The 72,089-nt window shown below is 37.8% G+C and overlaps 2 protein-coding genes across 3 annotated transcripts; both read left to right on the top strand.

The window, feature by feature from the left end:
* Positions 1-38,743: 38,743 nt before the first annotated feature.
* On the top strand, positions 38,744-55,146 carry LOC110605756 (6-phosphofructo-2-kinase/fructose-2,6-bisphosphatase). Of its 2 annotated transcripts, none has more exons than XM_021744377.2 (23): positions 38,744-39,269; positions 39,361-39,424; positions 39,800-40,092; positions 41,008-41,199; positions 41,791-42,000; positions 42,112-42,207; positions 43,068-43,166; positions 43,261-43,290; positions 46,843-46,896; positions 47,529-47,582; positions 47,665-47,742; positions 48,176-48,267; positions 48,344-48,401; positions 48,477-48,551; positions 49,701-49,748; positions 50,107-50,204; positions 51,365-51,440; positions 52,218-52,280; positions 52,412-52,503; positions 52,698-52,769; positions 52,852-52,915; positions 53,008-53,073; positions 54,879-55,146. In XM_021744377.2, the coding sequence occupies exons 1-23, from the start codon at positions 39,081-39,083 to the stop codon at positions 54,954-54,956; spliced, it is 2,241 nt and encodes a 746-aa protein (XP_021600069.1). In that variant the 5' UTR covers positions 38,744-39,080; the 3' UTR covers positions 54,957-55,146. The 2 variants fall into 2 exon arrangements, with proteins under 2 accessions (XP_021600069.1, XP_021600070.1); XM_021744378.2 differs by having other exon boundaries at positions 38,747-39,269; positions 52,701-52,769.
* Positions 55,147-55,295: 149 nt separating this feature from the next.
* LOC110606469 (RING-H2 finger protein ATL63) lies at positions 55,296-59,099 on the top strand. The gene is made up of 2 exons (XM_021745273.2): positions 55,296-56,441; positions 58,258-59,099. Exon 2 carries the CDS (start codon positions 58,307-58,309, stop codon positions 59,033-59,035), a length of 729 nt encoding a protein of 242 aa, XP_021600965.1. The 5' UTR covers positions 55,296-56,441; positions 58,258-58,306; the 3' UTR covers positions 59,036-59,099.
* The last annotated feature ends 12,990 nt before the right edge of the window (positions 59,100-72,089 follow it).

The raw sequence follows: 72,089 nt of genomic DNA, 5'->3' as shown, positions 1-72,089 counted from the left end.
ACCATCCTGTGGGGAGGGATAGAGATTGGTCCAATTCCATGCATTACTTCTATTTTGAACTCTATCTCCCTGACAGGTGGTAGTCCTGGGAACTCGTCTGGGAAAACATCTAAGAACTTCTCTGACTACGGCACTGAGGTGGGCTCCCTGACCTGACTGCTATACACTCTCACATGAACTAGAAACCCCTGACAACCTCTCCTGAGCAACTTACGAGCCTATAGGGCTAATAACAAACCTCTAGGTATCCCTACTTTGTCCCCTCTAAGGACTACCTCTGATTCATCCTGACCTCTGAACCTGACTACCTTGTCTCTGCAAACTTAGGTAGTACCACTAGTAGAAGAACCAATCCAACCCTAGAATGACGTCAAACAGTCAAATCTAGAACTGCTAGGTCAGCTGGAAGGCATCTATTCACAACATACTCTGAACTATACCGGCAGACTGACTCTGCCACTGATGGATCACACTTGGGTCCACCGACCCAAAGGGGATACTCTAACCCATAAGCTATCAAGCCCAACCTCACAAAGCAAACAAAGAAAGAGAAATATCAGGGTTCATAAAATATACACATCAGAACATACCAGAGTGAGATTACCTGATCCCATCGGGTTCGATGTGTTAGCCTCCTGCTGGGTCATAGTGAAGATCCGCACTGGAGCTGATGAACCTTCACTTGGGAAACCTGCCGAAGAAGGAGCTATCCCTCTTCCTCTGCCTCTGCCCTGCGCCATGGCTGTAGCTTCTGGCTGAGCCATTCTTCCTGAAGCTGTCTGCTGGGACTGTGTCACCAAGGTCGCGGTGGGACATTCACGTGCCATGTGCCCCTCCTGTCCGCACCTGAAACATGCCGTTGTCCCCACCAGACAGACTCCCTTGTACGGCCTACCGCACCTCGTACATCTGGAGCTACCCGAACCAGAGCTTGAACCATCACCTAAACCCAGACCAGACTTTATCTGATCCCAGAACTTGCTCTTCTTCGATCTTCTGAGGCCTCTGCCTCCCTTCTTACTCTTTGTGACAGCCTCGCTCAGAGGGGAGAGATTAACATCACTTGTCCCCGGGAGTTTGGAACCCGAAGATTGTGCCACGTACTGTTTAATTGTCCCTTGAATGATGGCACTAGCCTCCATTTTTTGTGCCATATCCACTATAGCATGGAAACTCTCCCTTTCTGCTGATTGAATCAATGAGGAATACTTGGAGTGAAGCTTCATAACAAATCTCCTAGACTTCTTTAGGTCTGTGTCAAGACCTTGTCCTGCAAATGGCAACAGCTCTAGGAACCTGTCTGTAAACTCATCTACGCTCATCTCATCCGTCTGCCTTAGTTGCTCAAACTCAATCATCTTCAGTTCTCTGGAACTATCTGGAAAAGCCCATCCTGCAAACTCATTGGCAAACTGCTCTCAGGATAAGCTTTCCAACCTTGGGTCCACATAGTTTTTGAACCATTCCCTTGCCTTCTTGCATTTCAATGTGAACCCTGCCATCTGAATGGCTCTACTGTCACTTGCTCCCAATTCATCAGTTAGAATCTTCACCGTTCTGAGGTACTCAAAAGGGTCACCACCTGATTCAAACTTGGAGGCATCCAACTTTAGGTAGTCTGTCATCTTTACCTTACCCCCAACTGATGAACCAGGTTTGGGTATCTGGACATCAGGGACTATTGGTTCTGTTGGCGATGGAGGAGGTGCAGCATTCCCTGGGTTAGGGTTTGTTGGACCTGGGTAGAAAGATGAGGATGGAAACATGGGGTACTATAGATACGGTGGGTAAAAGGGAGGATAGGGCATAAAGATGGGATATGGGTTATAGCTAAAGAAATCTGATGTACCTCCCATCGGATACCCTGGCCCTTGCGGGTAGGGTGGATACTGTGGTGGAACAAAGCCCGAGGCCTGAGTGCCTCCTTGGGACTCTCCCATATCCTCTTCTGACATACTCATGCCCAAACTGCTATCTCTTCTCTGATTATCCTCCTCTGTTTCCATCACATCCGCTGACATATCACCCTGAACTGATCTCCTCCGACCTGCATCAAAAGACCTTCTAGGGTCCCTTGAAGTACCTTCCCTGATTGTCCTACAAGATCTTGCCCTCTGCAGAGCAGGGGAATGGGCATCCATGCCCTCATTCTCTGGCGGAGCTCCAGTCAATCTAGCAGATCGACGAGTTCCTCTCATCTTGACTTCTGAAAACATAACATACCACATAAACATTAGCATCATACGGTTCATGTGGAAGCACATGAACCTACCTCACATACATCACATACATAGCATAACATTAATACACATGCATATCATCATGGCATTTCACATCATCATACAAGACAGGACTCCATATCCTATCCTAGTGGACATGATCTTTCCTATTGTGCTTGCCCTTCTATAACCTCTATGAGCCCGACACACTATAGGTCCGACCATGTGAACCTAGGGCTCTGATACCATTCTGTAACGACCCGGAAATCGAACCGCTACCGGCACTAGGATCCAGATCAGCATAAGGCCGCCGGGACCCGTAGCAAGCCTACTAAGCATCCTGTACAGTCGGTATAATCCCCAAACATGAACAAACATTTCCATAAAACATTTGAAACTTTACCTTTAACCAGCTTGACCTGTGTATGCACTATGACTGAACTCATAGAACCCCTAGGGTCAGCATACCCTATGTCAAACTCGGTCCAACACATACATCAACATAAAAAAATAAAACTCATATACAAAGGGATTATCCAACTCGAGCCAAGCACAATACTATAACTCTTAACATATTACATACCATCATGTTACTATACAACTCTTTTACATCATTATATAAACTTACATTACATCATGTCCACTACTATTCTATTACATCTCATAAGCATAGCCATAGCTTGGTGACTTCCTGAACTATCTCCGACCCTGCATACCTGGGGTTAGGGGAGAGGGGTGAGCTATAAAGCCCAGTGAGAGGAAACCATACAAGAAAAACAGTTCATTTTAAAGTATGCTATCATGGAATGCATCACATCACAAACATATCACATCAAGGATGAATTTGTCACCAATAGCCCTCTACATATCGTAATATGTCCAACTATACCAGGGGCGATGAGGCCACACCTAGTATTCGCTTACTTAACTCATATCATAACATGTCCAACTACACCAGGGGCGATTAGGCCTCACCTAGTGTTCGCTCACATAACATAGTGCCAGGGGCGACCTAGTCTTTCTATCTCATAACATACCATGGCATATCATATCATTTCATATCGTACTGTGGGCTAAAGGATCATTCAAGATTCATCCACATCAATAACATATTATGCAATTCATCATATTCGTGAATACTAGTGCAATACAACCTACTGCATAACATGGTAATCATGATGTATGAACATGCTTAACATTTGATTTATTTTAAAACATAAGGTTCAGTTCCACTCACCTCTGACTAGCTCTGGGCCGACTCTGAAACGGCTAACACTGATGGCCTCCTCGGTCCCTCGGGTTCGATCCTACACAGGTGGACTCGAATGAGGTGCTAAACACACTCTAAACAGCTCATAAACAACTCCCCAAAAACCCCCTAAAACATCATAGAAACATGCATATAGAACACTCATGAAAGGGCTGGACAGGGCACTTTCGGCGGCACTTTCGGCGGCCGAAGGTCCCATCCAGAGACGAAAGTCATGCAGGTTCGGGGGCGCCTTCGGCGGCCGAACCCTCTCTCCAGAGACGAAAGTCAGGCACTTTCGGCGGCCGAACATCACCTTCGGCGGCCGAAAGTCTGCTCCAGCTCCGAAACACAACTTTCGGGGGCAAGGTTTGACGGCCAATCCATGCATCCATAGGCAGGTTCGGCGGCCGAAACCATCTTCGGCGGCCGAACCTGAGTTCATCCAGAACTCAGCCTCATGCACCAACAGCCTCCCAAACCATTTCAAACACCCCAAAACAAGCACCCAACTTCTTAACACATGCATAAACTCTTAACCATGCACAAAGGAGCTTAACAACTTGATTAAACTCCAAAAACAACATCAAAAGCATACATAGATAGTTTATGACCCACATAGGCCAAAACTATCGAAACAACCCATAATCTCACTAGCTCTTTCCCAATCATGCATACACTCTCCCACATGCATAAACTAGCTCAAACCTTCAACATAACATCACATAAACACACATTGGGCACAAAACCCTCATAAACCCTAACATGCTTATCTACCCCTACTCAACCATCAAAACATCATTAAACTAACTTAAAACTTCATTAAAACACTAGGAAAGCAAGGATCTACACTTACCTCTTGAAGATCGAGAGGTGGTGCGATCTCTAACTCGGAGGTGTGGAGGATCCAAGCTCCAAAAGCCTCCAAACTTTCAAAACTTTTATTTGGGCTTCAAAACTTCAAAACAAAGGTAGATCTCATGAAAAACTTGAGGGATGGGTAGAGAAAACATGAAAACGACCAAAGGAGGACAAAAACTCACCTGAGCTCGAGAATGGGGAGAAAACTCGCCCATTTCCGGTCTGAGGGCCCTTTATAGTTGGCCTGCTGAACCACCTTCGGCAGCCTAACGTGCACCCTAAACTCATGCATGTTCGGTGGCCGAACTTGAGGTTCGGCGGCCGAACCTTGGTTCATTCAAACAAGGCTTTCAGAGGCCAAAGGCACTCTCGAAACCTTCCCATGTTCGGCGGCCGAACTTAACCTTCGGCGGCCGAACCTGGCAAAAGCCTCCTTGGTCTTTTCTTTTCAAAACTCAATCCTTTTTCATTTAAAACCATGAAATCAGTAAAAACATTTTAGAAACCACATTTTAACCCTCTAGAAGATTCTGGCAACATCAAAATTCCAGATTCCAACGGAGATTCCGCCGGAAAGTAGGGATTCTGATGCCGGAATCTAGCCGGGTATTACAATAATAGATTAATTATATTTGTATAATCAAAGTTTGAGAAATAATAGATTTAATAGATAGAAAATTTTAAAATTAATATGTAATTTAATCAAAAAGTAGGTTATGGAACAAATAAAATGACTTATATTCTTGGATAGAAATATAATTTGGTTAGATATAGTGATAATGAAAAGATTAGTAGACTAGAAAAAAAATATATAAAAATGAAAATAATAGTTAATAATAAAAATTAAATTATAAATATAATTTATGTAGTTGAATTAAATTAATAGACTTACATAATACGACAATGTTTAAAAATACAGTTGTAATATGATAAAGTATTATAGTTTGAAGAATTGAAAGTTATATTGTATTGGAAGTTTTTGTTCCCCTGTATAAATGTATAAATTATTTAAAGTCTGACCCTAGTAAGTTTGGTGGGAATTGTGAGTTAGTTTAAGGGTGTGGCATGCCATATATAGATCTTGCAGTACTGCACTACAGTTACACTGATTCTTGGGATACAATGAGGTATCCTACAGTTATAGAATCGGCTTTTGAGCCATACAGTTATTTGGCACTTTGTGCCCTACAATTACAATTTCCTTATCTGACTTAACAGTCCCATTTAAATTTATAGGGGTCAACAGAAAAATAATAAATAATTAAAAGTATTAAGAGAAAATAAAATTTTTTACATGATGAAAAAAAAAAGGATTATGAAACTAAAACATGTATATATTTGTGAATTAATAATATGATTTGGATTATTTCAAATTATTTGTTATATAGTCATTTATCATTTGTTTGAATTATTGTTATTACATGAATTTTAAGTTAAATGTTTTATTTATAAAAAAAAAAAAGGTTGAGCACCACTAAGCAATTTGCTTAGCGCGTAGGAATTTGTTTTTCCTCGCGCAGGCTGTAGATTCAAGAAACAGTAGAGCAAAATCTGCATCAATCCAGTCAGAGTTATATCATTATTGATCTTGGGTATATTTTGTAAATTTTATATGAATTTGATTTTGGAAATATGGCATGTACATAAAGTTTTAGAGATGAAGTTGTATATGGTTGGTTTTAGATATATTTAACAAATTTTAATTTTGGTGTAAATATGGGTTATTAATATAGGTTTTATGTTGAGATTAATGAGGTAGTTTATGAAGTGTTTGTTCTGAATTGAGATTGTGTTGATGTTGAAAGGAGTTTGGGGGTTAAGGTTGAAATTGATAGAAGTGTGATATTACTATTCACAGGTGGAATTAAGTCCATATTTTAGAGGAAACTCTGCCGAATTTTCGGTTAAGAAAAAAAAAACCATGATTTACATGATATAAAATAAAGGAAAAATAAGAGAATTGTTACAGAATGTAATATATCCGGCTCAGTTAATTAAATAATCGGGTAGGGAGTGTTACATTTAGTGGTATCAAAGCCAGGTTTAGTCAATTCTAGATAGTATGTGGGTAAATAGTTAGGTATAAGAATATGTACGTGCCATATGTATTAAAAATATGATGTAACTCTGATGCAGATCTATTTTATGAATCTTAATATTATAGGATGTCTGAAGAACAAAGAGAACTTCAAGTCGAAGAAGAAGTAGAAAGTCATGTACCGACTGAGGCCACTGGCCATGCACCGCCACAGGCTCCTCCTGATGCTAGAAGGCCAGAGCAGGAGGTCTTATTACAGCAATTAACAGAGATTTTCAGGCAGGTGGCCGGAGTAGCTCAGCCAGCCATAGTTCCTCCACCGGCTCCTGCACCAGCACCAGCTAGGCCGCCTATTGATAAATTGAGAAAGTATGGTGCTACAGAATTTAAAGGACGAAAGGAAGATGACGCGTTTGCAGCAGAATATTGGTTGCAAAGTACAGACAGGGTGCTTCAGCAGCTACAGTGTTCCCCAGAAGATAGTCTAATATGTGCAGTGTCACTACTGAAAGAAGAAGCCTACCAATGGTGGGATACTGTGGCACAGACAGTGCAACCAATATAGAGGACGTGGGAGTTTTTCTTGAATGAGTTCAGAAAGAGATATGTAGGTGACATATATATGGAAGAGAGAAAAAGGGAGTTTATCTATTTGAGGCAGGGATGTATGACAGTAGCTGAGTATGAAAGGGAGTTTATTAGATTGAGCAGATATGCCAGGGAGATTATTCCTACAGAGGAAGCAAAGTGTAAAAGATTTGAGCAAGGATTAAACACTGAGATCAAGATGCTTCTAGTTGCTCTTCAGATCAGAGATTTTTCAGCACTGGTGAATGCAGCTTTAAATGTAGAGAAAGTGAGGGAAGAAGACCAGAGTAGAAGACAGAGGAGTCAGCAAAAAAGGACTCACAGTCAGAATCAGAGTCAAGGACATATGATAGCTTCACAGGGCTCTAGTAAGAGACAGAAAAGTTTTCAACCTGCTAGATCAAGCCAATCTTAAAGGCAAGGCCAAAAATCAGCTCAGAGTTTAGCAAGTGGGTCTATTCAACAGACTGCTTCTGTGGCCAGTTCAGGAGGCTCAGGAAGAAGTCTTCCACCAGAGTGCGACCATTGCGGAAGGAGACACACTGGTACTTACAGATTGCTGACAGGAGCTTGTTTCATATGTGGCTCTATGGATCACATTATGAGGGATTGTCCTAAGAAGCAGACAGCCTCAGCACCAGTAACAGAAAGATTTGCACCTGTAACTCAAAAGACCAGAAGCAAAGGTAGAAGTGAGCCGACAGGTACCTTTAGTCAAAGAGTGTCAGAGACTGTGGATAGACTGGAATCTAGAGCCCCTGCCAGAGCCTATGCCATCAAAGCCAGAGAGGATCAGGATTCCCTAGATGTTATCATGGGTATATTTTCTATCTTTGGCCAGTCTGTTCATGCTTTAATAGATCCTGGTTCCACACACTCTTATATTTGCATACCTGTCTCAAATAAAAAAAGAACTACAAGCAGACATACTGGACCAGGATATAGTAGTAACTAATCCTCTTGGCCATAGTGTAGTTGTCAGTAAAGTATTTAAAGATTGCCCCATCTTGATTCACGGTCACATTTTTCTTGGAAATTTGATTGAATTACCTTTTCGGGAGTTTGATGTGATTCTAGGAATGGATTGGTTGTTTAGACACCAAGTTATAGTTGACTGTAGAAAGAAGAGAATCACGCTAAAGACACCAGAAGGTGAAGAAGTAGTAGTTGTGGGTGAGAGATTAGATTTTCTTTCCAATGTTATTTCTGCTACAACAGCCAGAAGAATGATAAGAAAGGGTTGTGAGGCATACTTAGCCTGTGTTTTGGAGGCTAAGAAGGAGAAACCTATTGTGCAAGATATACCTTCTGTTTGCGACTTCTCTGACGTCTTTCCAGATGAATTACCAGGATTACCTCCAGAAAGAGAAGTAGAATTTGCCATAGACGTTGTACCAGGCACTACACCCATATCAATTGCTCTTTATAGGATGGCTCCCACAGAATTAAAAAAATTAAAAGTGCAGCTACAAGAATTACTCGATAAGGTTTTCATACGCCCTAGTATCTCTCCCTGGGTGCACCAGTGCTATTTGTTAAGAAGAAGGATGGTTCGCTGAGATTGTGTGTGGACTACAGACAACTCAATAAGGTGACCGTCAAAAATAAATATCCACTGCCTCGTATAGATGAATTGTTTGATTAGCTAAAGGAAGCGGGTGTCTTTTCTAAAATTGACCTAAGATCAGGTTATCATCAGCTCAGAGTAAAGGATGCAAACATTCCAAAGACTGCGTTCAGGACCCGATATGGGCATTATGAATTCCTTGTTATGCCATTTGGTTTGACTAATGCTCCAGCTGCATTTATGGACTTGATGAATCGTATCTATCACCCTTTCTTGGACCAGTTTGTTGTTGTGTTCATAGATGACATTCTTGTCTATTTAAAGACAAAAGAAGAGCATGATAGGCACTTGAGAATTGTGTTACAAACGCTGAGGGAGAAACAGCTTTATGCTAAATTCAGCAAATGTAAATTTTGGCTGAATGAAATATCTTTTCTGGGACATGTAGTATCTGCAGAAGGCATAAGGGTCGATCCCAAAAAGATAGAGACTATCCTTGCATGGAAGCCACCCAAGAACATTACAGAAGTCAGAAGCTTTTTGGGGTTAGCTGGTTATTACAGAAGGTTTGTAAAAGGATTCTCTCAAATAGCTACTCCACTGATAAGGTTGTTGCAGAAAAATGTCAAGTTCGAATGGAATGACAAGTGTCAGGCCAGTTTTGATCGATTAAAGGCTATGCTCACAGAGGCACCTGTCCTTACACAACCAGTGTCAGGTAAGGACTTTGTGATTTATAGTGATGCCTCTCACAATGGACTTGGTTGCGTGTTGATGCAAGATGGAAAGGTTGTTGCTTATGCTTTCAGGCAATTAAAGTCACATGAAAGAATCTATCCCACTCATGATTTAGAATTATCAGCCATAGTCTTTGCATTAAAGATCTGGAGGCATTACTTATATGGTGAAAAGTGTTATATTTATATGGATCATAAAAGCCTAAGTATTTGCCAACTCAAAAAGAGTTAAATTTGAGACAAAGGAGATGGATGGAGCTGTTAAAAGACTACGATTGTATTATTGACTACCACCCTGGCAAGGCAAATGTGGTGGCAGATGCTCTTAGCAGGAAACATTTGCTTGCACTCAAAGCTATGAATGCTCACTTGACATTGGCTAGAGATGGAGATGTTATTGCAGAATTGAAAGTTAGGCCCAGTTGGCTTCAACAAGTCTAGGAAACTCAGAAGGAAGATAAAGATATTGCAGCGAAGGTAAGACAAATACATGAAGGGAAGGATAATGGGTTTGAAATTAAAGCTGATGGTTGCTTATATTACCAAAACAGAATATGTGTGCCAGACATAACTGAGTTAAAGAAGAGTATACTTGAAGAGGCTCATAGTAGTCCCTATGCAATGCATCCTGGTAGTACCAAAATGTACCAAGATCTGAAGAAAAACTATTGGTGGCCAGGAATCAAAAGAGACATAGCAGAGTTTGTTTCGAAATGCTTAACTTGTCAGCAGGTAAAAGCGGAGCACCAAGTTCCTTCTTGGTTGCTACAACCAATCTCTATACCAGAATGGAAATGGGATCGAGTTACTATGGATTTTGTCACTGGTCTGCCACTCACACCAAGAAAGAAAGATGCTGTATGGGTGATTGTTGATAGATTGACGAAGTCTGCACATTTTCTACCTGTCAGAACAGATTATTCCCTTGAAAAATTAGCAGAATTGTACATAAACGAGATAGTACGACTGCACGGCGTACCTATCTCTATCATATCTGACAGAGACCCGAGGTTTACATCAAGATTTTGGGAGAAATTGCATGAAGCTTTGGGTACCAGATTGAACTTCAGTACAGCTTTTCATCCCCAAACAGATGGTCAGTCAGAAAGGGTAATTCAGATCTTGGAAGACATGTTAAGGAGCTGTGTGATTGAATTTGAAGGAAGCTGGGAAAAGTATCTTTCATTAATGGAATTCACTTACAACAATAGCTACCAGTCCAGTATTAAAATAGCACCTTACGAAGCATTGTATGGGAGGAAATGCAGGACTCATCTATGTTGGACAGAGCTAAGTGAAGATAAACTTGTGGGTCCTGACTTGATAAGACAAACAGAAGAAAAGGTTAAGATCATCAAGGAGAGGTTAAAGGCAGCATCAGACAGACAAAAGTCATATGCAGATAAGAAAAGAAAGAATATAGAGTTTTCAATGGGCGATCAAGTATTCCTTAAAGTTTCACCTTGGAAGAAAGTGCAGAGATTTGGCAAAAAGGGCAAACTGAGTCCTAGGTTTATCGGTCCTTATGAAATTATGGAACGTGTAGGACCAGTAGCCTACAAGCTAGCCTTACCACCAGAACTTGACAAGATACACAATGGCTTTCATGTTTCTATGCTTAGAAGATATAGGTCAGATCCCTCTCATATCCTCCCAGCAAAATCTGTGGATGTACAGCCAAACTTGTCATATGAAGAAGAACCTGTGAAAATTCTAGCAAGACAAATAAAAGAGTTGAGAAACAAAAGAATTCCTCTTGTTAAAGTTCTGTGGAGGAATCACAAAGTAGAAGAAGCAACATGGGAAATTGAAAATGTCATGAAAGCACAGTATCCTTATCTCTTTAATACAGGTAAAATTTCGAGGATGAAATTTTTATAAGAGGGGTAGAGTTGTAACATCCCAAAAAAAAAAGAGAGAGAGATAACAACAAAGAAATAAATTAATTGTATAAATAAAAAGAATATGAATAAAGAAAAGAAAAAGAAAAAGAAAAGAAAAAAAATAATAAAAAGATAAAGAAAAGGTAAATTAAAAATTGAATTTTAGACAAGTGGCTCAATATTAGCCACTTAACTAAATTAATTTTATAAATTAAAAAAAAAGAAAAAGAAAAGAAAATAAAAAGAGTAAGAGACCATCTTCTTCCCAAAATGTCCCGTTCTTCCATCCCCAAATTTGCCCTAAAATTTTCTTTTCAAATCTACTCCATTTTCTTCCAATTTTCCACTCAACTTGTTAGCCCATCTCATCCAAGTCTTTTCCCTAATTGAAACTTCAAGGTAAGAGGAAGAATAAGGAGAAAATTCAAGATTTAGGAAGAATGATTAGTAGCTAAATAGTGAAAATTTTAAAGATATGTTAGGATTTTTTTTGATATAGAAATGTTTCTTACAATTTTTATGTAAATATTTATGAAAGATGTTGCATTAATATGATTTATTGGTTCATTTTTTTCATGAGGAAGAAGTGGAAAGGAAAAGTGGAAGTTCCAAAGGGAAAGAAAAGGAAAAGTAGAGAATTAAAGCTTGTAGAATATTTTGGAAATTCTAAGGTTTGTGCTCAACCCCATTTGAATCAATTCAAGAATTTGTTAATTAGGTTTTATTTGAAATTTTACTATCCTAGTAGAGGTAGACCAAGTGAATAATAGATTAATTATATTTGTATAATCAAAGTTTGAGAAATAATAGATTTAATAGATAGAAAATTTTAAAATTAATATGTAATTTAATCAAAAAGTAGGTTATGGAACAAATGAAATGACTTATATTCTTGAATAGAAATATAATTTGGTTAGATATAGTGATAATGAAAAGATTAGTAGACTAGAAAAAAAAATATAAAAATAAAAATAATAGTTAATAAGTAAGAATTAAATTATAAATATAATTTATGTAGTTGAATTAAATTAATAGACTTACATGATACGATAATGTTTAAAAGTACAGTTGTAATATGATAAAGTATTATAGTTTGAAGAATTGATAGTTATATTATATTGGAAGTTTTTGTTCTCCTGTGCAAATGTATAAATTATTTAAAGTCTGGTCCTAGTAAGTTTGGTGGGAATTGTGAGTTAGTTTAAGGGTGTGGCATGCCATATATAGATCTTGCAATACTGCACTACAGTTACACTGATTCTTGGGATACAATGAGGTATCCTACAGTTATAGAATCTGTAATACCCGGCTAGACTCCGGTATCGGAATTCCTACTGTCCGGTGGAATCTCGGATGGCGAAAACCTCTAGAAGGGCAGCCGCCGAACCTCAAGTTCGGCCGCCGAACATGCATGCACTTCGGGAGTGTTTTAGGCCCCCGAAGGCATAAGTGAGGGAAGTCCAGGTTCGGCCGCTGAACCTCATGTTCGGCCGCCGAACATGGCATGCATGCGGAGGCACGTTAGGCCCCCGAAAGTGGCCTGGCCAGCCACCTATAAAAGGGTCTCCTTGTCTGAATGGGCGAGCTTTTCTCCCCATTTTCGGCCAAGGTGAGTTCTCCGCCGTCTCTCACCGATTTTGAGTCCCTTTCTTCAAATCTTTCATGATTTTCATGAGTTTTCACTTTGTTTTGAAGATTTTGAGCATTAAAGCAAGTTTTGAGGCTTGGAAGACTCAGGAGCTCTTTTCCTTGGTTCTCCAAGTTTAGGTCGTCTCTCTCTCGATCTTCAAGAGGTAAGAGCCGATCTTGAACTCAATTTATGTTTTAAGTAAGTTTTAAGTTGATCTATGGGGTAGAAATGCATTTTTAGGTTAGTTGAGCTTTGTTAGGTTTTATGTGATTATATGGACAATGTGTGTTGATTATGCATGTTTGATGTGTTGTAGTTGGGGTTTAGGATAGTTTGAGACCCCTAGGTGTTGTTGTATGTGTGTATGCATGCTTTGAGAGAGTTGGATGCTTGATTGGAAGGTTTGGGAGGAAAGTGTGCAGAGAAGAGCTGAGTTTCTGCCCTTTGGGAGAAACCATGTTCGGCAGCTGAAGGAACTTTCGGCCGCCGAACCTGTCTGTGAGGCAAGCCTTTCGGCTGCCGAAGCCTGCCCCCGAAAATGGACTTTCGTCTCTGGAGGGCACTTTCGGCCGCCGAAGGTGCCGCTGAACCTGCATGACTTTCGCCTCTGGAGGGACTTTCGGCCGCCGAACCTGCCGCCGAAAGTGCCCTGTTCAGCCTTCCTTTGCATGTTTTCTATGGATGTTTTGAGGTGTTTTAGGGGGGTTTTTGGGCAGTATTTTAGAGTCATGATCATAGATGTTTGGTCCCTCATTTGAGTCCACCTGTGTAGGTTCGGACCCGAGGAACCGAGGACCCCAGCAGTGAGATAGCTGCTTTCGAGTCTTGTCAGAGCTAGCCAGAGGTGAGTGGAATAACTCTCTATGTTTTCAAAGTAAATAATGAACGTTTTAGCATGATTCACGCATCATGAATGCCATGATATATATTAGGGTGCTTGCATTAGAATTCACGAATATGTCGCATTGCACTTTATGTTGTTGATGTGGATGAATGTTGAATGATCCATTAGCCCTTATATGGTAAGACATGACAGACTATGGAAGTCCGGGTGAGCCTGCACTACGCCCCCGGCATGAATGGATATGTATGTTATGCTATGGAAGTCTAGGTGTGCCTGCACTACGCCCCTGGCATGATTAGACTGTATGGAGGGCTAAGTGGTGACAAGTTCATCCTTGATGTGAAATGTTTGTGCTGTGATGCATTCCATGATATCATATGTTTTAAATGTTATGTTTTATTATTATGCTCACTGGGCTCTAGTAGCTCACCCCTCTCCCTTAACCCCTAGGTTTGCAGGTACAGGGTAGACTAGGAGGTCAGCAAGAGTAATGAAGTCATGGTCATGTAATAGCTAGTGTGGACATGATAAATGTTGTTAGGTTATGTTGAGTACAGTCATGTAAAAGTATGATATAGAAATGTTATGTACTAATGCTTATGAAGGTTTAGAGTGGTGCTTGACCATAGTATTATGTTAATCCCTTTCTAATACATGATCTAAATGTTTAATGATGATGATTATTGTAAACCAAACTCAATACATGTTATGTCACCCCTTTGGGGCAATGATGAGACTCCAAAGAGGAGTTAATGTTTATGACTATGTTTATGTATAGTGCATGCACAGGTTGAGTTTGGTGAATGAATGAAAGAATGAATGATGGAAAGAAAAGTTCAAATTTTTATGTTTGTGTTGATCATGTATGGGATTAAACAGGTTTATAGGATGAATGTTAGGCTTGCTACGGGTCCCGGCGGCCTTATGCCGACCTGGATCCTAGCGCCGGTAGCGGTCCGGATTTTCGGGTGTGGCATGCCATATATAGATCTTGCAGTACTGCACTACAGTTACACTGATTCTTGGGATACAATGAGGTATCCTACAGTTATAGAATCGGCTTTTGAGCCATACAGTTATTTGGCACTTTGTGCCCTATAGTTACAGTTTCCTTATCTGACTTAACAGTCCCATTTAAATTTATAGGGGCCAACAGAAAAATAATAAATAATTAAAAGTATTAAGAGAAAATAAAACTTTTTACATGATGAAAAAAAAAGGGAAAATTACTTTGTAGTCCCTGAGATTTAACGTAATTAACACTTCTATCCCTCTATTTTGGCGACCCAACACTTAAGTCCCTCACTTTCTTTTCTGTCCAACTTCGTAGTCCTTCCGTCCAGAATAGCCATTTGGGACACGTAAATTGACAAAATTAACCCTCTTCTTCTTCTTCTTCTTCTTCTTCTTCCCCTTTCTGCAATTTCTTCTTCTTCTTCTTCTTCTTTCTTCTTCTTCTTCTTCTTTCTTCTTCTTTCTTCTTCTTTCTTCTTCTTCCTACTCTTTCTGCAGCAGCTTCTTCTTCTTCTTCTTCTTCCTTCTTCTTCTTCTTCTTCTTCTTCTTTCTACCCTTTTTGCAACTTCTTCTTCTTCTTCTTCTTCTTCTTTCTTCTTCTTCTTCTTCTTCTTCTTCTTCTTCTTCTTCTTCTTCTTCTTCTGGAATTTCACATTGAAAGAAGGGTATTTTTGGAAAAAATTATCACATCTCACCTTTGACTCTTTGACCAAACGGTTTAAATGGACGGAAGGACTACAAATTTGGACGGAAGAGAAAGTGAGGGACTTAAGTGTTGGGTCGCCAAAATAGAGGGACAGAAGTGTTAATTACGTTAAACCTCAGGGACTAAAAAGTAAATTTCCCAAAAAAAAACAAGGATTATGAAACTAAAACATGTATATATTTGTGAATTAATAATATGATTTGGATTATTTCAAATTATTTGTTATATAGTTATTTATCATTTGTTTGAATTACTGTTATTACATGAATTTTAAGTTAAATGTTTTATTTATAAAAAAAGAGGTTGAGCACCACTAAGCAATTTGCTTAGCACGTAGGAATTTGTTTTTCCTCGCGCAGGCTGTAGATTCAAGAAACAGTAGGGCAAGATCTGCATCAATCCAGTCAAAGTTACATCATTATTGATCTTGGGTATATTTTGTAAATTTTATATGAATTTGATTTTGGAAATATGACATGTACATAAAGTTTTAGAGATGAAGTTGTATATGGTTGGTTTTAGATATATTTAACAAATTTTAATTTTGGTGTAAATATGGGTTATTAATATAGGTTTTATGTTGAGATTAACGAGGTAGTTTATGAAGTGTTTGTTCTGAATTGAAATTATGTTGATGTTGAAAGGAGTTTGGGGGTTAAGGTTGAAATTGATAGAAGTGTGATATTACTATTCACAGGTAGAATTAAGTCCATATTTTAGAGGAAACTCTGCCGAATTTTCGGTTAAGAAAAAAAAAACCATGATTTACATGATATAAAATAAAGGAAAAATAAGAGAATTATTACAGAATGTAATATCTCCGGCTCAGTTAATTAAATAACCGGATAGGGGGTGTTACACTAACCCAGTGAATAGTAGGCTGCCACTGAAGAACACTTCCCAATCAACGTCAGATAGTTAGAGTTCCATTGGAGATGTGCTGAAAATGACTAGGCGACTGTTGGGAAAGAAACCGAAAGTCAAACGGATGCCACACGCGCTCCCACGCCCCGTCCTGTGAAACTAGGGTCGAAACTTAGATCGATGCATGAGCACCACTCGCGGAAGCTAAAGTCTCCGTTTTCTAAGGAACGACCGAAAATGATGCCGCGACTCTCCCTGTGCCAGCAATGAGATCAAATGGACACCCAAACTTGGTGACCCAATAATCAGTTTCTCAACTCGAGAAACCCAAAGAAAACAGACACCCAAAGTTAGCTCAAAGACTCTAATACCATGTAACAAAATGAGAAATAATTGGTTTCAGTATATTTTCTCTATTGAAGTAAGTATATATAAGACAACTCCTAAAAATTTTCTATTAATTAATTAGCCTATAATTATGTAATCTCTTTTAAACATATATAGATTATGTTCATACTCTAACAACTACAGTAATTGAGTGAGCTATAGTAATTATTCATAAACATTAAAATAAGCTGCATTAATTTCTTTTACTACACCATAACTAGTGGTGTAAACCTTCCCTCTCTCAAATGAGTCTTTAAAGATATCAACTCCATTGTTAAATATGACTACTTCAATTTTCATTCTTTATAAAAAAAATAGTTATACAAATAATAATATATGAAAAATATAAAATATATAAAATAAAAATTATAATAAAATAAAATAATTACCTTAAAATAAGCTAATATTATTCTTCTTAATTGATCGGATCCACTTTTAAAATATCTAATAGAACTAATCCTAAGAATCAGTAGATTGATACTCCATTCCTTCTATCAAGATTGTCTTTTCAATAAAATTATCTGTTTTTGTATTTATAGAAGATACTTCTAATTCATTCTTATCAACTGAGAGACATTCAATAAAAATGAAAAAATGTCTAATAATTCTTATATATATAAATTACAATTAATTAATTTTATAGTTAATCTATTATCCTATCTATTATCTAAATAAATTATTATTAATTAAATAAAAATCTATTTGTTTCATTATAGTTTTTTAATTAAATCCAAAAACAGCCATTTTGATAAATAAAAATATAAATTTCAAATAAATTATTATCTATTTTAAATTTAACTAATTTAAAAATTAAAATAAAAAATGTGGAGTTTAATAAATATATTTAAAATTTTAATTTTAAATAATTTAAATAATAAATTATTATAAAAATATAAAACTCATCAACTTAATAGTTATCTTACAATACGTTAGTTGAATAAATATAATAATTTCAGATAATTTTAAATTTATTTATATGTTATAAAATAAATTATAATTTATAGGTTTCATTATAGTTTTTAAATTAAATTAAAAAATATATATATATAAATAATTTAAATAATAAATCATTATTTTTTATAAATTTAACTAATTTAAAAGTTAAAGCAAAAAACGTGCATTGTTTTATCTATTATAAATTTAACAAATTTAAAAATGATAATAATAATTAATTTAAAAATTAAAGCCAATTGTAATAAATAAATAATTTAGAGGCATAATGGTAATCTTAATATTTTTCTTTCTTCCCACTTTTATATATAATATAAATTATGAATTATAGATACTATAAATAGATAGATATTAGGGATAAAGTTATAGATTATAGATGTAGATAGATACCTAAAATTTTTAGTTATAGGTAATTTACTTTTTAAGATATATATAATACGATGAGTTTTATATATAAAGTTCAAAACTATATAATAGATATAGTAATAAAAATTTTGGATAATATTAATGTTAATTATTCTAATATAAACCTTTATAAAATTATAAAAATTAAAATTAAAAAAGATATTATGCATTTTATCTATATTAATAATAATACATGGAATTTATATTTTCAATTTTTTGTATGTCTGATATATATAGGGGTGAGCAGTATTTGGTTCAAATCGAAAAAATCGACCGAACCGAATTGATTTAAAAATTTGGTTCGATTTTTTATATATTTCGGTTTGATTCAGTTTTTAATTTCAGAAATTTCAGTTATTTCGGTTCGGTTCGGTTTTGATCAGAAAAAACCGAAAAAATCGAATCGAACCGATTAGTGATAATAATATATTTTTTCAATAATATAGAGAAATTAAATCATATTAAGATTAAAATATTTTAATTAAATTTTAAAATATTAAAAGTAAAGTGTTAAAAATAAAAAAATTATTAAAAATCAAAACCGATCAAACCGAACCGAATCGAACTGAATCAGACCAGTTCGGTTCGATTCGATTTCTGATCAAAATCGATTCGGTTCGATTTTCATAAATACTAAAATTTCGATTTTCTATTTATTCGGTTCGGTTTAATTTTGAACCGAACCGACCGAATGCTGACCCCTAGATATATGTAATATCATATAATACAAATTTGGTGGGCTGTATTTGGTTTGGATTTGGGCTTATAGGTGGCTTTGAGTCTTTTTTGAATTTCTTTGTTTTTTGTTTTTAGTCTTTTTACATGGCTTGCTAAATACAAATTTCTTTTTATTTGCTTAAAAAACAATATTAACATGTAATTTCATGCATGAAGATATTTTGAGTCACGCCGTTAAACTTTTTAAATCATTTTTACCATATTTTTAATAACTAAAAATAAACAAAAATGAGAAAAATAAAAATAAAAATTACAAATCCACTTATATTTTAAGCACGACAGAATGGGGAAAGGGAGAGAGTGTCGTCATTCTTTCATTTAATTTTAACACTAAATCCTAACATTAAATACAAAATACTTTAATCCAAAGAATGGTTCTTTAATTTTATAAAAATATTTATTAATTCATTTAATTAATTGATTTTTCAATTTTATAAAAATATTTACTAATTAGTTTTTTCATGTTGAAGATATTTGAAATTTTTTTATAACACGAGAGATTAATTAGTAAATTTTTAAAATTTTAAAAATATTTTTATATATTTTTTAAAATTAATGGATTAATTAGTGAATTTTTTATGCCATATAGACTAAATAATAAATTTTATTTTTATAATATTTAGCGATTAAAATTAATGGTGAAACTAACTGATATATCTTTTAAAATTTTATAGATATTTTAATATATTTTTTAAAATTAAGAGATAAACTAATAAATTTTTTATATTATATGGATCAAATAATAATTTTTTTTATTATAATATCATATATTATGCAAACATAATTTATTATTTATTTTTATATATAACTATTTATAAAATTATTTATATCTTTATTTTATTATTAAATATCATATTTTAAAAAATATTTTATTTTTTACTTTTATATAAAAATTTATACTTATTTATCTACAAATAGTTTTTAAAAAACTATTTTTAAGAAGTAAATAACAAAAAATAAAAAAAACTGTTTATAATTTTGAGAAAACAATTATTGTGATCTTTCAAGTTGACGCAGAAAATTATATGTTGATAGAATTGGATTGACATTACTAATAGCAAACAAGAACATCAAGGAAGGAAACTTTAAATTGCAATCTTCCTTTAGTAAGTTTGTGAATGATAATAAACGAAATTGCAAGACTATTGAAGCTCCAGTTTCATGGTGCATGAGAAATTTCTAAATTAGCCCTTTGTCAATTTTATATTAATTTCATTTAAAACAATATGACACTATCAGAGTATTATATGCACAACTATTACATGCACTTATACTTTTGAATCAATGCCCTTTTATTATTGCTTTAATTACTTTGTTGTACTACATGAATCTCGGATCCATGAGGCGTAATGGGAATTCCCTGGATTTCTCCTACTAGCGGTAACTTTATATGAAGACTCAACCTATTCAGAGGAGGCCGAGTCTTGGTGAAGATCCGGACGCTAAGGTGTCTGGATCTTTCTTTCCACAGGCGGGACCACACAGTGGTTAACAGGCTCCTTGCCACATGACCCTATTTTATAATGACATCTCATGACTTACTTTGGGTGATTGTTGTATTATATCAGAGATCCCCTTACTAGTCTTTAATTCTTCAGATTTGAAGGCGACAGTTGTCTTTACGATTTGGGGCACGTGGCACGTTTAGGTTGGTCTTGTTAGTGTATTTGCCCTATGCCATTATCTTGGACCTTTTTGTATGTCGTTTTGGTTATTAATAAAAAGATTTTTTTTGCATGTTACATAATAATGATTAACATCCCTGGTTACTTATTATTATGGTAATAATAATAAAACATGACTAGTATGATTATTGATTGATAATCATGAGATGATTATATATATGTTGATATAATTCAATAATCATAGATACTTGTTAGAGAACAAAGTATTGGATGGACCTGCATTGAGATCACTATATGAGTTAGTGTCCCTCTCTTTGAGAGAGATATCTTCTGAGCTCCTCGATAAGTGAAACTGAGAAATGTATGGTCATGCTCAAATGAATTGATAGTGTGATCAATATTATTTAGTTTTATCAGTCTGCTTAAAGATTAAGAAATCACAAGTTTGAACATTATAAGTTTGATATTGACCATGACTTATGTTCAAACTAGATATCGTATGACAAAGGGATTAATACATGTTCTATTTATTAGACTTTATCGGACTATCGATCCTCATATTAGTTGGATAGTCATAATGTCTTGCTAGAGGTCGCTTATGATATATGGGCCTGGTGGGACTGGGCCTATTGCCAATTAATGTGAGCCTATTAGGTCACGCACAAGAACGTTTTTGATGTGCTATAATAATAAAGATGTTATTATTATTAATATTAATTATTATTATAAGATAATAATATTTAAAAGATCTGCAGTCTATCTGTAACTGTTACAGATAAAAAATTTTTGATTTTCCTTATCAAAACAAACTATCACGTAAAATATTTGAGTATCTGCGAGATTGTGATAGTGGGTTGTGAACACAACTCTTTTATGAAAAGAGTTGTGGGAAAACAAAAGACTGAAATGTATAAAACCTCTTCTACGAATTGTGGAGTTAGGTTTTTTAGAGAATTCATTTTCAGTTGCAGATTGGGGAGCATATAGTTTATCCATCCTTGAGAGAGTTAGTACTCTAGAAGGATAAAAGATGTTCGTGTGGATACCATAGAGGGTGTTCGTTGAAAAAGCAGCACCACCAGTTCGAAATAGTATCCTTTCGTTGAGTCTAACAGGTTAGTCTCATATCCTTCTTTTCGAAATAAACGAAGCACTCGGATCCTGTGAAGGAAACCATATGTAATACCCGGCTAGACTCCGGTATCGAAATTCCTACCGTCCGGTGGAATCTCGGATGTTAGAAGCCTCTAGTAGGGTAGAATCATGTTTTCATAAAATGTTTTAAGGTATTTCATGGTTTTAAGTAAAATGGAAATGAGTTTTTGCATGAAAACAACCTTGAAGGAAAACTCAGGTTCGGCCGTCGAACCTCAAGTTCGGCCGCCGAACATGCCTGCCTTCGGGAGTGCCTTTAGGCCCCCGAAAGCATAAGTGAGGAAAGTCCAGGTTCGGCCGTCGAACCTCAAGTTCGGCCGCCGAATATGGCATGCATGCGGAGGCACGTTCGGCCCCCGAACGTGGCCTGGCCAGCCACTATAAAAAGGTCCCTTAGCCGAAAACGGGAGAGCTTTTTCCCCATTTCCGGCCAAGGTGAGCTCTCCGCCGTCCCTCACCGATCTCGAGTTCTTTCCTTCCAATCTTACTCGATTTTCATGAGTTTTTACTTTGTTTTGAAGATTTTCAAGCTTTGAGCAAAGTTTTGGAGCTTTGAGGTTCAAGGGAACTCAACCCCTTCCATCTCCGAGTTGGGTCGTCTCTCTCTCGATCTCCACGAGGTAAGAGCCGATCTTAAGCTCATTTCATGTTTTAAGTAAGTTTTAAGTCGATCTATGGGGTAGAATGCATGTTTAGCTCATGGTTAGGTTTATGGGTTTTCTTTGTGTTTTTGAACAATGTGAGTTGCTTGTGTGTTGTAGTTGGGGTTTTTGATGGTTTGATGCCCCTAGGAACTTGTATGTTTGCTTGTGTATGATTGGGAATGTTGTAGAATAGGTTTGTGCATGTTTGGGTAGTTTTGGAGGCAAATGTGCATAGGAGAGCTGAGTTTCTACCACTAAGGGAGAAACCAGGTTCGGCAGTCGAAGGAACTTTCGGCCGCCGAACATGCTTGTGGAGGCAGCCTTCGGCTGCCGAAGCTTGCCCCCGAAAGGAGACTTTCGTCTCTGTCTGGGAGTTTCGGCCGCCGAAAGTGCCGCCGAACATGCATGAGTTTCGCCTCTGTCTGGGAGTTTCGGCCGCCGAAGGTGCCGCCGAACCTGCCTGACTTTCGGCTCTGGAGGGACTTTTGGCCGCCGAACCTGCCGCCGAAAGTGCCCTGTTCAGCCATTTCTTGCATGTTTTTCTATGATTGTTTCATGATGTTTTAGGGGGTTTTTTTGGGGAGTTGTTTAGAGTTATGTTCATGTTTGTTTGGTCCCTCATTTGAGTCCACCTGTGTAGGTTCGGACCCGAGGAACCGAGGACCCCAGCAGTGAGTCAGCTGCTCCAGTGTCTGGTCAGAGCTACCCAGAGGTGAGTGGAATATTTTATTATGTTTTTAAGCAAATGATGGACTTTTTAGCATGATTCACGCATCATGAATGCCATGAGATGTACTAGGTTGTTTGCATTAGAATTCACGAATATGCTGCATTGCACATTTTATTGTTGATGTGGATGAACGTTGGATGATCCATAGCCCTCGATCTATGATGTGACGATGTGATATGTACGGTACGGAATGTAAGACCAGTGGGACCCATTCTACATTCGCTGGCACTATGTAAGAGAAAGACCAGGACCCATTCTACGTTCTGGCACAGTTGGACCATGTTATGTTATGCTATGTAAGAGAAAGACCAGGACCCATTCTACGTTCTGGCACAGTTGGACTATGCAGAGGGCAAATGGTGACAAGTTCATCCTTGATGTGATTAGCTGTGATGTGATGCATTTCATGTTATCATATGTTTTAAATGTTTTGTTATTCTGCTCACTGGGCTCTAGTAGCTCACCCCTCTCCCAATTTCCCCAGGATTGCAGGTACAGGGTAGACCAGGAGGTTTACAAGAGTAATGAAGTCTTGTGTATGTAATAGATAGTGTGGACATGATAAATGTATTAAAGTTATGTAAAAGTACAGTTTCAGTCATGTAATGATATTGAGGATTAGAGATTGTGCTTGACTTTATGTATGAGGTATCCCTTTTAATACATGATCTTAAATCTTCTTATGATGTTTATGTAGACCAACTCAACATATGATGTTTTGCCCATTGGGGCATTGAGGAGATCCGACTGAGGGATCATGTTTATGATTTTGAGTATGTTCAGTGCATGCACAGGTTGAGTTTGGCTTATGAATGAAAGAAAAGTTTTCAATTTTTATGTATGTTGTTGATCATGTATGGGATTAAACAGGTTTTCAAGTTGCATGTCAGGCTTGCTACGGGTCTTGGCGGCCTTAAGCCGACCCGGATCCTAGCGCCGGTAGCGGTCCGATTTTCGGGTCGTTACAGAATGGTATCAGAGTCCTAGGTTCATAGGATCGGACCTAGAGTGTCGGGCTCATAGATGTTCTAGAAGGTCAAGCACAATAGGAAAGATCATGTCCACTAGGATAGGATGTGGAGTCCTGTCTTGTATGATGATGTGTAATGCCATGATTATATACATGTGCATTGATGCTATGATGTGAATGATGTATATGTGATGAGGGTTCACGTGTGCCCACATGAACCATATGATGCTAATGTTTTTGTGATGTGTACTGTTTTTCAGAAAATAGGATAAGAGGAACCCGTCGATCTGCAAGATTGACTGGAGTACCACCTGAGGATGAGGGCACGAGCGCCCGTCCTCCTACATTGCTTAGGGCAATGTCTTGTAGAGCCAACAGAGAAAGAGTGTCAAGGGACCCTAGAAGGTCTTTTGACGCTAGCAGAAGGGGGACAGATAGAGGAGGAAGTTCTTCAGATGTGAGGGAGGTTACGGAAGAGGATCAGAGGAGGGATGGGAACCTGGATGTGAGCATGGAGGAAGAGGGGACAGGGAATCTCAGGGAGGCGTTCAGGCCTCGGGGTATGGTTTTCCACCCCATTATCCACCCTTCCCACAGGGTTCAGGGTATCCGATGGGAGGCACATCGGATTATTCCAGCTTTAACCCCTACCCTACCTACATGCCTTATCCACCTTTCTATCCACCTTACACACAGTACCCAGCTTATCCACCCTCACCCTTCTATCCAAACCCGGCAAACCCCACCTCGGGGAATGCTGCACCCCCACCTCCACCACCTACAGAACCAGCAGCCCCAGTTACTCAACCTCCCAGACCTAGCTCAGCCGGTGGGAGCAAAGTAAAGATGACAGATTACCTTAAGCTGGATGCTCCCAAATACAAGTCAGGGGATGACCCCTTTGAGTATCTGAGAGTAGTGAAGACAATAACTGATGAGCTAGGGGCGGATGATAGCAGGGCCATTCAGATGGCAGGGTTCACCTTAAAGTGCAAGAAGGCACGGGAATGGTTCAAGTGTTATGTGGACCCGAGACTAGACGGCATGACATGGGAGGAATTTGCGAATGAGTTCGCTGGATGGGCTTTTCCAGACAGTTCCAGAGAACTGAAAATGATTGAGTTTGAGCAACTGAGGCAGACAGAGCACATGAGTGTAGAGGAGTTCACGGATAAATTCTTAGAGCTATTGCCTTTTTCAGGGCAAGCTCTAGATACCGATTCGAAGAAAGCCAAGAGATATGTTATGAAGTTGCATTCTAGGTACTCCTCGTTGATTCAGTCAGTTGAGAGGGAAAGTTTCCACACTGTGGTGGATATGGCTCGAAGGATGGAGGCGAGTGCTATAGTTGAGGGGTCAGTGAAGCAGTCAGTGACCCAGTCTTCAGAGGTTAAGACCCCAGGCAGAGGAGGGCCAGGTCTCTCTTCTCAGAGCTCAAGTAAGAAGAGGTGGGATAACACCACCAAGAAGCCGAAGAAGAATAAGTTTTGGAATAAGTTGAAATCCGGTCTGGGATTTGGCGGTGGCTCGAGCTCAGGCTCAGATGGTACAGAATGCCAGAGATGTGGAAGGCCGCACAGGGGAGTGTGTCGAGCTGGGACTAATACATGTTTCAGATGTGGACAGGAGGGACACATGGCTCGGGAGTGTCCTAGAGCACCTTTTATGGGCCAGCCCCAGCAGACAGCTTCTGGTAGTGTGGCACAGCCAGCAGCTCCAGCCACAACTCAGGGCAGTGGCAGAGGTAGAGGGAGAGGGGCAGCCTCTTCTTCTGGTTTCCGGGGTGAAGGTCCATCAGCTCCAGCCAGGATCTTCACCATGACTCAGCAGGAGGCTAACACATCCAACACCGTGGTGTCAGGTAATCTCGTCATTGGGTGTTCTGATGTGTATGCTTTAATGGACCCGGGTGCATCTCATTCATTTATTGCTCCGAGAGCCGTTGAGAGGTTGGGTCTGATAGTCTCTGGGTTAGAGTGTCCCCTATGGGTCAGTGGACCCAAGTGTGACCCGTCAGTGGCAGAGTCAGTCTGCCAGTACAGTCCAGTTTTTGTAGAGGGAAGATGCCTCTCCGCCGACCTTGTGGTTCTAGATTTGACAGACTTTGACGTCATTCTAGGGATGGATTGGCTATCTACCCATGGTGCTACCTTGGACTGCAGGGACAAGGTAGTCAGGTTCAGAGATCAGAACGGGTCAGAGGTCGTCTTCAGAGGAGACAAGAGGGGCACACCTAGAGGTCTGATATCAGCTCTTCAGGCTCGTAGGTTGCTTAGGAAGGGATGTCAGGGGTATTTGGCTCATGTGAGAGAGCTTAGCAGTCAGGTTAGGGACCCAGCCTCGGTGCCAGTTGTCAGAGAGTTTCAGGATGTCTTTCCAGACGAGCTTCCAGGTTTACCACCTGCTAGGGAGATAGAGTTCGAGATAGAGTTGGTGCCTGGAACTAGACCAATCTCTATCCCTCCCTACAGGATGGCCCCAGCCGAGTTGAAGGAATTGAAAGAGCAGTTGCAAGAGCTGGTAGAAAAGGGCTTCATCCGACAGAGTACCTCACCTTGGGGTGCTCCGGTCTTGTTTGTGAGAAAGAAGGATGGGTCCCTCAGACTTTGTATCGACTACAGGCAGTTAAACAAAGTCACTACCAAAAATAGGTACCCTCTGCCAAGGATCGATGATCTATTCGACCAGCTAGCAGGAGCGGGTTGTTTCTCCAAAATAGATCTAAGATCGGGGTACCATCAGCTAAGAATAAGGGATGAAGATGTGCCAAAGACAGCTTTCAGAACCAGATATGGGCATTTTGAGTTCCTTGTGATGCCGTTCGGGTTAACTAACGCCCCTGCAGCATTCATGGACCTCATGAACAGAGTGTTTAGTCAGTACCTGGATCACTTTGTTATTGTCTTCATAGATGATATCTTGGTGTATTCCAGGAATGCAGAGGAGCATGCCCATCATCTGCGGTTGGTTCTGCAGACTTTGAGGGAACATGGCTTGTATGCCAAGTTCTCTAAGTGTGAGTTCTGGTTGAGGAGCATTTCGTTCTTGGGGCATGTGGTGTCGGCAAATGGTATAGAGGTAGACCCCAAGAAGACAGAAACTGTGGCTAACTGGCCTAGACCCACTTCAGTGACAGAGATTAGAAGTTTCTTGGGTTTGGCAGGTTACTACAGGAGGTTCGTTCAGGACTTCTCAAAGATTGCAGCTCCTCTGACCAGACTAACCAGGAAGAATCAGAAGTTTGTGTGGACCGACCAGTGCGAAGAGAGTTTTGAAGAGCTTAAGAAGAGGTTGACTTCAGCACCAGTTTTAGCTCTGCCATCTAGTGATGAGGACTTTACAGTCTTTTGTGATGCGTCCCGTGTGGGACTGGGTTGTGTACTAATGCAGAATGAGAGGGTGATCGCTTATGCTTCTAGGCAGCTGAAGAAGCATAAGTTGAATTACCCCACACATGACCTGGAGATGGCAACAGTGATCTTTGCACTCAAGATGTGGAGGCACTACCTCTATGGGGTTAAATGTGAGATCTTTACAGATCATAAAAGCCTGTAGTACATCCTGAGTCAAAGAGATTTGAATTTGAGACAGAGGAGATGGGTGGAGCTGCTGAGTGACTATGATTGCAAGATTCAGTACCATCCGGGTAAGGCGAATGTTGTGGCAGACGCCTTAAGCCGGAAATCACTCGGCAGTTTATCCCACATATCGGCAGAGAGGAGGCCAGTGGTGAAGGAGTTTTACAAGCTCATTGAGGAAGGTCTACAGATGGAGTTGTCTGGTACAGGTGCCTTGGTGGCCCAGATGAGAGTGGCACCCGTGTTTCTGGAGCAGATGACTCAGAAACAGCATGAGGACCCAGAGTTAGTGAAAATTGCCAGGACTGTTCAGTCAGGCAATGATAGTGAGTTCAGATTCGACAGCAAGGGGATCCTCCGCTATGGGAACAGACTATGTGTACCAGATGACATAGGGCTAAAAGGAGGCATTATGAGAGAGGCTCATAATGCAAGATACAACATTCACCCCGGGGCCACCAAGATGTATCAAGATCTAAAGAAGGTTTATTGGTGGCCGGCTATGAAGAAAGAAGTGGCACAATTTGTGTCAGCCTGTGAAGTGTGTCAGAGGGTGAAGCTGGAACATCAGAAGCCGGCTGGAATGCTTAACCCGCTACCTATTCCAGAATGGAAATGGGAAAATATAGCTATGGACTTCGTAGTGGGGTTACCGGCGGCGTCCAACAGATTGGACTCCATATGGGTGATTGTGGATAGACTCACTAAATCTGCTCACTTCATCCCTGTCAGGAGTGGCTATTCTGTGGACAAGTTGGCGCAGGTGTATGTCGATGAGATCGTCAGACTGCATGGGGTTCCTGTTTCGATAGTGTCAGATAGAGGGCCCCAGTTCACCTCCAGGTTTTGGCGGAGTCTGCAGAGTGCTATGGGTACCAGGTTGGATTTCAGCACTGCCTTCCACCCACAGACGGACGGACAATCAGAAAGGACCATCCAGACCATAGAGGATATGCTCAGGATGTGTGTGCTGGACTTTGGCGGTTCTTGGAGGCAGCATCTACCTTTGGTGGAGTTTGCCTACAATAACAGCCATCATGCTAGCATCGGGATGGCTCCATATGAAGCTTTATATGGAAGGAAGTGCAGATCACCTGTTTGCTGGGAAGAGGTTGGAGAAAAGGCCTTGGCAGGGCCTGAGCTAGTAGAGATTACCAGCAGGGTAGTACCCATAATCAGAGAAAGGATCAAGACTGCTGCAAGCAGACAGAAGAGTTATGCAGACATCCGCAGAAGGCAGTTAGAGTTTCAGGAGGGGGATCTGGTATTGCTCAAGGTGTCTCCTATGAAAGGAGTGGTTCGCTTTGGGAAGAAAGGTAAACTAGCCCCACGATACATCGGACCCTTTGAAATCTTGCAAAAGATTAGGAATGTGTCGTACAAGCTGGATTTACCTGCTTCAATGGAAAGAATCCATCCGGTTTTCCATGTTTCAATGTTGAGGAAGTTTGTGTCAGATTCGAGCAAGGTTCTTAGTGAGCCTGATGTGGAGGTCCAAGAGGATCTCACCTATGTTGAACAGCCAGTACGGATCATAGACACCCAGATCAGAAAGTTAAGGAACAAGGAAATCCCGATGGTGAAAGTCCTGTGGAACCACCACAATTTGGAGGAATGCACTTGGGAGACACGGGAGTCTATGCTCCAGCAGTACCCTCATCTCTTTTAAGGTTAGATCTCTATGTGTTTATGTGCTATGTATGTATGTATGTTATGTTTTATGCCATGCTATGTGCTAGTTGAGGAACATTCGGGGACGAATGTTCTTAAGGGGGGAGAATGTAATACCCGGCTAGACTCCGGTATCGGAATTCCTACCGTCCGGTGGAATCTCGGATGTCGGAAGCCTCTAGTAGGGTAGAATCATGTTTTCATAAAATGTTTTAAGGTATTCATGGTTTTAAGTAAAATGGAAATGGGTTTTTGCATGAAAACAACCTTGAAGGAAAACTCAGGTTCGGCCGTCGAACCTCAAGTTCGGCCGCCGAACATGCCTGCCTTCGGGAGTGCCTTTAGGCCCCCGAAAGCATAAGTGAGGAAAGTCCAGGTTCGGCCGCCGAACCTCAAGTTCGGCCGCCGAATATGGCATGCATGCGGAGGCACGTTCGGCCCCCGAACGTGGCCTGGCCAGCCACTATAAAAGGGTCCCTTAGCCGAAAACGGGCGAGCTTTTTCCCCATTTCCGGCCAAGGTGAGCTCTCCGCCGTCCCTCACCGATCTCGAGTTCTTTCCTTCCAATCTTACTCGATTTTCATGAGTTTTTACTTTGTTTTGAAGATTTTCAAGCTTTGAGCAAAGTTTTAGAGCTTTGAGGTTCAAGGGAACTCAACCCCTTCCATCTCCGAGTTGGGTCGTCTCTCTCTCGATCTCCACGAGGTAAGAGCCGATCTTAAGCTCATTTCATGTTTTAAGTAAGTTTTAAGTCGATCTATGGGGTAGAATGCATGTTTAGCTCATGGTTAGGTTTATGGGTTTTATTTGTGTTTTTGAACAATGTGAGTTGCTTGTGTGTTGTAGTTGGGGTTTTTGATGGTTTGATGCCCCTAGGAACTTGTATGTTTGCTTGTGTATGATTGGGAATGTTGTAGAATAGGTTTGTGCATGTTTGGGTAGTTTTGGAGGCAAATGTGCATAGGAGGGCTGAGTTTCTACCACTAAGGGAGAAACCAGGTTCGGCAGTCGAAGGAACTTTCGGCCGCCGAACATGCTTGTGGAGGCAGCTTTCGGCTGCCGAAGCTTGCCCCCGAAAGGAGACTTTCGTCTCTGTCTAGGAGTTTCGGCCGCCGAAAGTGCCGCCGAACATGCATGAGTTTCGCCTCTGTCTGGGAGTTTCGGCCGCCGAAGGTGCCGCCGAACCTGCCTGACTTTCGGCTCTGGAGGGACTTTCGGCCGCCGAACCTGCCGCCGAAAGTGCCTTGTTCAGCCATTTCTTGCATGTTTTTCTATGATTGTTTCATGATGTTTTAGGGGATTTTTTTGGGGAGTTGTTTAGAGTTATGTTCATGTTTGTTTGGTCCCTCATTTGAGTCCACCTGTGTAGGTTCGGACCCGAGGAACCGAGGACCCCAGCAGTGAGTCAGCTGCTCCAGTGTCTGGTCAGAGCTACCCAGAGGTGAGTGGAATATTTTATTATGTTTTTAAGCAAATGATGGACTTTTTAGCATGATTCACGCATCATGAATGCCATGAGATGTACTAGGTTGTTTGCATTAGAATTCACAAATATGCTGCATTGCACATTTTATTGTTGATGTGGATGAACGTTGGATGATCCATAGCCCTCGATCTATGATGTGACGATGTGATATGTACGGTACGGAATGTAAGACCAGTGGGACCCATTCTACGTTCGCTGGCACTATGTAAGAGAAAGACCAGGACCCATTCTACGTTCTGGCACAGTTGGACCATGTTATGTTATGCTATGTAAGAGAAAGACCAGGACCCATTCTACGTTCTGGCACAGTTGGACTATGCAGAGGGCAAATGGTGACAAGTTCATCCTTGATGTGATTAGCTGTGATGTGATGCATTTCATGTTATCATATGTTTTAAATGTTTTGTTATTCTGCTCACTGGGCTCTAGTAGCTCACCCCTCTCCCAATTTCCCCAAGATTGCAGGTACAGGGTAGACCAAGAGGTTTACAAGAGTAATGAAGTCTTGTGTATGTAATAGATAGTGTGGACATGATAAATGTATTAAAGTTATGTAAAAGTACAGTTTCAGTCATGTAATGATATTGAGGATTAGAGATTGTGCTTGACTTTATGTATGAGGTATCCCTTTTAATACATGATCTTAAATCTTCTTATGATGTTTATGTAGACCAACTCAACATATGATGTTTTGCCCATTGGGGCATTGAGGAGATCCCACTGAGGGATCATGTTTATGATTTTGAGTATGTTCAGTGCATGCACAGGTTGAGTTTGGCTTATGAATGAAAGAAAAGTTTTCAATTTTTATGTATGTTGTTGATCATGTATGGGATTAAACAGGTTTTCAGGTTGCATGTCAGGCTTGCTACGGGTCTTGGCGGCCTTAAGCCGACCCGGATCCTAGTGCCGGTAGCGGTCCGATTTTCGGTTCGTTACACCATAGATTTTTAATTTTTCCGCTGCGTGTTTGGGTTGCAGTAATCTCTGGGTTTTCTAACAGGTATTTACATGCTCATGTTGCTTCGCCTGCTCTTGCTCATTAATGATGTCAGCCCTGTTTTTCGAGCCTTATTCATATCTTGCCGGCGAAGCCGTCATATAAGAACTCTTCTTATTCTCTAGATATCACTTTTGCTCATAACTGCTATCTTTGCTTTAGAAAAGACTCGGTCATTCTTTTTTTTTTTCGTTCACACTTCCTTGCTCTCAAGGTAATCCCTATTTTGCTTTTCCTTTTAAAATGAATAGGAATACTCCCTCTTCTTCTTCTTCTCCTTGTGGTGAAAGTTTTGCCTCAAGCTCCTCCTTTAATGACCCCATCCGTGCCTCAACTCCTATCGTCCCACTGAGGGCAGCCCATGAAAGTGAGGGTAGCCTGATTAGCGACATTCCTTCCATACTAACAGAGAGAGAGATGTGGATCGTCTTCATGAAAAATACCAAATCTCTCGAGAAACTTTTCGCGTCTTTGCTCTATCCCTGACCGTTCATGCTGATGACCTAATCCCTATGGAGGATACTCTCATAGTCTATGAAGAACAGTTGAAGGTAGGACTTCGGTTCTCTATGGACCAGTTTTTCACTGCGGTTCTTCGGTTCCATAAGCTTTCAGTCGCACAACTACATCCTAACAGCTGGAGAATCTTGGTAGCCTTCCAGTTTGTTTATTCTAATAATAACAATGAGCCGAGTGTGGCCCTCTTCTCTCAAATGTACTAGCTGGGCACTCGAAGAAATGAAGAATTCTTATTTTTCAGTGGGAGGAAGCATAAGATACTGTTTGATTGGATACCTTCTTCCCTAAAGCGATGGAAGAACAAGTTTTTTATCCCTCCACCACCAGGTTTCTGGGGGTTTTGGTCCCCTTCGAATGAGTTAGAACCTGTGGGTAGAGCTGAGAAAGGATGTGGTCCAGCCCTGGAGGAATGAGGATGAGGCTCTAGACTTCCTCCAAATGATGGTCGTATCTCAAAAAATGGACATCATCAAGGCAGTGAGGAATGCCATTTTGTCTTGGCAGAGTCAACTTTAGGTGAGCTAGGCTCAGAGTCCTCACTCGCCCAGCCTTGGGGAAAACACCTTATTGGCTATCGAGCAGAGTATTTTTCTTTTCAACTTCTTTTGTTCTTCAAATTGCCTTACTTACTCACTTTTTTCTCTATGCAGATATGGCCGGGTCAAAGGACAAATTTGCCAAAATGGCTCTTGCTGCTCGAAAAGGCAAGGCCATTGTTTGAGCGACCACGCCTCCATCCAAGTGTGCTCGTCATGTTGAGGAGGTCATCCTGCTTCCTCCCCCCCTCCTCCTCCCGCAAATGAAAAAATGGCTCCTGCTCAGCCCGAGTCTTCTGGAAAGGGTACTCCTCCTATAGGCCCCATGCAAACTGATGCTTTACAAGAAGCTAATGTTGGAGCCATATGGTCTCAGGGTATCCAACACCTGGCTCTGACCCAGACTACCTCCCTTTTTGAAAAGCCTTGCCTATCTGTTCTTATTGCCAAGAATGCTCTGCTAGGGATCGTCATCACCTGAAAGCTGTTGAAACTGATGATCTCTACGACAACATTATCCACTCCGTGATGCAGAGTGATCTCTATACCTGTATGGCCAACGAGTGAAACAAGGCTCTAAGGCGGGACTTTGGGGCTCAAGAATCAGATGAAAATCTCCTTCATGAGGAGTGCTTGAGGCTAAAGGCTCGGGTTGTTAAGGTGGAGGACACCATGAAAGAGACTTTGGAGTCGGTGGGCAGGCTCTAAGCGGACCTAAATCAAGCGAACACTTCAAAGTCAGCCCTTGAGAATCGGGCAAAAGTAGCCGAGGATCAAGTGGCTCTGCTTCAGTGCCAAATCCAGGAGCTGCAGTCTCAGGTGAAGGAGAATCGGGCCACCTCTAAAAGAATTATTGAACTAGAGGCTGAGCTTCAGCAGACGGTGGCCCGAGGAGGAGAGATGTTCATCAAATGTCAAGACTCAGTCAAGGAGCTAGTGAAACGATTTCCTTATGAAGGTTTTATCTTGATAGATGGCATCTTTCCAGAGAAGGGAGATGAGAGCGAGCAAGAGGAGGAGAGACAAGCTGAGAAAAACTCCACCAATCGTGTCTCTACAGATAATGTAATAGATGTAGAAAACACTGATATAATTGAGACTCTAAAGGAGGAACCTGAAGATCTTCCTTCTATGTGATCTTTCATATTTTTAATGAAAATATCTCTATCACTTTTACTGAGTGTTTATATGTTCTACATTTGCTCATAACCCTACCATTGTCGAACAAGACTTAAAAAATCTCTTTAAAAGATTGATAAGGGGTTATTGTCCTATCATCACACTCAGTCACTAACCTGACCAATGGCCATAAAATAAGTAACTTAGAAAACTTGTAAAAATGGGACCATCACCTGGACATGAAGCCTTAGAAAAAGTGTTCGTAAATATAGGATTAATACCCGGTCGTTTGAGCCTGGCGGATACCAGCCTTGTGGCTTGGGAATGAAATGCCTTAGAAAAATCTTTATAAATTGGAGATTGATACCCGGTCGTTGAGTCTTACGGATGTCCACCTTTTTGTACTGGTATAGAGTGTTTTTATTAGCAGGGATAACACTTGGATTGTGGCGTGGTAGAACCAGCCTTGTGGCCTAGCATCAAATGTCTTATACAATCGTGAGTAGGGAAAATACTCGGTCATATGTCTTGGCAAACACCAACCTTGTGGCCTGGCATAAGATACCTTATTAAGCGGGGGACTACCATCCGAATTGTTGCGTTACAGTAGGATTTTGTATGTCACAATACTAATATATTTTGAGAGTTTTTGGACAAAGGTCGGATCCAAAAATAAGAAAATCTAAAAAAAAGGTAGATGATAATATAATTCCTACCTCCCTTGTATTCAACACAACCAAAAAACCTAAATGAAATGGTGCAAACTGAAACCACATAAAAATGAAGTAAAGCAACAAATTTCTATTTTTTAGCAAAGAGACCAACAAGTCTAATGTTTAGGAAAGCAACAACACTGCACACAAATGTTGCATGGAAAAATGGATGATAAAGTTGACTATGGATTGCATGGTTTAAAAGCAGGGAACTATATTTAATTCATAATATAGGAAACTTTTAGCCTATAATGAGTGAGATAAGCGAAAAGAAAAGGAACTATATGTATGACATGCCATCATTAGCATCAAAATTTATGTGTTAATCAAACTCTAATTTTTTGTTGTTAAATCTTGATCATGTTCTGGTTCTTTTCTCTAAGAAATAATAGCTAGATGATAACGTGCTAGAGATATCGTGGCAAGTAAATGTACAAACTTGAATGAGACTACTAGTTTGTCCACCAAAAACATAATTATGTGCTTGAACCTTCTGCAAAATCTCAACGACTTCAGGATTATGATGCGCCCTTTATGAAGTTTCACCAGGGACCAAAAATATAATTTAACGATGACATAGTGGAAATTTGTATAGTTAAATTGCATATCCATGATGCCAAACAAGCATGACGCAATCACTAAAAAAGTATATGGAAAAAAGTTCAAAAAAAAGGGGGAAAAACAACTTAATTACTTAATAGATTGAAAAAAAATATATATATTCATTCAAATACTATTTCAATATGCTTGTAAAAAAAAGATAGACTTGTACACTTTGAACTTAGTAGTAATAGGACTAGTTTAGAAGAAGAATAAGGAAAAATAGCAATTCGATATGAAGAAAGAAAAAAAAAATTGTATTAGTTCATGCATTATTGTAGCAGAGGACTAGGAAGAGAAGAAGAAAAAAGAAAGAATACTGCAAAACCAGTGAGAGAAATTTGCCTTGCAGGGGACCCTGAAGCGCCATGGCAAACAGAGCACCAATCGTTCAACGGAGGCCCGTCCATCCCCTGCTTTCTCTTATTCATCTTTAATCTGATTTATGCAATTTCCAAACATTCAATTTTCATTTCTACTTTCCTCTTGACATTATTTTATAAGAAATATTATTTTCTAACTGTAATATGTTATTTATTTTGTGAATTTGAGTATTATTCAAATAATAGTTAACAATAGTATTAGATACAGATGGGAATTAAATGGTAGAAATATAGCTATCACCCCTAAAATTTTGAATGAAAAATATCAAATGAACTTTTAAATGATTGATCAGTTTAATTTAATTTTTTTAAAAATAAATCCCAAAATTTTATTTTTAAAGTTAAATAAGTTCTGATACAGTGAGATTTTTTTTTTAATAATAAAATATTATTTATAAATTTAAAAGTTATTTACTATATTTTAATTTTTATGTTAATAAAATATTAAATTTTTAATATTTGAAAATATAAAAATAATATTTTATTTTAAAAAATTATATTAGATGAGGAATAAAATTAAAGATTTATTTAATAAAAAATAAACTTAGATTTTTTTTCCTACTTTCATAAAAAGTTTAAAGGTTAATTTCTTTTTTCTAATTTTGAATTGTCTGCTTTCTATTTTGGGCTTTGCATTTGTGTACTTTCAACTTGACAGCTCCATCAGTCTCATTTCCTCATAGTAGAAGAGGCCACACTCCAAAAAAAAAAATTAAAATAACAACCCAAATATGTATACACACAGATTTAATCCTTGAAGTAGTGAGAAAATCATTTATCTTACCGTTGATAGTAATACCATTGCATCTGGAAATCAGAATGTGCTGAATGGTAACATCATTATTAAAAAATCATTCAATGCAGCAATGGTGAAAGCAGCTGATAAAGGACTATTTAGACTCCGTCAGGAGTTTCAACCAATATCGTTTGGCTAAGACGAAATAAGAGAAAAGATATGATGAAAAGTCTTATTGAAATTCTTCAAAGATTGAAAAGTGCCTTTCTAAGGAGGCTATTTATAATAAAAACAAAACCCTAATGTGCAAAATTATGAAAATATCCAAAATATCTAAAAATAATAATTAAAATACAAAAATTAGATCCGGTCCAAATCTGCCGTAAAGTCCAAGACTAACTGCTCCATATCAGCAGCCTGTTCAAATCGTGGAATCCTCTTTTGCTCCTATTATTTGTTTTGGTTTGGTTTGGTTGTAACCAATGTAAGTGTAAAGGTCATTCTTTGTTCTTTTCTTTTATTTTTTTTTATCACTCCATTATTTTTCCCTTAATGAATTTGTCCCTTTAATTTGATCTGAATGAAGATGGTGTCCTCTTAAATATTGTTTTAATTTCTTTCTTCTCCTTTCCAATATGCTAATCATTTAGATTTTGGTACAAGATATAGTGATGAGTTTTTTTATTTGTAATTCTTTAATTTTGATGATAATGGATGCAAAGTTGATTTATGATACTATATAGAGACTTGACAAAAATAGATTTCAGAGCACAAAAAGATACTGCAAAAGATTGCAACCATTCTATTTTTGGAAAGAGAACATATAGAAAATTTACAACCTACCACCTTAACTCTTAGATTTTTTTATTTATTTTATTAATTTTTAATAAAAATCTAATAGTAAGAAGTTTACCATAGCTATTAAAAAATCGAATCAAAACAAGTTATATATTATAACTGACTGAATTGAAATAACTTAAAATTTTATTTATTTACAAAAAGTAATTTATAGTATTATTCGTGAAAAATATTTTATGTAGAAATCGATAAAAGTATTTAATTTTAATTTTAAAAATAAAATATATTAGTAAATTTATATATAAAGAATTTAATAAAAATCCCACCGCGTGGAAAATAAGTTTTTTTTTAAAAAAATGAAAGATTTAAAATGGTTTAATTTTCTTTAGTTAAAAAATTACTTTTGATTAATTAAATTTTTTGAATACTCGTCAGAAAATATGAAAGTGAAACGAATGGAGGGTTAAAAAACAATTGAATCAAACTAATGAGATTCATTTTAGTTTGGTCCATTATTTGAAATAAACAAGGTTTTCATTAAACAACACACAATGGGATTTTCAACCAAACAACAAATAGACCCACAAAATTTTCATATGATTTTATATGGTATTTTCAATCACATAAATAATTTTTAATGGCACTCACAGGTATAATTTGATGGTAAGTGTATATGAATAAATTTGAGAGGTTTCATATTCTACTATCTTAATCTCCGATCTCCATTTAAAAAAAATATATAATTTTTAATGAAATTTAATGGTAAATAGGGAGCAAAGTATGATATTTTCAACTAACACACGGATTAAACAAATAAGGTGAGATTTTCAACTAAATCCATAGCTTTTTAATAAAAATTCCTGAAAAAATTATTTCAATTTTTTAGATCACGAAATTAGAATTAGGAGTGACCATTCGGTCAGTTCCATTCAAAATTGAACCGAATCGAATAAATCAAAAACTGAAATTTTAGTATTTATGAAAACCGAACTGAATCAAACTGAACTGATTTTGGTTAAAAATTGAATTGAACTAAACCGGTCTGATTCGGTTTGATTCAGTTCGATTTCAATTTTTAATAAATTTTTTTATTTTTTAAACTTTATTTTTAATATTTTAAAATTTAATTAAAATATTTTAATCTTAATAGATTTAATTTTTCTATATTATTGAAAATAATATATTATTATCACTAATCGATTCAGTTAGATTTTTTTTATCAAAATCAAATCAAATCGAAATAATTAAAATTTTTAAAATAAAAAATCGAATCAAACTGAATTAAATAAAAAACCGAATTAAATTTTTAAATTAATTTAATTTGATCGATTTTTTTAATTTGAACCGAATATTTCTCTCTTCTTGTTAGAATAATGAAATGGTGATGAGTATAGTTGATGGGCAACCAATCAACGAGGAGAGATATGAAATTACCTTTATGCTGCCTTTGAACTGAGACACATGGGAAGGGATTGTTGGGTTAGATTGGTGAATTGAATGCAAGAAAGCTAAAAAGAAGCAAAGAGATTCTTCATGCTTAGTCACTACTCACATAAAGAGGAGAGGAGGGGAGAGTCCTCTGGACTTGGAACTACACAAGATTAATTTGGACATTATTAGATTAAAGTTAGAATGTCTAGGGTTTAATTGCTCTTACTTTCAAAATTGAGGAGTTCAATTAACAACAAATAAAATTAAAGGACGAAATTAACGACTAAATCAATATTTAAGAGTTGATTTAAATCTAGCCTTGAACAAAAAATTGCTCTGCCCTCATTTTTTCTAGACATCCAAACAAAGGGTAAGGAAAACAACAATGACGAAGACTCGGCGGGCGTGGGGGTGGCCCAGCAGCGGCCCATCCCCAGATAAAACACTCCAGTAGCTTGCTTTCGATAAAATCAACATCCAACACTCCGTCGATTCTGCACCATTTATTTCCCCCTTAAATTTTCTCCTTGCTTCCCTTTCTCTCCTTCTCTTATCCAATCCAATCCAACACTGCAAGTAGCTCCACCCCCCACATCATAATATGCTCTTTGCCTCTGCTACATTTATTTATGGGAATGCTTAAATTCTAGGATGAGAATAAATTCTATCAAGAATTGCTAGTTTTAGAGATAAAGAGTTAGCGAATGGGAACGGGTTCCTCCAAGGATGCGGATGGTGGCTCTCCTGGAGAAGGCCGAGAGGAGAGTCTGGACCAAGCTGGAGGACAGCTCTATGTGTCTCTTAAAATGGAGAACTATAAGCGAAAGGGCGACCTTATCCCTCATGTCTATGGCTCTGTTCCGCTTGTTGGCTCCTGGGATTCTTCAAAAGCTGTGATTACACATTCCCACCCCCCACATGGAAATGTTCAATTCAGTTCTTACTTTTTTAATTTTTTTTCCTGAAAACAATTTTATTTTGTAGCTTTCAATGGAACGGGAATCGGCGTCAATGTGGGAACTGAGCTTTGTTGTTCCTCCAAATCACGGTATGAGAATTATTGCTTACCTACAACTATGAGCTTCTTCATTTTGTTACCCTTTTCTTTGGTTGTAGAGAAAAGAAGAGTTGAAAGAGAAAAAAAGAAGAATTTTGATCCATAGTTTACCCTTTCCCATTTCGAAGCATCTGTAAACTTAATTCTACTTTTTCTTTTTCGAACTAACTCGGTTGCTTAGTTAGTTTGTTTAAAAATAAAACATTAAATTGGGTGTTGGAAAATAGTGAAATTGGAGATTGAAATTTAATCAATAGTTTCTTTTCTTTACACTTCTTTCGTATCAAGTAGTGCATAGCTTTTCTAGGTTATTTCTTTACTTACTTTTCTTGGTTTATTTATTATTATTTTTTTATCTGGACATAGAAACTTTGGATTTCAAGTTTTTGTTGAAACCAAAGTACAGCAACTTTCCTTGCGTGGTTGAGGATGGCCCAAACAGGGTTCTTTCTAGAGGAACATTGAAAGGGGAATCTAGACTGGCTGTTTTTAGGAACGGGGATGAGGTTCATGAATATAAAGTACTGATTAAAGCAGACAGAGTTTCACCCTTTGACCTTGCTGCTAGCTGGAGAGCTTATAGGGAGAATCTCCAACCTTCAACTGTTCGTGGGATTCCTGATGTCAGTATCAATTCTGTGCCAGTGGCAGGAGCTGAGGTGTGCCTAAATTTATAAATGTCTTACACTTTCCAGTTGGTTCTATGTGTTACAAAGCATGTGTTTCCATAAAATTATGTTGTCAAGTAATTAGTAAGGATTATTACTTTGCTCCTGCTCCTCTCTCTCTCTCTCTCTATTTATTTTTATTTATTTTTAAGCATATCTGCATTTGCTGTAAGTTAAGAGCCAAACTTCATTGTTTCAGTAGCAGTTCATAGTTCTTGTCTTTTGGTGGGCCCTTTAAGCTACTTATGATAGTTTGGTTTTAATAATTTCTTAAGATAAAAACTTGAAATCCGTTGCTTGATGCCACTTGAATGTATTTGTTGTCGTTACCCATGGAATAGGTCTGCTTATTAGACATGGCCAGCATAATTTTCATGTAAGTGTTAGGTATGTATAATTCTATAAACCTGAATGTGAGGAAGAGTACTGAGTTATCCATATTGGTTAAGTTTTGGGTTTTAAGTTTAGCGACCTTTTATTCTGTAATGGCCTCTGCCCTTACTAGTTTAAGTTTTTGTGCTGGATGCTTCAATATTATTTTGGAACCTGCCTTCTTACTTTACTGTGGACGTTTATGAACTTATTTTTTTTGCTATTTTTCTTTCTTTCCAATTATCTCCCAATTCCTGCATGGAAATAAATGCAACCATATCTCTCTTTCATTTTTTCACCACCCACTTTTTACTGACTGTTGCTGTCAAATGTTAAAGTTCTTTCTCCCCAAGTTAGGCTGGGAGATGGGATTGAATCATCATTTCAAAATGCAGAATATTAGGGAGAAGTGTACAGTGGAGCAATTGAGTACTGTTGCTAAACAGTTGACTTCCACTAATTATGTTCTGGGTGGATTATTTATTTCTTTGTATTTTATGATAGTTTGCACATTGACTACTGAAAATCTTGCAGAATGGATCCTCAGCTAGTTTGGAGCTGGATCTGGAGCATTATGTCATCCCAGCACCATCAACCTCTGCAAATTCAGGTATGGTGTATGCAGCTAACAATGCTGAGAATCCAAGGTTTTCTAGTGCTGATGGCTCTGGCATTGTGTCAAATTCGTACAAGGATGGTAGCTTTTCTGTTGATCGATCTGCAAAGGTTTATCTTCGTTTCCTACCTTTAAAAAAAACATCCTAGATTTTATTGTGTTCTAGAAATATTGAGGTTAACAACATCATTGTGGAGATTCCCTTATGATTATTTGCTCATAATTTCAATTGCAAATTTCCTTATTGCTCAACTCAGTGGTATCTTGAAACCAGGTCCATAATCACAGAAAAGAGCAGTAAGTGAGAGGAAATAGAGAAAGAAAGGGAAGGAAGAATAGAATAAGAGAGTGAGGGGATGTCCTATGTTGATATTAGTTCTGGAATATCCCTGCATCAAGCATTTTAGCTAGCTGTATTTATACGGCCCATTGACCCATTCTACTATAACAGTTAGTTCTAACTGTTCCTTTCACTATTCCTATATGTGACAAGTGGCAATTCTATCATATTAGTTTGTAGAAACTGAGCCTTAAAACTTTGCAATTGCAATTGCAAGTGTAGTTGGACCTTATGCAAGTTGATATTATTGTTGTAGATAGTTCATTTATTCTCCAGTTTTTGTGACTGGTAGATGTTGTGCTGTCTCTCTGTAATCTGTATTATATGCTTCTGTATTTAACTGTATATTTATGTTATATAGGAGATGGAGGTCAGTATCCCAGATCCATCCAAGGTCTATTCGAGTTCTGGTTTGGTTGAATCAAAGTCAGTGGGGACGTTTTCACCTTTACAAAAGCAAGATGGTCACAGGGGACTCTTTGTGGATAGGGGGGTTGGATCTCCTAGGCTAGTTAAATCATCCAGTTCAAGTACTTTTGCTTTTGATCTCAAACTGGACACAGAAACCAAGGTTTGGGCCAACTCATAGTAGTTAAGATTGTGCAGGCTTTATTTATTCTTCTGCTGTATCTGTTGGCAGTTTCTGTGTTATACTTTCAAGTCTTAAATCTTATTTTTTCAGAATTCAATGCCAGCAGCTGCTGGAGCTGTTGCAGCAGCAGCTATAGCTGATCAGATGCTTGGACCAAAGGAGGATAGACATTTGGCAATTGTTCTGGTATATTCCTGCATAAGTAATAATCTGAATTAGCAATGAAATTTATCACCTGTTTCATCCTCTCCTTCTTCCACTATTTAAATGTAAAAATTTTGACATTGGTTTTGGAGACCTCTTTGTACAACAATTGCACAGCAAGGCAACATAGGTCTGTTCACCTGCAGAAAATTAGAGGAGTTTTCCAGAAAGTTCTATAAGAAAGCAGGAAAACCGACTTATGTATTTTTATGTGCTACTTTTACAAATGGAAAATTGGAACTACTTTTCTGATTTTCAAAAATTTAACTAAGATTTGGAAAAACAAACTTACAAAATATTTTCCACTGTTTTCCTTTATAACATGGTTCTGTTGAAACAATGACTTTTCTATAGCCAATGTTATACTAAATTAAAAAATGATTTTGGAAATAGTGATAACGAAACATTTACATTATTATAAATGAATGAATAACATAATAAAAGGTGTTAAAAGTAAAATAGATTTTCTAAATGTATTATGTATATATATATAAAATTATGAAAGGATAGGAATATTTGTTTTTAATTTTTTGAAATGGAAAAATATTATATATTATTAACAGGTGAATGAGTGTTCCATATTTTTCCTTTGTTTTTAGTAGGAAAGTAAAGTTTTATTAAAAAATGGAAAAAAAAAAAACTGTTTTTCATAAGTAAACAGGTCCATATCTAACCAAACACTTTACCCTAATTTCCATATTCTTGCCATGGTGGATGGTGCCCCTTTATGGAGAACTTGTTTGGATTTTGAAATACATACTAAATTTGAGTTGAATGGTACAAAAATTAAATTCACATTAACTGTTGATAACAGACAAAGCTTGCCATTGCTTGTACAATAGGTTGGCTTACCTGCTAGAGGCAAGACTTTTACTGCTGTTAAACTTACCAGATATCTTCGCTGGCTGGGTCATGATACTAAACACTTCAATGTTGGGAAGGTCAGTTATGTTTCACACCAGAAATGTTTTCAGGCTGCTCAGATTTCTTCTTGAAAATATTATAGTTGATATGTTTCCACTATTGGTGCAACAGTATCGACGCCTCAAGCATGGAGCTAATCAGGTACACTCGAGCTGTATAGATTTTTTATTTTTCATTCTCTTGATTAGGGAAGTAAGTTTACGGATATTCTTATTTATTTATTTATTTTTATTGATGAAGAGACACCAACTTTTTGGTTTCCATTAACTGTAGATGATAGTGTTTTAAAATTATTCTTCGGCATCTCTAACCCATGGAAGGCTTCGCTTTCTCTTTCTCCATTATCCATCTAACATGCCCAATTTCCATATTCTTCACTTCTATCATTTTTTATAACTCTCTGTTGTTCAATTTATTTCATTATTTTAATATTTTTTGAATTGTTCTACCTTAGTAATAATTTATCTTCTCCTAAGTATCCGTTTCTCATTGTCTTCTCGTTCATTTTTTGGAAATCCTTTTTGATTATCTTCTCATTACGTTTTTTGGTGGAGGCAATCCCAAGAGACACATGAACCAAACCCTTCGAGTCGGAAAAAATTTCATATGGTATCAGAGCCTCCCAACTGATACTGGGCCTCTCAAAAAGTGTTTCATGCTCCAGATGTTCGGTCTTAAGTGTGAGGAGGTGTGTTAATATCCATATTGGTTTTACCCCTTATAGAGTTTTAGATACTCTTCCCAATGTCCCCATCCCCTTGAGCTAGCTTTTTGGGGGTAAGTTAGGCTTGCATCATTTTTTGATGAATAGGCAAAGTCTGTCTTCAAAATTCAAGAGTCAAAGTCTGAATTTTGTTTTCCCCTGTTGTTGTGGCTGAGTAGACAGATTCAAACCTATGGAACACTAAACTCTCACTCACATCAATTGTATTAATTATTTGATATCTGTTAGTACTAGTTCCATTAATTTTTGATTTTACAAATTTACTCTTGTTATTGAACCAGGATTTAGAACCAATCTTCTTTCCAAGACAAAAATGTGAATTCTGATCTATGGTCAATGATATTATCTTATTGTTAGATGCTTCAATAAGAATGTTGAATAATATAATTTTGCCTTACGCTTTTCTCAGCCTTACTTTAGAACTTCTTTTCTTCCTTGGAATATACTGCCAATTTAATACTATCCCTTTCACTTAAATGTACACATTCCCTCTTTTCTCTTTTTTTCTTATCTTTTTCCCTCTCCATATCTTCGTCTTTGGATTTTTTTTCTCTCTAATTGGGAGAGCCTGTCATCAATAATCATCATAAAGGTATTTTTTTTTATCAGGTAGAAGGGTATAAGTTTTAGAAATCAAACAACTTGGGAACAATTTTAAGCTTTTCCTGTAGCAATAACACAATACCCTTCCCTTTAAAGCTAAAGAACCTAAATATATACTGAACAGGAATTTTTTTTTTTGCCTAATTTCTTTTTTGTGCTTTACAGTGCTTTACATCTGTAGAACAATTAATGGAATTACAGTGCTTTTCTTTTCTTCTTGTCTCTCCAATCGCTGCTATATCTACTACCATTTTATAGTGTTTTGGCATATCCTTCACAAAATTAGGATGCTCTCCTCTAGCTGGCAGTGTTAATACTACTAAGAGTTGGAACTTTCCTTACTGTTCTGAAAATCATTTCTAGTCCTTATATAATTTATAAGATATTAATTGACTGCCGTATATATATATATACATGAATTATAAATATCATGATTTTTTTCCTCTTTGCAAAATAAATACATAAACATGGAAGAAGAGTCCTAAAATTGTGGATAGAGGAGTCATTTTTCTAAGAATTACTAAAATGAGAAGCTGTGCAACAAAAGTTCAATGATTTCCTAAATGTCAAATGTTAGTATGATGCAAGCAAGATGGACTAGGGGCAACTGGCCCTTCTGACGAAAACATCTTTGCATTGGCTTTTGATGATCCTAAAGCAATTCAAGTGTTCTCCTTTGAGGATGGTTTTTTCTCTCTTTGATGATCAATCTTTCTCTTTGATGCTTGCATATGCCAAAGCTGTGATTATTTATTATTATTATTATTTATTTATTTATTTATTTTTTTGCGTTCTTTGATATGGATATTGGTCCTACTCAGCTCCTACATTCTTGCTTGTGAGATTTGGGAATCAAGTTTTATAAGCTGCTAATGGTTCAAAGTTTACCATGAGAAAATTTTCTTAACCTACCATCATGCTTAATTACTAGCATTCAAATCTTCCTAATTAGAATGAATAAATTCTTACCGGTCTAAGGCACTTACTTTAAGTTATCATTATGCATTTTTAGTATTATCCTTCTGCTTGTAAATTCTATTCACCAGCAACTTATATAGGCATTAGAATTCTTTTATTTTACAAATGTAGTTTTTCTGTTTAAAGAGACATCAAATCACTAACAAGGCAAGCAGAATATTCTATCATTCTTGAGATTGAGAGACTCTATAATCCGAGGCTTGAGGTATTAAGAGCTTCCTCTTTTCAAGCTCCCTATTTCATTCACCATAGGTTCTTCAAGGTGAGGCAGGAACCATCACATGGCAAAGTAGCTGCTGAAGAAGGGGATTTTCCAGCGCATCCTCCTGCGACACACTCCTTGACATGTGAGTCTAACATTGGGTGTAGGGTTTGTAGTACTCAAGAAATTGCGCGTCAAAGACAACTTGGAAGTTGGAACTTGGAGAATCTGAAACCATGTAGTTTCAGCAAATCAAAGAAAAGATGTTTTAGCAAACAAAATAAAATTACAAGCCTCACAACATTAGTAGGATCCAGGATTTACTCGTACCAAGAAGCCTCACAACATTAGTAGGATCCAGGATTTACTCATATCAAGAAGCCTCACACTTTTCTAGGGTTAGTAATGTTCTAAAGCATATAGTTCTGGAATTTAATTTACTGAAATCACTATATCATAATGATTAACAAGCATGTCTATTTATAGACTTGAAAATAATCCTAAATTTTTCTAACTTGGGCTCTGAGTCCTTAGAAGTTTGGACTTCTTAGTTTCTAGACAAAAACTACTTTTCTTTGACAACTATACTGCCTATGACTAAAACTTAAAAACTAAATTGAAAACCAATAAATCTAATGTCAATACATCCATGTAAAACAAAAAATATTACTGAAGTACCGTTGCTTACAAAATTTCCCTGCAAGATCACTCATTACAGTTTCCCTGCAAGATCACTCATTACAGTTTCCAGCAAGATCACCAGTATTAGATGATTGGTAGAAGTCAGGGTCTGTCCTAGGAAGGTGTATCCAATCTGTTCTCACTGGAAACTGGAAGCATCAATAATGGATTTGTTGGAATGCTTTAGGCGATTCAGTTTGATGGCTTTTCTGGTTTTTGAAAGTAGCTGGAGCTTCAGTGAGTTTTGGGAAGTAAGTTGGTGATGTTATCAGCATTCAGTGACTAAACCAGAAATAGAATTTCTATCTCTCATGGTTTTTCTCAAATTCGTTGATTAGATTTAAGTTGAAGATGGAAAGACCGACAATGGGCAGCGAACAAAATGGATTTGGTTTATGTGTATGTCCCTGATGTGATATGTACTTTTCTTAGGGTTTGGAATGAGAATATTGTACTGGTTTATCATATTCTTTTGGACATTTCTTGATGACTTATATTAATGCAGTGTGCAGACTTTTTCCGAGGTGACAATCCTGAAGGCATGGAGGCACGTAATGAGGTGAGTATCTAACTAAATAGTGTTTCAGTCAATTGTGATAACTTTGTTTTCTCTTGATCCTGTGGTTACTTTTCTTTTATCTCGTGATAATTTGGGATTTAATACTTTATCTATGAGTACTGATTAATTGTTTGATTGGACTGGAAAAAATTTTCATATTTTGTAGGCTCAGCTATAGCGGTTTACCCTGTTGATATGATAATAGAATATTTATTGATATTTAAAGATTGCAAAATGATTCATTTGGTAAAATCTGATAATAACTCGTCTCAATTCTGTCATTTGAACTTGTGCAATCTGCATGTTGATCCATTGAAATCTTTGAATTTAAGATTTGGATCATACTGTAAAAATAATTTGATTCAAGTAAATTTTATGTAACTGAAACATCTAGCACGATAACAACAGAGTAGACAAAGGATATCTACCTCTATCTTTAGGAACTTAGTTTTGTGCAGTTCAGCATTTGGGCTATGTTCAGGTATAATCATTGGAGACAGAAAGACAATTGTTTATTGCCAAAAATGCTCATTGCTGAATTTATTATTTTTCTTTTTTTTTCTGAGATGATCTGACACCAACATATTAACATTCTCCTTTGTACATAGTTTTAATTTGTCAAATGCTACTAGGTAGCAGCACTGGCAATGGATGATATGACTACCTGGATGCAAGAAGGTGGCCAGGTAATTTGATATATGTAAATATTGTGGTTTTCTTTCATGTCTATGCAGCCCTTTGGTTTTTGTTCATCTTAATTCCTTGCAGGTTGGAATATTTGATGCCACAAACAGTACTAGACAAAGAAGAAATATGCTGATGAAAATGGCCGAGGGAAAGTGCAAGGTACTATGACCATTTGTGCGGCAGCCCTAAACTTAACTAGTGTGAAGTGCGAACTATGAACCTATGTGATTAATAGGCGAAACAAATCCTTTCAGAATTAGTATTTTTAATGTGCTTTTTTTCCCCCTGATTTTGCATATCCATTGGCACTAGTTTTGTATTTTTTTTTAAGTTTTATTATTATTATTATTATTATTTTCTGATCAAATCTCTTCCATCAAAACACCCCTCCTCTCATCTCTTCATTGGCTGGAAGACTTGCAGAGTTATGCTGTAAATTGATATCACCTCTCTTAATTTTTCCAGTATTTGTGGTTAATGTATTATTTATAAAGAAATAAAGTGCAAAAAGACCATGATTTACTGGAGTGTAATTTAAGTGTAGCGAGTAGTATTGAACTCTGCTGATTCATCTATTCTTTTTCCATTACAGATTATTTTTTTGGAAACAATATGCAATGATGGACGCATTATTGAAAGAAATATACGCCTTAAAATTCAACAAAGCCCTGACTATGCCGAGCAGTATGGTCACTATCTGAAAGTGCTTACTTTCTATCTCCAATACTTTCCGTATTTAGTGTGTATTGTAATTATGCAGGCCAGATTATGAAGCTGGATATCAAGATTTCAAAGGTCGACTAGACAATTATGAGAAAGTACTTCTTATGATCTTAATGTGTTATTGTTGCTTGATTCCAAATGGAGTCTTAAAATTTTTCTTCTCTTACTAGGTTTATGAGCCTGTGGAAGAAGGATCCTACATCAAAATGATCGATATGGTCAGTGGACATGGTGGACAAATACAAGTATGCTTTCCTCTCTCCTTCCTTGCATCTAATTATTTTGGGCATATATCTGTTAATAAAATATATGCTTCAAGGAGGAGGTAAGTTAATATATTATGGTGCTAAATTGTAAAATATTTAGCAGTTTGTATTGAAGAAACAACCGTTAAATTTGGAAATTTTGCCTGAACAGGGATCTTAAAGAGCACATAACCAGTTAGTTGATATAGAATTCAGCCTCAAGCACACTTGATAGTTGATATCAGTAGATGAATTTCACCTTAGTCCTGATGTTTTTGTTTCCGTCTTCCTTTCTTGTTCTTGTGGTTGATACTTACTGTGGTTGTGGCATATGATTAATCTAAGAAATAGTTGCTTGTGTGGATAACAAGGGGCTAGTACATTGTGGAAGGATTGGTGGTAGCTTCTTGAGGTTTTTTGGTAATTATGAATTGAGGTATCACTTGTAGAAATTAGAAACTCAATCTTGTGCTATAAGAGTCCCAGGTATTGAGGAATAATTGAGTTGTTTAATGTTGGGATTGGTGCTGATACACCTTATTGAAGAAAAGAACTAGTGAAGCATTGTATTTTTTTTTAGCTTATTAATATTCTATGCATTCAAATTCAACTTCTCAGAACAGAAGGTAAGCAAGAAGAAATCAGAAAAAAGACCATAATGCATGTGTCTGGTGAAAGAGGAAAAATGTATGTTGACCATAAGGAGTTTACCCTTTTGGAAAATTTTATTGAGAAGAAAATGCAGCTTTGATGTGATGAAGATAATTGGTTGAAACTTAGGTTAAGCAGCAGAATTATAGAAAGATAGAGAAGGTTATGGAGCTGTCTGGAGTGCAGGAATGTCTAATGAGTAAAGGAATATTGTTATGCTAAATTAATTTGGGATCAAATTAAGATTCTAAATAAAAAGACTCCTAAAGAAATCTTACAGAAGTAATGCAATTTTTTTTTGTTGGTTGAGCTTCTTAGATTTATGTAATCGGTTGTCTTAACGTTTTGATTCTAGCCATGTATAGAAAAAAGATTTAACATGTTTCTTGTTTTTACCCTTAAAACAAGAAATATGGTTGAATTTTGTGCTTGTCTCTCAGCTTATTAGTGTGCATATTATTCAATCATTCTTCACATGAACGTTTTTTTCTGATTCAGGTAAACAATATAAGTGGCTACCTTCCAGGACGAATTGTATTTTTCTTGGTATGTTGTCCTGTACAAGAATCTGTATTGGCTTTTCCTTGGACATTAGAAAATGGATTCTCAGGCACATCTGTTTTTCAATTTTTGTAAATTTATGGTATTGTAGTATGATGACTGGCGCAAATTGTAGTTCCAGTTTCTCAACTATTTTATGATTCAAGATTCTCAAATATGGAAGAGCAATCTATGATTTTTTTATAAAGGTGTTGTACATGTTCTACAAGATAGATTTGAATAATCTGGGCTGATGTGTTGAAATTCATCAATGATAAATGGTATAATTATAATCTCTTCAGCTATTGTGCATTTGTTTATTTGGCTTTGATGCACAGCAAGAACCTTTATTAATCTGTTGCAGGTGAATACACATCTCACACCCCGCCCGATATTGCTTACTAGGCATGGAGAAAGTCGGGATAATGTGAGGGGCAGAATTGGTGGAGACACTGTTTTGAGGTATCAGTTTCCAGATAATAAACCTTTGTTTGACATGAATTCAAATATTCATAGAAGTTGCTTTTATTACAATGAAATGGAACCTCTTTTTTTTTTTTTTGGGGGGGGGGGGGATAAAACCTTGAAATTAAACTTGTGCACATATAAATTTGATCATTAATCTCTGATGGCTTACATATTGTTATATCTAGCTGCACTATATTTTAAGCTGGTATTTACATGATTAAATTTTATTTCCAAAAGGGAAAATTTCCTTGATAATTATTGTTCATAAAATAATCAAGGCATGAAGAAACCCCGTCTCTGCAGTTCAACAACTAGCTTGTCTGGGACATATATAATTTTGATATAGGTTGTTGAAGGCACACTTTGCAGACATGCATATAACTTCTGGAACTGACTCCGTCAACAGTCTCAAGGAGTTGGCTGAAGTTAATTTCATTAATACCACAGCCTTCTTGCAACTTAAAATGCAGGACTGAAGACCAACATGTTGCTTTTGGCCTCCGAGATCCTGAACATAAATATTTAAAAACAATACTTGTTGCCAATGTTGTGCAGGGTGGAAGTCTTAGCCATTGAAATGGTTAAGCAAGGGGGTTAACTAGCCAATATAAATACCATTATTAGTGACATGCAAGCATCAAGTGTATTAGGAAAAAAAAAAAAAGAACTCCGGAAATCAAAGATTCAGTGAAGGCCTATACCATCAGTTACGTTTGCATGTTTTTTCTTAGCCTTCTCTAGCTTGCAGCTCCTTTGTTTGTTTGTTTTTTTAAAAGTTTTTGCGTTGGTTTTTTGGAGGCACATCTTCTACTCATAATGAGTCTTAGAAAGAGGATGGGAAGTTAGCAGCTCTTTGTAAAAAGGTTATTTGGTGGTGCTAGGTTGATATGGATGCATTTGTAACCTTGCAATTTTTCATAAAACAGCCATTCATAAGACATGAACTTTGTGTTTGGCAGTCCATGACCAGACCTTGAGATGTGTAGACAAGGATAAATGAATGGCTCATAAAAGTTAGCCTAGCCAACTTTCTATTCACATCACAACCTTTCTCTTTATCTTGATGGCCTACATGTACACATTCAATTTTTCTGTGATTTATGTTCTTTGAATCACTTCAAGTGACTGTAAATTATAATAATTTGTTTCCTCAGTGATGCTGGAGAAATTTATGCAAAGAAACTTGCCAACTTCGTTGAAAAACGACTGAAATCTGAGAAGGCTGCCTCTGTAAGCTTCACTAATATGCATAGTTAACATTTTCTAGCATTTAGTGTCTTGAATAATAGGTAACTAAATAAGTAAAAAGCTTTTACAGTGTCTAGAGCCTTCATTTCTACTCTTTTGTTTCTAAGTATACTGGCTAGTGTAGATGTCTTCTCTAAAAGCATCACTTAATTTTTATTTATTGGTCTTTTAGCATCTTCATTGATTTGTTCTCTGTTTATTGGTGTTATAGCATCTATAAAATTTCTATTAATAAGTTTGGAAGCTTTTGAAACTTGGAACTTTTATGAAAGTTGTTTCTCTTAAAATAGCTCATTAACTCGAAAGGTTTTCCAAATTGTAACATCTAATTTAGCGGTTAATATTTTTCTAAATTGTAAATGCTAGGTTTCCATGTTCATTATAAAAATAAACAAATGAACAGATTTAGCTTGTTAGTTGCTACTTGTTACATTTTCTTAAAGTTTTTTTGTTTCAGGTAATTTTGTCCATTCAATTTTTCATGTCTTTTTTTTTCCATTATTATTTTAAATTTTTTCCTTTCAAAATGAACTCTGGATTAGAAATTGTTCATATTTCAAAATCATATATGCTGTTTGTCTTGCGGGTGTCTGCCCATTTCAATTCCTCTAGCCTTCTCTCTTTTAGGAAAATTGCAACCTTTTAATAGCTATCTTATTGCTTGCAGCTTTGTTTGAGCTGAATTTGTCTGTAATGAACTTTTTGATCCGAATGGCACTTTTTTTTTTTTTTTTGAAAAAAAAAAATTGTATGTTGCAGATTTGGACTAGCACATTGCAGAGAACCATTCTCACAGCTAGCCCAATTGTTGGATTTCCTAAGGTTAGAACAAAATTTAACTGTTTGGCGTAGTAATTACATACTTTTGCTAATTTATTTGGGTGATCCATGGTTATTGGAATAAGCATAGGCCTGGTTACAGAAAATTTGACAGTTCATAACATATTTGATAGATCCAATGGCGTGCCCTTGATGAGATAAATGCTGGAGTATGTGATGGAATGACATATGAAGAAATAAAAAAGAACATGCCTGAGGAATACGAGTATGTATTATTGTTTTTTTTTTTCTTTTATCTGAAAGTTATGTTTTACCCCATTGTAGCTAGTTATCTTGTAAACTTGGAAGCTTGGATGGCTACAACTGCAAGTTGTTTTTACTTGAAAGTGTGCTTTTATTTTAATTTTTTTTTTTCTTCTGTGCTTCACATTGGTTGTTCCCTGGATTTGTCCCTAAAAGCAGGGCTCGTAAGAAGGACAAGCTGAGATACCGGTATCCTCGTGGAGAATCTTATCTGGATGTCATTCAAAGGTGCAAAATTAGCAACATTGACTAAAAGTTATAGTATATAATTTCCACCACATTATAAAACCAACTTTCCATATTAATGCAGGCTAGAGCCTGTGATTATTGAGCTTGAAAGACAACGAGCACCGGTCGTAGTGATCTCTCATCAGGTTACACATTACACTTCTGCTTCCTTAACGTCCAATGTTTTAGTTGTAAACCATAGAAGACCCTTAGTCCCTTTTTTATCCTTCCTGTGCAGGCGGTATTAAGAGCATTATATGCTTACTTTGCTGATAGGCCTCTGAAAGAAATTCCACACATTGAGGTAAGCCATGAATAATTAGAACTAGCACTGATGATGATGGTATTCCTAGTAAACAAGTGCTAGTAATTGTATTTCTACCCTTGATATTAATTACAAAGTGAGTTGTTCCACATGTTTAAAAAAAATCAAGGACAATTATTCTTGGCGAGTAAAGATTTCAAGAGTGTGTTTACTTCTGGAAAATAATTTCCTGTTTTTCATTCTTTATTTTCCAAGAAAACTCTAATTTTCATTTTCGATGAAAAATAAGTAAAAATATGGATAATGTATTTACCGTTAATAATAAAAAAATCTTTTTCAAATTTAAAATAATAAAAAATACTCAACTTTTATAATTAAAAAATAAATTATTTACAACTTAATTAGTTTTACTTTTAATTTTTTTTTACTATGTACTATTAATTTATTTGTGTTGATCAACATGGAAGATTTTTAATTAGTAGGATTTAGATCTTTGGGATTCGAATTAGGCTTGATTATAGAGATTTTATTTTATTGTAAATATTTCTAAATTAGGTTGATTCTTCATGTATAAATATTCAAACATTGAAGAGATTAATTCAATTGGAATAGAATTAAAAATTATTTCTCAAAATTCTTCATCATATCATAGTTTTAAACCTGATTTTAGGTTTTTAATTTGGGTCAATTTTTAATTTTAGGGTTTTGGAACCCTAACTCCCTAAATTAGTACTACTGCATCTGGGAGCTTCCTCTTGCCTCACTGCCACCACGAGCAGTATCGTCAGAGTGTCGCTAATATAGTTAAACCAATATAGTTAGCAATAGTAACAGAAACCTTCTCAGTATGAAACCAATAGGCAGATAAAAAACCTGAACCTGTAAAGCAATGTGCGTAAAAGCAACTTGCATTGGTTGATTCCCAGATCCTAACTCCTTAAGCAACAAAACATGATTACAAACTGTCCATGGATCACCCTACAAAACTCTATTCATATCAACCAAGTGAAAGAACTGGAAGATGGAGCGGTTAGGATATAGCTCTTTGATACAAACTCCTTTGACAGGCTGCCAAAGTGAAGCAAGAGTGGTACGCATCGCCGCAAAGTTTATAGGTTTATCCGTCAAAAAATATCCAACCAAACACCATTTGAAAACATCCTGAAAGGAATCGCCACCTTCAGAAACATCTTCCATGATCAAACCCTCATCATCATCACCATAGTTCACCAACGTGAAATTGTCACGCATGTGCATGATACAATCATCCGACGTAGACTGCATTCCCAAGAACGTCACTCATTCACACAGAGTCTCACACAAACTTTTCCAAAAAGCACAATAGATGAAAACTTGTCACTTGCTCCATTTTCCTAAAATTTTTATGTTTAGGGATGACAATGTCAATTAGTTTTAAGGAATTGTTTTCCAAATCATAGTTAAATATTGAAAAATTGGATCAGTATTCTATTTGGAAAACTAACACAGGTAAATACAAAATTCTGTTTCAGTTTTTTTAGAAAAAAATTTTAGGAAACTGCTCCAGTTTTCTACAAGTGAGCATGCTCCAACTGTCCTAAATAAACTTTAGCTCTAGACCACTTGCTCAAACTGGTTAACTCAAATTATTATAGCATTTATAACTAGGATTAAATAAATCCTTTCTGGTCTTTATATCCAGCTGGCGTGGGATTCATATCCCAAGCCAACTGCTGCTTGGGTTTTTGAGTGGGACATTGCATAAAAATGTTTGTTCATTTAAGTTTCTGGGGAAATAAGAATGTTCATATGATTATCAGCATTTATAATAATAGTTATTCTAACCAAGAGTTGTATTGTTTCAGATGCCACTTCATACTATAATAGAGATACAAATGGGAGTTACAGGTGTCCAAGAGAAAAGATACAAACTCATGGATTGAACTTGCTTTTGTAGAATATTCCATATGACAAAATTATGGAAGGAATTTTTATTTTTACAATTTAGTTTCCAATGGAAATGCAACTCTCAGCAATAAATGAAAGACAATTATGCTGTAAATAACTCATTTCCAGTGTTTTAGCATATATCTCATATCTTAATAGATTTTCCTAACAGCAATTGGTATTTCATCAACAGCTCTTAAGGTAGTGGTAGGCAGGTGAACATAATTGAAACATACTAACCAATGATTCATGGAAAGCTATACCATTTTGTTTGTTAATATTTACTGAACAAGTTAAAAACCATTAAATTGTTAGTGTAATATTAAATCTTATAAAACTAGGGTCATTGTCGGACAAGTCCCTTAGTATGCTGGAATTTTGGTGCTATGGCGCCAGGTGGTTAACTTTTTTTCTTTTTCTTTTTTCTTCTCTGAGATAAAAATCCATTAAAAGAGGACCCAAAAGGCATTAACAACCAATTGATGCTTCCCACTGCGGCTTTTTTCTTTTTTTTTATTTTTTTTTTCTTAAGACTGCGGCTGCCTAAGAGGTGGATCGCCATCTGGACTTCGTAGATCTTCAACAGTAGCCGTAAAAGGCATTAACAACCAACTGAAGCTTCAGAGAGGGTACTCTCGCAACCTGCTGATTCATTTGGAGAAGAATCTAGAGCTATAAACTCAACCATCGTACTGAAAAAGAAGATGCTATGTCTCTTTTGGCTCTAGAAATAGAAATATTATTGCCCCCATGAGAGTAGAGTTGTCAAACACTATATGCAACAAACAAAAGTTGAATAACACGGTGCAATGAATCTCGAATTAGGGATGTCAGGCGGCGGGTTTTCACGGGTACCCGATCCGTCCAAACCCTATTAGGACGGATTTGGGTTTTTACAAAACGGATTTGGGCGGATTTGGGTTTGAAAAATTTTACCCGTCTCGGATTCGGGTAGGGTTCGGAATTAGACTATCGGATATCCGTTACCCGAACCCGATTAGTATATAACAAAACTAACCCTAACCCTAATTCTTAATTCTTTTTTTTTTTTTTTCATTTTCACTTCACTCTCTCCGTCTCTCCCTGATTCCCTTCCCATAATTCCTAATCGGCCTCTCTCCTCCACTTCACTGATGACTGCCGGCGCAGGCCGGTCAGTACAGGCGACATCTTCTCTCTCAGTCATCAATATCTCCTTCTCTCTCCAGTTCGCTAACATCTCCCACAGTCCCACTTTCCAGTCAACGCCTCTCTCCCCCATTTCACTGACGAGTGCCGGCAGCCCAATCGACACCGGCGATATCTCCTTTCTCTCCCCCTCTCTCCCGATATCTCCTTCTCTCTCCAGTGGCCACATCTCCCACTTCTCAGTCGGAGACAACTCTTCCCTCTCCCCCACTTCACCGATGACTGCTGAAGATAACCCTTGCCTCTCCACAATCGGCGTCGGCGACATCTCCTTTGGCTGGAATTCTCTTCAGGTTTGCAATCAAATTTTTTGATAATCAAGATCTTTTATGTGCATATTGTTAAAGAATTTTTAGTTGTTATTAAAGAATTTTAGGATTTATGAACTATTAATTTGATTATTTGGATATTTGCTATTTGATTATTGTTCTCAAATATTTCTACTGCTGGGTATTTTCTCCAATATTTCTACGGCTGGGTAACTGCTGGGTATTTTCTCTAATATTTCTACTGCTGGGTATTTTCTCTAATATTTCTACTGCTGGGTTGTGCATATCTTAAGGATAGTTTGAGGTTGATATTCAGGTTGTGCTTCTAATTCAGAGTTTGATATTTGGGTTATCAGATCTAAATTTTTAAATTTTTTTCATTGAATTGAATTTAAAAAAATTGGGTTCGGTCGGGTTCGGATATTGTACGGGTATTGTTAAACGGATTTGGAACGGGTACGGATAGTAAAATTAAAATACTAAACGGATTTGGGACGGGTTCGAAAATTTTATATATAATCGGATTCGGGTTTGGGTACCCTCAATTTCGCGGGTACGCTACCCGTTTACATCCCTATCTCGAATCCATGGAAAAGGAAGGAAAACAGACCCTCACAATCACGATGAGGAACTACCACACGCTCCAGTGAAGAACCCAAGATCATAAGACGACAACAAAGGAGGAGGAGATGCTACATGCACCACGGCCATTCCATTTTCTATTGTTAGCAACTATGGATGTCCGGATTTGGAACGAAAAAAACAAAAAGAAAACACAACAATACACAAGGCACGAATCCTTTACTAAGTTTGTCTGCCAAAAAAATAAAAGCAAAACTAATTACAATCCTACCTAGACCAGGGTGGGGAGGAGAAGAAGAAACTCACATCCAGGTAGGGTGGACGGAGTTGCCCCACCCATTTCAGAATAGAGATGACCAATATTTTTGGTAAAAAAAAAAAAAAAAAAATCTCTTATCTTAGGAATCAACAATCTATGGAGAAAAATCCTCTCTCTAAAGTCATGGTCTCATAAGCACCTTTTCTCCAATCATCATGGGAGTCCATCAACAGGTTGAGGTTGCGTTTATAAAATTCTTGAATTTGTTGGGTTGTGGTCATTGGTCTACATCTTGGACAAGCGTTACTAAGTGAATGGTACATTTACCCTTAAGATGGGTCAGAGGTCACGAGCTAAAGTTTATCGGTTTCCTTAAATATTCAGTGGAGAAAAAACAAAAAAAAAAAGACGAGGCGAGCAACGGGCACTGGTCTAGCAGTGGACTAGGAATCATTGAGTCAAAAGGCCATCTCTTCACTCATTCACATGGGAGCCGATTGACCACCACACGACGAATGTGACTGAATAGATCATTGGGATCTGTGTCTGAATACCCATTAAACAAATAAATAAAAACAAGCACATGAGTTAAATAACCCCACCCTTGAGCTGCCGTCGCCTTCACGAGTCCTTCATTTCGGCCGTATTTTTCTCTTCCTTACCATGCATGAGTCTCATTCATTCCTTGGATAAAGGGATTCCTTTTGACTTCAAAGTCTCTAATTGCTAACTGTACACGCAAATGCTTTAAGGGCACATTACCCATAATATAGCCCTTAATCACCCTCTTATATTTATATGCAAATCTAGCATCCAAATTTAAGAAGAAGAAGAAGAAAATGATTCCATTGATATCTTATTCTCTTGGTTATCTGTGACTAATCATATTCTTTTTTTTTTTTTTTTTTTTTTTTGAAAAAAAAAATATTTAGACGAGATATTACATCTAGAATTATTGGTTGTGACTAATCATGTTATTATCCCTTCTTTCTTATAAAGTTTCACAGAAGCATCACTCTCTTTTGAGGCTTAGAGGTTCCCATTAGAAATGCTGAATACTCCAATGAATCACTTCATTAACAGCATGTCTTCGTACGACAGTAACATAATGCTGGCTGCTGTGATATCTCTCCTTGTGGTTATTCTCTTTGTGTTACTTCTTCACATCTACGCCAAATGGTTCTTGGATCAAGCTCGCCATAGAAGAAGATCAAGCTCCGTCTCTGTATCTCACGTTCTACGTCCTTCAAGATTCCACTCATTTACTCTCGACCCCTTCCCTTCGGGTCTTGCGCCATCAATCATCTCTTCCATTCCATTGTTTGTTTACAGAGCTGAAGAGCATGAACAAGGTTTGGAATGCGTCATCTGTTTAAGCGTTTTTGAGGAAAATGAGATTGGCAGGAGCTTAATAAAATGTGGGCATGATTTTCACGTTGAGTGCATTGACATGTGGTTGATTTCCCACTCAAGTTGTCCAATTTGCAGAGCTCCGGCGGTGGTGGGTGACACTGCAAATGAAGCCAAGTGTATGGAGCCAGTTGAGGCTGGTTTAGATAGTGAGGAGTCTAGAGTGGAGATTGGGATTGATGTTTCGAATTCTGAAAATGAGAATGGGAATGGAAATAACAATATTCAAGTAAATTATGATTCACCATCATCATCATCATCGTCGTCGTCGTCTCTGGGTTGTTCTTTGAAGAGAATGTTGAGTAGGAATAGATCAGAAAGAAAGGTTTTCTCATCTTGTAATAATGATTCTGAAATTAATGTGTGAGATATTAAATGTTGTTTTCCTCATTTTGTTGAAGAGGTGGGATTCCAATTCCAATTCCAATTAATGCGTATGGCTATTGTTTACAGTTTAAAAATGTCTATTTATGCTTTTTGTTGAAGAAAATGTGTGTATGCATGCACATAATTAATCTTTTTATAATTTGAGAATAATTCAAAGATAATGCAATGGTTGAGAACTTAGAAAGCTTTTTATCCCCTTTGTCCCTTGACATGAAGCCTCGTCCTAATTATCCTTTAGTCTCAAAGTTGACAATGGTTCCTTTGGATATTGACTAGGCATTGGAAGCACACCCTCTCCCTGTCCCTCTCCCTCTATATAAGGATTGTTATGGCTAAGTTTATTACATTATGGATCTACATCTTTTTTTAACTATCATTACATAAGGGATTTTTTTATTAAATATTATGGATTTATTTGTATGTAAGAGGTTATTTGATCTATCTAAGGAATTTAAAGTAATTTTTTTAATATATCTTAATAGCTAAACAATTAATACAAAAAAGACCGTTCTTTTCTGTTCTATTAGTATTTTTTATTTTATTAGTATTCGATTAGTATTAATTAGTGACCCTGACTCAGTGAATCCTTTCTTCCGTGATGAATTGTTGGCACCAGTCCTACATTTTATCTCTATGAACCGAGGAGAAAGGGGCTCAGCGAGATGAGGATTGTACCATGAGAGAAGCATGGAGGTCAACCTCTTTCAAATATACAACATGAATTCTGACAATACAATATAGTTGGACTCTCACATGTGTTACGACGAATTTAATTGGGAAATCCAGTGGCAAAAAGAAGGAGATTCCATCCCGAAAAATGGATATCTCCAAAAAAGATTTTAAGTTCTATTTTTTTTTCTCTCCACTCGGATAAGGCAAAATACTCCTGCGTGATCGATAGCGAAATACCGTGGGGAAGGGTGAAAAGAACTCCATCGGGGAGTGAAATAGAATATGAAACTGTAAGCTCCCAAGCAGTGGGAGGAGTTCGGGCTCTCACCGCGTGCCTGTTGAAGAATGAGCCAACGACTCATAGGCAGTGGCTTGGTTAAGGGAACCCACTAACACATATTTTAAGGATTAAAATAAACATTTTGCTTAAAAAAAAGCACAAAAATAGAAAGAAAACAACATGAAGAATTAATAAAAAAATAAAATGCCAATAAAATATATATAACTAAATTCTTATAAGATGAAGTTTGCTTTAGTGATATTTATGCAAATTGTTATTCTATCTTTTTTTTTTTTTTTTTTTTTTTAATGCCTTCTTGGTTGCTAAAATACCATGTAGTGACTTTAAGAGAAAACTTTGGTTAGATTGCGTATCTTTTGATTGCATTAGCATGTGGCTAGTTTGATTTCTGATATGTTTATATATTTTATTACTATTGACTTTTCATTTTTTAGGTTTATTAGATAAAATAAAAATTTATATTAGATAAAATAAAAAATTATATTTATATTTTAAATTTTATTTTTTAGATAATAAAATCAAAATTTTAAGATTATCATAATTTTAGCAATAGGGTAAATTGAATTTAAAAAGATTAATTGTAAATTATAATATAGTCTTTAAAGTTTTTTTTTAAATAAATATTTTTATTTTAATCGTATCCTTATTATTTTTATTAAATTCAACTTCATCCTCTTTTATTAATTATATTATTTTTCTCTTTAATAATTAAAAAATTGTAAAAATTAATTTTTAAATTAAATTTCACTTGTTTTAAATGTTTGTTAACAAATGCTAAAATAGCAAAATAATATTTTTAATTTAATTTTAACAGTATTTAAAAGTTATTTAGCTCTTAATATCCATATGCTTTTTGATATTACATAGTATTAACAAAATAATGTTTCATTAAAATTTTTATGCTCAATATTCCATTTCAATAATTTTAAAAATCCAATGTATAAGTTTCAAGAGCTAAAAGAAGTCTTAAATATTGTTAAAATTAATTTAAAAAATATTATTCTAATATGTGCTAATGAAAAATAATATATATTAAATTTATTTTAAACTTAATTTCCTCAATTCTTTAATCACCGAGAAGAAAAAATATAATTAAAAATAGAAGACATTGTTTGAATTTAATATTGATATAATTAAATTAGAGCTCTGGTTCAGACAATTCAGGATGCATGAGGTGTGAAAAACCGCACAAAGGGGTTTGTCGGTTTGGGACTACAGCCTACTTCAGATGCGGACATGAGGGACACATAGCACGTGAGTGTCCCAATGCAGCTATGATAGCACAGTCCCAGCAGACGGCTTCAGGCATTGTGGCTCAACCAGCAACTCCAGCCATGACGCAGGGCAGTGGTCGAGGCAGAGGGAGAGGGGCATCCTCTTCTTCAGCAGGTTCCCGCGGGGGAGGTCCATCAGCTCCAGCACGTATCTTCACCATGACCCAGCAGGAAGCAAACACATCGAACACGGTGGTGTCAGGTAATCTCATCATTGGTTGTTCTAATGTGTATGCTCTTATGGACCCCGATGCTTCTCATTCCTTTATTGCTCCGAGAGCCGTAGAGAGGTTGGGTTTGATAGCTTCTGGGCTAGAGTGTCCTCTTTGGGTCAGTGGGCCTAAGTGTGATCCATCTGTGGCAAAGTCAGTCTGCCGGTTTAGTCCAGTGTTTGTTGAGGGTAGATGCCTTCCAGCTGACCTTGTGGTTCTAGATTTGACCGATTTTAACGTCATTCTAGGGATGGATTGGCTTTCTACTCATGGTGCTACCTTGGACTGCAGAGACAAGGTAGTCAGGTTCAGAGATCAAGATGGGTCAAAAGTAGTCTTCAGAGGGGACAGAGTAGAGATGCCTAGAGGTTTGATATCAGCCCTACAGGCTTGTAGGTTGCTTAGAAGGGGTTGTCAGGGGTATCTAGCTCATGTTAGAGAGCTTGACAGTCAGGTTAGGGAACCAGCTTCAGTGCCTGTAGTCAGAGAGCTCCTAGATGTTTTCCCAGACAAGCTTCCAGGTTTACCACCTGCTAGAGAGATAGAGTTTGAAATTGAAGTGATGCCGGGAACCAGACCCATCTCTATCCCTCCCTATAGGATGGCACCTGCAGAGTTAAATGAATTGAAAGAGCAGTTGCAGGAGTTAGTAGATAAGGGTTTCATCTGACCTAGTACCTCACCTTGGGCTGCTCTGGTCCTGTTTGTGAAGAAGAAGGATGGATCCCTACGACTTTGGATCGACTACAGGCAGTTGAACAAAGTCACTACCTAGAACAAGTATCCGTTGCCCAGGATTGATGATCTATTCGACCAGCTAGCAGGAGCAGGTTATTTTTCCAAGATAGATTTGAGATCCGGGTACTACCAGTTGAGGGTCAGAGAAGAGGATGTGCCAAAGACAGCTTTCAGGACTAGATATGGGCATTATGAGTTCCTAGTGATGTCGTTCGGGCTGACAAATGCCCTTGCAACATTCATAAACCTCATGAACATAGTTTTTAGTCAGTTTCTGGATCACTTCGTTATTGTCTTCATTGACGATATCTTAGTGTATTCCAGAAATGCAGAGGAGCATGCCCATCATCTGAGGACAGTGTTGCAGACCCTGAGAGAACACGGTTTGTATGCCAAGTTGATACGGATCCAATAGGGCAAATTTCTAACAATGGTGTGGAGCAAACTTATGTCATTCAAATGGATCTAAAAGGGGTTCAAAATCATATTCATATGATCCATATATATTTGGGGCGAGCTTCAACTCATATAGGACAGATTTGGTGCAACACTTGCAATCATAGGCTTAGGGAGCCTAATCAAACCTATGGGCTAAGACTACACAAAGGGAAGCCTAAAGTGAAGATCAAGTAAGGTTTTTGTGAAGATTCAGCTTTGTTATGATGGGCTTGCTATGTTTTATTATTTGAACACTTATTTTATTTTAGCTTTGTTTGGGCTTGTATTCTGGCCATATTTTATCTTTTAAGTTTTAGAGTGTTGGGCCATGTTTTGGGCTTATGTTTTAATACTTATGTGTTATTTTAGTGTGTGATTGGGCTTGGGCCTTATGTGTTTAAGTCAGGCCCAAGAAGAGTGTCTTAGGGTTTTATTTGTTTTTCTCCTTACTATATAAGGATAAGAAACAATTGTAAGAGGCAGCTTTGAAATCAAATTATCAGAATTATTTTCATGCCTTTGGCGTGTATTGCTTTGAGTGAGAGTGAGGATTTGCTTTCATCAATTGCACCAGGAATCTCGATTAACTTATCAACTATTTGTTGTGGCGTTTGTCAGATTCTCATCTAAATCCTTCAATCATTGGTGTTTCAGCTTCTCTAAGTGTGGGGTGCCATAGGAGGTGGGTTTATCAGATCTTTTGATTCCTTATCTACTTGTGCGTGTGGGTTTGAGGCTTGTGCCATAGGGTTCCGCGTCAGTTGGTATCAAAGCCAAAGTGAGGTAAATTCTTATTTATCTCAGGATCTAGAGTTTTTTTTCTGAGTTTTCCTTTTCTTCGTTATTGATTTCTGTGAGTTTCCTTTTCTTCGTTATTGAGTTTTCCTTTTTTTCTGAGTTTTTTTTTTTCTCTGAGTTTTCCTTTTCTTCGTGCATCACAAAAAAAAAAAATCGCAATACAAAAAAAAAAAAAAAAAAAAAAAACGAAAAAAAAAATTCCCTTTGCCTTATCTTGTTCTGGCAGAAATTGTGATTGTATCTATATTTCCGTACCTATCTCAATTGATTGCTGTAGTTTGTGGGAATCAATTTGGAAATTTGAAATTTGAATTGGGTTGAATCCAGATTAGAGACAAAAGAAATCTGCCTATTGAATTTTATTTGATTTTTTTTTTCTGTCTCTATTTGTGGGTCTTGATACTTGCCTTTTTGGGTAGATTTTAATAGATCCATATTTAATTTACTTTGAAGTGAATTAAATTCAAAATTTTCCAGATTCGTTTTTATTTGAATTCAAAGTTTCTTTTTGGTTTAAGCTTGCTTTTACTTCCTTGACATTGCTGGAGTATTGTTTGCTTGTGGCTATACTCTAGGTAATACTTTTCAAGTAGCACAAAACCAGTTCATGTGTTACTTTTCAAATTGTCAGTGTCTTCTTTCTAGTTTTTGCGCGCTTCGTTCTTTCTTTAGGTTTTCTTTTTTTGTTTCATTAAACGCACCTTGTGGTTAGTTGGTTGACCTTAGTTTCTGAAGTGCAATTGAAGAATCAGCAAAAGAGTGGTAAGTGTGCAAACACTTGAGTTCTTTCTTTTCTAACACAATATTTGCTAGTTCTCTTTGTTCTTTGTTGATTCAAGGTAGGATGAGTAAAGATCAGAATATCTCACCAGCGTCCACTTCTACAAGAATACCTCAAAGAACTCATAATTGCAATAATGACTATAATGATTCGGATGTGTCTGTTAATAATGTGTTGCTTGCTGCACATTGTGAGATGCTTGTTGCTAGGCGTGCTCTGAATATGCAGGTTAAGGAAGAAAGCCTGGAACAACGGGAAAACATATTTCACACTAGGTGTTTGGTTAATGGAAAAGTGTGTACTGTCATTATTGATGGAGGTAGTTGTGCAAATGTGGCTAGTGTGTATATGGTGGAAAAATTGGGCTTGGCTTCTATTAAACACCCTAAGCCATACAGATTGCAATGGTTGAACGAATGTGGTGAGGTCAGAGTTACACGCCAGGTGGTTATACCATTTTCTATTGGTAGGTATAAGGATGAGATCTTGTGCGATGTGGTACCTATGCAGGCAAGCCATATATTGTTGGGTAGGCCGTGGCAATATGATAGAAAGGTGCAACATGATGGGCTCAATAACAAGTACTCCTTCACTCATGAAGGACAGAAGCTTATACTCGCTCCTTTATCACCTCAAGAGGTATATGCCGATCACATAAAAATGCTGGAGAGGGAGAGGGAGGCTTTGGCCTTGGCTACAAAGGAGAGTGAGAGCTTGAGTTCTGCGGAAAAAATGAGAGAAAAGAGTGAGTTTGAGGGTAACGAGGCTGGAAAAGAATCAAGACTAGTTCAAGGAGGGAAGATGGAGAAAGAAAAGGAGAAAGAAGAGGCTAACGTTTCAATGTCAACTTCCATAGAGATTGAAATTGAAGAGGAAGTGGTAATGCATGCATCTAATGTAGTTGTTCTTGAAAATTCCATTAATGAGCTTATAGAAGAGGTTGTGAATGATGGTGGACATGGGGAGCACATGATTGATGAGGTGGAGGAGGTGAATAAGACTGTTTTGGAAGTTGTAGAAGAGAATGGGTCACATCCACAAGATCTTTCTATGACTAATATTTTTATGTCTAGTTCATTTGTTCTTGATGTGCAGGTTGTTGATGAAAACATTCATGACGAAAGTTTTATCCTATTTCCACCCATTCAAAAGGAGGTCTTTGAAGATAAATGGGTTCCTAAAGCTTCCCTTTTTGACATAAATATCAACAAGATTCGAGGACGAATCTTTTTTAAAGAAGGAGAGAATGATACGGATCCAATAGGGCAAATTTCTAACAATGGTGTGGAGCAAACTTATGTCATTCAAATGGATCTAAAAGGGGTTCAAAATCATATTCATATGATCCATATATATTTGGGGCGAGCTTCAACTCATATAGGACAGATTTGGTGCAACACTTGCAATCATAGGCTTAGGGAGCCTAATCAAACCTATGGGCTAAGACTACACAAAGGGAAGCCTAAAGTGAAGATCAAGTAAGGTTTTTGTGAAGATTCAGCTTTGTTATGATGGGCTTGCTATGTTTTATTATTTGAACACTTATTTTATTTTAGCTTTGTTTGGGCTTGTATTCTGGCCATATTTTATCTTTTAAGTTTTAGAGTGTTGGGCCATGTTTTGGGCTTATGTTTTAATACTTATGTGTTATTTTAGTGTGTGATTGGGCTTGGGCCTTATGTGTTTAAGTCAGGCCCAAGAAGAGTGTCTTAGGGTTTTATTTGTTTTTCTCCTTACTATATAAGGATAAGAAACAATTGTAAGAGGCAGCTTTGAAATCAAATTATCAGAATTATTTTCATGCCTTTGGCGTGTATTGCTTTGAGTGAGAGTGAGGATTTGCTTTCATCAATTGCACCAGGAATCTCGATTAACTTATCAACTATTTGTTGTGGCGTTTGTCAGATTCTCATCTAAATCCTTCAATCATTGGTGTTTCAGCTTCTCTAAGTGTGGGGTGCCATAGGAGGTGGGTTTATCAGATCTTTTGATTCCTTATCTACTTGTGCGTGTGGGTTTGAGGCTTGTGCCATAGGGTTCCGCGTCACAAGTTCTCCAAGTGTGAATTCTGATTGAGGAGCATTTCTTTCTTAGGGCATGTGGTGTCAGAAAAGGGAATCGAGGTGGACCCTAAGAAAGTAGAAGCTGTAGCTAACTGGCCCAGACCCACTATAGTAATAGAAATTAAAAGCTTTTTGGATTTGGCACGATACTACAGGAGGTTCGTTCAGGACTTCTCTAGAATTACAACTCCTATAACCAGGCTGACCAAAAAGAATCAGAGGTTTGTTTGGTCAGAACAGTGCGAGGAAAGCTTTGAAGAGCTGAAGAGAAGATTGACGTCAGCACCGGTGTTAGCTCTGCCTACGAGTAATGAAGACTTCACGGTGTTTTGTGATGCGTCCCGAGTGAGACTAGGTTGTGTGTTGATGCAGAATGAAAGGGTAATCGCTTATGCTTCTAGGCAGCTAAAGAAGCACGAGTTGAAATATCCTACACATGATCTAGAGATGGCAGCCGTGATCTTTGCACTCAAGATGTGGAGGCATTACCTGTATGGGGTAAGATGTGAGATCTTTACAGATCATAAAAGTTTGCAGTACATCTTGAGTCAGAAGGAATTGAACTTAAGATAGAGAAGATGGGTAGAACTGCTTAGTGACTATGATTGCAAGATCCAGTATCATCCGAGGAAGGCAAATGTTGTAGCAGATGCCCTCAACCGGAAATCACTTGGCAATTTATCCCATATCTCAGCAGAGAGAAGACCAGTAGTGAGAGAATTTTATAAGCTCATCAATGAAGGTTTATAGCTAGAGTTGTCTGGTACAGGTGCACTAGTGGCTCAGATGAGAGTGACACCCGTGTTTCTGGAGCAAGTGGTGCAGAAATAACATGAGGATCCTGAGTTAGTGAAAATTGCCAAGATTGTTTAGTCAGGCAAGAATAGGGAGTTTCGTTTTGACAACAAAGGGATCCTCCGTTATGGGAACAGGTTATGTGTACCAGATGACGTGAGTCTGAAGGGAGACATTATGAGAGAAGCTCATAATGCTAGGTATAGCGTTCACCCTGGAGCCACCAAGATGTATCAGGATCTGAAGAAGGTTTATTGGTGGCTAGCTATGAAGAGGGAAGTGACGCAGTTCATGTCCGCTTGTGAGATCTGTCAAAGGGTGAAGCTAGAGCATCAGAAGTCAGCTAGGATGCTCAACCCACTACCGATTCCATAGTGAAAATGGAAAAATATAGCGATGGACTTCGTAGTGGGGTTACCAGCCACGTCCAATAGGCTAGACTCGATATGGGTAATAGTGGATAGATTGACCAAATCTGCTCACTTCATTCCTGTCAGGAGTGGTTACTTAGTGGACAAGCTGGCACAGGTTTATGTTGAAGAGATCGTCAGGCTTCATGGGGCTCCAGTATCTATTGTGTCAGATAGAGGACCCCAGTTCACCTCCAGATTTTGGCGGAGTCTGCAGAATGCTATGGGCACGAGGCTAGACTTTAGCACTGCCTTCCATCCACAGACTGACGGACAGTCAGAGAGGACCATCCAAACCATAGAAGACATGTTGAGAATGTGTGTGCTAGATTTTGGCAGTTCTTGGAGGCAACATCTACCCTTGGTGGAGTTCACCTACAATAACAGCTATCATGCTAACATAGGGATGGTTCCTTATGAAGCTCTATACGGGAGGAAGTGCAGGTCAACTGTCTGCTGGGAAGAAGTGGGAGAAAAGGCTTTGGCAGGGCCAGAGTTGGTTGAGATCACCAGCAGGGTAGTGCCCATTATCAGAGAAAGAATCAGGACAGCGGTGAGCAGGCAAAAGAGTTATGCAGACACCCACAGGAAGCATGTAGAGTTCCAGGAGGGGGATAGGGTATTGCTTAAGGTGTCTCCTATGAAAGGGGTGATTCATTTTGGGAAGAAGGGTAAACTAGCTCCAAGATACATCGGACCCTTTGAAATCCTGTAAAGGATTGAGAATGTATCCTACAAGTTAGATTTGCCTGCTTCAATGGAGAGAATCTATCCGGTTTTCCATGTTTCCATGTTATGAAAGTTCATGTCAGATTCGAGTAAGGTTCTTAATGAACTAGAGGTGGAAATCTCAGGAGATCTCACCTATGTTGAACAGCCAATGCGGATCATAGACACACAAGTCAGGAGGCTGAGAAATAAGAAAATCCCGATGGTGAAAGTCCTTTGGAATCACCACAACATGGAAGAGTGTACCTGGGAGACACAGGAGTCCATGCTCCAGCAATACCCCTATCTCTTTTGAGGTTAGTGTTTTAAGTTTCATGTGTTTTCTTAATATCTATGTTTGCATGTGTGTTGTTTGAACATTCGAGGATGAATGTTCTTAAAGGGGAAAAGAATGTAACACCCGGCTAAGATTCGGCATTAGAATTCCAACTTTTCGGCGGAATCACTGTTGGAATTCAGAATCTCGAGGTCAGAATCCCTTAGAAGGGTGAAAATAAAGGTTTTGTAAAATGTTCATTATATGTTTTGAGGTTTTAAGAAAGAAAGAATTGAGTTTTGAAAGAAAAGAGATTGAGGGAAAGGCCCTGTAACGACCCGAAAATCGGACCGCTACCGGCGCTAGGATCCAGGTCGGCTTAAGGCCGCCAGGACCCGTAGCAAGCCTAACATACATCCTGTGAACCTGTTTAATCCCATACATGATCAACAATATACATAAAAAAATTAAAACTTTTCTTTCATCCAAACACCAAACTCAACCTGAATATAAACATAATCATAAACATCGACCCCTCTGTGGGATCTCAACAATGCCCCAATGGGCAATTACAACATATATTGAGTTGGTTTACATAAACATCATAAAAGATCTAGGATCATGCATTAAAAGGGATACATTATACATAGGTCAAGCACAACCTCTAATCCTCAATGTCATTACATTACATAACTATTCATAGCTTTACATTTTTATCATGTCCACATTCTATCTATTACATACAAATGACTTCAATACTCTGGCTGACCTCCTGGTCTACCCTGTACCTGCAAACCTGGGGAATTTGGGAGAGGGGTGAGCTACTAGAGCCCAGTGAGCAGAATAGTAAAGCATTTAAAACACATGCTATCATGAAATGCATCACATCACAACTAATCATATCAAGGATGAACTTGTCACCATTTAGCCCTCTACATAATCCAATCATGCCAGGGGTGTAGTGCAAGCCACACCTGGTCTTTCTCTTATACATAACATAACATACATAACCAATGGTGCTGGGGGCGTAGTGCAGGCCACACCCGGTCTTTCTCTTACATAGTGCCAGGGGCGTAGTGCAGGCCACACCTGGACTTCCATATCATATCATCATGTCATAACATATGAGGGCTAATGGATCATTCAACATTCATCCACATCAACAACATATTATGCAATGCAACATATTCCTGATTTCTAATGCAAACAACCTAAAATATCACTTGGCATCCGTGATGCATGAACATGCTCAAAACTGATTTATTTAATTGAAACATAAGGAGTTATTCTACTCACCTCTGGTTAGCTCTGACACTGACTGAAGCAGCTGACTCACTGCTGAGGTCCTCGGTTCCTCGGGTCCGCACCTACACAGGTGGACTCAAATGAGGGACCAACATACTATAACATGACTCTGAAAACATCCCCCAAAAACCCTCTAAAACACCTCAAAACATCCATGCAAGAACATGCAAAGGAAGGCTGGACAGGACACTTTCGGCGGCAGGTTCGGCGGCCGAAAGTCCTTTCAGAGCCGAAAGTCAGGCAGGTTCGGCGGCCGAAACTCCCAGACAGAGGCGAAACTCATGCATGTTCGGCGGCACTTTCGGCGGCCGAAACTCCCAGACAGAGGCGAAAGTCCTCTTTCGGGGGCAAGCTTTGGCAGCCGAATGCTGCCTCCACAAGAGGGTTCGGCGGCCGAAAGTCCTTTCGGCTGCCGAACCTGGTTTCTCCCAAAGGGCAGAAACTTGGTTCAAACATGCACAAATGCCTCAAACTCATGCCATCATGCATTTAGCTCAACCAAAACATGCATACAAGCTCCTAGGGGTCTCAAACTACCTAAACCCCATCTACAACACATCAAGCATGCATTGGCAAGCCACATTGTTCAAAAACACAACATAAACTCATAAACCTAACTATAGGCTAAACATGCATTCTACCCCATAGATCTTCATAAAACTTACTTAAAACATGCAATGAGCTTAATATCAACTCTTACCTCTTGAAGATCGAGAGAGAGACGACCTAAACTTGGAGATGGGAGATTTACAACTTCCTTGGGTCTCCAAGCTCAAAACTTGCTCAAAACTTGAAAATCTTCAAAACAAAGCAAAAACTTGTGAAAATCTTGAAAGATCTGAAGGAAGGGACTCAAGATTGGTGAGGGACGGCGGAGAGCTCACCTTGGCCGAAAATGGGGAGAAAAGCTCGCCCATTTCGACTAAGGGACCCTTTTATAGTGGCTGGCCAGACCACGTTCGGGGGCCGAACGTGCCTCCGCATGCATGCCATGTTCGGCGGCCGAACTTGAGGTTCGGCGGCTGAACCTAGACTTCCCTCACTTATGCCTTCGGGGGCCTAAGGCACACCCGAAATGCCTGCATGTTTGGCGGCCGAACCTAGGTTTTCCTCCAAGGTTGTTTTCATGCAAAAAATCATTTCCTTTTTACTTAAAAGCATCAAATACATTAAAACATTTTATGAAAACATGGTTTTACTCTTCTAGAGGTCTCCGACATCCGAGATTCCACCGGACGGTAGGAATTCCGATACCGGAGTCTAGCCGGGTATTACATTCTCTCCCCCTTAAGAACATTCATCCCCAAATGTTCCTCAACTAGCACATAGCATGGCATACAACATAACATACAAATAAAACACATAAGAGGCTAACCTTAGAAAAGATAAGGGTATTGCTGGAGCATGGACTCCCGTGTCTCCCAAGTGCATTCTTCTATATTGTGGTGGTTCCACAGGACTTTCACCATCGGGATTTCCTTGTTTCTTAGCTTTCTGATCTGGGTGTCCATGATCCGTACTGGCTGCTCAACATAGGTGAGATCTTCTTGGATCTCCACATCAGGCTCACTAAAAACCTTGCCCGGATCTGACATGAACTTCCTCAACATTGAAACATGGAAAACCGGATGGATTCTTGCCATTGAAGCAGGCAAATCTAGCTTGTACGACACATTCCCGATCTTCTGCAAGATTTCAAAGGGTCCGATGTATCGTGGGGCTAGTTTACCTTTCTTCCCAAAACGAACCACTCCTTTCATTGGAGACACCTTGAGCAATACCAGATCCCCTTCCTAAAACTCTACTTGCCGTCTGCGGATGTCTGCATAACTTTTCTGTCTGCTTGCAGCAGTCTTGATTCTTTCTCTGATTATGGGTACTACCCTGCTGGTAATCTCTACTAGCTCAGGCCCTACCAAGGCCTTTTCTCCAACTTCCTCCCAGCAAACAGGTGATCTGCACTTCCTCCCATACAAAGCTTCATATGGAGCCATCCCGATGCTAGCATGATGGCTGTTATTGTAGGCCAACTCTACCAAGCGTAGAAGCTGCCTCCAAGAACCGCCAAAGTCCAGCACACACATTCTAAGCATATCTTCTATGGTCTGTATGGTCATTTCTGATTGTCCGTCCGTCTGTGGATGGAAAGCAGTGCTAAAATCCAACCTGGTACCCATGGTGTTCTGTAGACTCCGCCAAAATCTGGAGGTGAACTGGGGCCCTCTATCGGACACTATCGAAACCGGAACCCCATGCAGCCTG

Source organism: Manihot esculenta, chromosome 18 (genome assembly GCF_001659605.2).
Source record: "Manihot esculenta cultivar AM560-2 chromosome 18, M.esculenta_v8, whole genome shotgun sequence".
Classification (NCBI taxonomy): domain Eukaryota; kingdom Viridiplantae; phylum Streptophyta; class Magnoliopsida; order Malpighiales; family Euphorbiaceae; genus Manihot; species Manihot esculenta.
Note: the sequence above shows the minus strand (reverse complement) of the source record. Positions and strands in the feature narration are given on the sequence as shown.

Excerpts from the sequence above, each read along its gene's own strand:
- LOC110605756 (XM_021744377.2), top strand. The coding sequence starts at position 39,081 with ATGGGAACGGGTTCCTCCAAGGATGCGGATGGTGGCTCTCCTGGAGAA. Across the intron at positions 39,270-39,360 it reads CCTGGGATTCTTCAAAAGCT|CTTTCAATGGAACGGGAATC; the intron begins GTGATTACACAT and ends TTTATTTTGTAG. Across the intron at positions 52,916-53,007 it reads TCGTAGTGATCTCTCATCAG|GCGGTATTAAGAGCATTATA; the intron begins GTTACACATTAC and ends CTTCCTGTGCAG.
- LOC110606469 (XM_021745273.2), top strand. The coding sequence starts at position 58,307 with ATGCTGAATACTCCAATGAATCACTTCATTAACAGCATGTCTTCGTAC.